At 32.8% G+C, this 72,089-nt stretch overlaps 1 protein-coding gene and 1 long non-coding RNA gene across 2 annotated transcripts; both read right to left on the reverse strand.

Moving 5' to 3' along the window:
- Positions 1 to 3,202: 3,202 nt before the first annotated feature.
- LOC146998566 (uncharacterized) lies at positions 3,203 to 28,892 on the reverse strand. The gene is made up of 3 exons (XR_015039549.1): positions 28,203 to 28,892; positions 17,563 to 17,634; positions 3,203 to 3,689 (listed from the first exon to the last, which is right to left on the reverse strand). It is a non-coding gene; the product is annotated as an uncharacterized LOC146998566 (long non-coding RNA).
- Positions 28,893 to 33,944: 5,052 nt separating this feature from the next.
- Positions 33,945 to 37,314, reverse strand: LOC146998567 (uncharacterized). Its single transcript, XM_085811088.1, has 2 exons — positions 37,182 to 37,314; positions 33,945 to 36,308 (listed from the first exon to the last, which is right to left on the reverse strand). Exon 2 carries the CDS (start codon positions 36,279 to 36,281, stop codon positions 34,428 to 34,430), a length of 1,854 nt encoding a protein of 617 aa, XP_085667214.1. The 5' UTR covers positions 36,282 to 36,308; positions 37,182 to 37,314; the 3' UTR covers positions 33,945 to 34,427.
- Between the last annotated feature and the right edge of the window lie 34,775 nt (positions 37,315 to 72,089).

The raw sequence follows: 72,089 nt of genomic DNA on the forward strand, positions 1-72,089 counted from the left end.
ATCAAAAATGGATCCAAAATCAATAATAGCCGTTATTAGAGATATTTAAGATGATGAGTTTTTATGTTTTTGATAGTAAGTTCGGTAAATTAAAATCGTTGTAAACAGGAAAGCAGTTTATTTTTTGTAAAGAAAAATTTTTTGAACATTGAAGAAGTAAGTGTATGTGAAATAGTAAAAAAAAAAAAAAATTCTTTAGTTGGGGTACAAGGACTTAGAAAATGCAGCTGTTAAAAAAAGTGTACTACGAACATCTGTTTGTGCAAATCAGCTGATCTACTTTGTAAATCCAAATGCCATAACAATCAAACTTGTTGTAACAGGTAATAAAATGTATTAAAGTAGTAGTACTAAAGAAAAACATGCTACAGTTTTCTTATTTTTTTAGTTACGTGCTTATTTAACTCTCCCTTATATGTTGTGGTATTTCAATTCCTAGGTTTTTAATCTTTTTTTTTTTTTTTTCCCTCGTTTTCAATCTTAGAACTTTGTATTTATCAAGTAATAAAACAGAAGCTGCTTACAGTATCATCTGTATTCAGGCTTACAGTACTGGATATTAAGATCCTTCAAGATTCAGTGTTATTCAAGTTTGACATGTTTGATAGTGAATACAAGTAAAATATGTTACGAATAAGAAATATTTGAATTTCAGTTATTATACTTGATACTCAAGTCATAAAAATGTTATTTATTCCTTGTTAGTTGAAATCATATTTTAGGATATTATGAGTTAAATTTCGTAAACTATATACTTGAAAAGGAAAACCTTTGAAAATTTGTCCTTAGGTGATAAAACAATATTAAAATATAGCATATAAGCATAAAATTAGAATTCAATAGCCAAGCCAGAATTTAAATTACTAAAGTTTAAAATGCTAAATTTAAATTACTAAAGTTTAAAATAGTGTGAAAAAAGTCTCATGTTATTTCGAGCTTCCCAATTACGTTTAAGTAGAGAATTCTTTATTAGAGCAGGACAAAGAAGGAAGTGATCACTATCCATAAAGCCAGAATGCAGAGATAATCAAGACTATTAAAAATTCCAGTCTTACTCATGTGGACAGCCCAGCAATGATATTCCACTGCTAATCAAAACACAACTATTGTATCTTCACAAGGGCACCAGTCTAGTAAATCATCAAAATCCTTGAGTTTTTCCCTCAATGTAAATTAAACAAAACCCTGCTGAATTTCAAGCTTTGTGGCTCAAAGTTTATCCGAGACATCTATGAAAGTCTAAGAATGTTGTTGAAACTTGAGTTGGAAATTTGTATCTCATGAGACATGCACAGTTGTCCAGTTAAGTATAAAAGTAACTCTTAGGGTTGTTTTTTTCAATGCCAGTCAAGGTGAAGAATCTGATTTTGCATTTGTTCCAATTTGTTCTTCAAATCCTCAAAGGCAGTTATTAATTGAGTGCTGGAATATTTCATAACAGGTAAGTAGGTTTGTAAGTTGTAAATAAAGTGGAAGTCGCATATCCCCACCTTACTCCTGTTGTTTAATTACATTGAAAAAATTATTTATCTTTAACGTTAGTTCCTCCACCCATTAATTCCAAGACCAATTCCTATTTAAGACAATTACCATGTAGTTAAAAGTTTAGAAACAATTATTTCAATGATAATTCCTCCAATCCATTAATTCCAAGACAAATTTCTATTTAAGACAATTCCCATTTAGTTAAAAGTTTAGTATTGAGGCACATGGATATTATTATATAAAACTCCAAGTCAAAAGGCTTGTGACACAATACAAAAGTTATACAGGCAGGCTTTTCTGTTTCTGTGCATGTTATTTAATTGGCACCAAGTACTCAAGTCTTCATGACATCATTTAATTAACTATTTCTGTGTACCTTTTTTTAGGATGGAAGACCATGTCACCAAATTTTCAGCATACATCAATACATTTACATCCCTATCTTCTAACATAAATATAAGGTTGTTGACATGTATATTACAAAGAAACATCTGAACATAGTATCCTAGAGAAGACGGGACTGAAGTTGCTTGTGATAAGATATGAGTAAAGTGTAATGCAATATGTTGTGTTATTCATAACACAGTGCATTTATTATAAGACAGATCATTTAAAAAAATCATTATTTGAGTTTTGCATTTCTATTTTTTATTTTATTTTCTATTACTTGATTCTCCCTTTAAAACAACTGTAATAATAGAGATACAAGACTGAAATAATGATTTTGTTTCTTATCTGCTTTAAAATGAACACACTGTATGTCAGTGTTAGACTAATATCAAATTATATGGAACTAGAAGCATATCTTCTGTCCTTCATTTCTTTCCAAATTCATTACCAAGCATCATTTCATCATGTGGTGGAATATGCAAATTAAACTGTTGGTAATACAGGTATAATTCCACTACGTTAATGCTGCAGCCATCCAAATTTTGATAGAGAACACCCCTGGGGATACATCTTCTTCTTGTTGGAAAGAAGGAACGGAAGGGTCTTCCGTTCCTTCTTTCCAACAAGCTACTCTAATAATTTTGTGGTTCAAATGTTCGTTAAGTTCGTAAAAACGTTATTGATGCTTCTTCTAGCTTTTCCACCAAAATTTGCATTAGTGTTATCTTCACAATAGGCAATGATTTTATAGTTTAAATTATTATTTTTTTAAATAGTACTTATTGAATCAAAAATTATTTCTGAAGTTTCACCCGGCAGTGAAATAAAATCTAATATTCTAATTTTAATTTCTGTTTCTAGATCAAAAAGTTTAACAATTGTGGAAAATAATTTAAAATTTTTGTGGTTGGAAGCATCATAATATATGGATATAAATGTGCATTTAAAATCTAATTGTTTCTGCAATTGTGAAAACGAATATTGTGAAAAAAACATTACAAATAATTGCTTCAGTTTTTGTCGTTGCTTCTGCAAATTTTTTGTCGTACAATGTTTTGATCATTTACGATGTACAATCAATTGATCTGAAACTTTGATTTGGTTTATAGTGTAGAAAGCAAATAGCCCTTGAGCTAATGCTAGCTGTTCCTCCATTAACAATAGATATTCCTTGACGAGACGTAACGACAATGATCGAACACCACCGAGTAAATCTAACTCATTACATCGCCTATTTTAGTGTACTCTGCATACATTTTATGTGTTTTTTTTTATTTATGTATTTTTATTTCTTTATATTTACTATAATAATTAATAAATAATAGGTAATATATTTTAACAGTACATTTAAAATAAGAAATGCAGATGTTTTCTAAAAAAGCGGGACATTTTTAAAAATCTGTGGGGCACGGGATAGTCCTCCAAAAAGCAGGACTGTCCCACCAAAATCAGGACGTGTTATCCTAGTAATTTTGACATTAGTAATAATGAGAGCAATAATTGCATTGCTTTAGCATTTTTCTCTTCATAAAAGAAATTGAGTAATGTACTTCAACATTGATGTGATAAGATAGAATCCTTCTGTAAGTGATGCCAAAGAACTGAAAGATCTGCTAGAGAAAGGGGATAATTATTTTATTTTAGAAAATATTCACCAAATCATTGCATCAGGGACTTGAACAATGGAGATCATAATTAATTAATCATAGTGAAGAAAAAGACCATGCACTTTGCTTCTGTTTTAGCTGTTTTTCAGTAATAAAAAATCACTCTCTTATGATGCATATAAGGACTTGGAGCATTTACATCTGCCTCTGAAAGGAAATAAAAGATGTCTATAAACCACCTGAAACCTCATGAGAGCTGGCACTAGAATCTGTGCGGTCACACCAGATGACATTATTTAGAAATAGGGGCCCACCAGCGGCCGAGCGGTAAAGTCTCTGAACACTGGTAGTTCGGTCCAAGGTTCGAATCCCGCAAATGGGTTGGCTGCATGGCCGTTTTCGTGGTTTTACCCATGTGTAACGTGTATACGAGCCAGTTTCCCTTAGAAAGTCCTCCACAAAGGCATCCGTCCCCTTAGGCAGATAGCCCTCAAGGCTTTGCCATAGTTAAATAACCTAACCTAACATTTAGAAATAGTTGAGATTACAACAAGTGGAAAAAAAAATCTAGTGTTGAAAAGGCCTAATCGTGAATCCCATAAGAAATGATTCACTTGTAATCTAAAATAAGAGACAGTAGATTCGATGCAATAAAATTATTAAATGTAGGCTTTAGTGTACAAAAGCATAGCAAAACATGTAATGGCCACTTCCCAAAGTTCAGCTGAACTTTTATATCCAAATTGTTACTGAAAATATCTAAAAGACTACTTTAAATTATTTCAGAAAAAAACATTAAAGTAAGTTGGTTTATTTTATTTCTGGGACTAAATAAAAGAAAATAATTTATGCAGAAAAGCATTAAAATATAATTATTTATTTTGTTTCTGAGAAGATAAAACAGAAGAAAAGTTATGCAGTCAGGAATGCTAAGTAATGCGACATATTTTTAGATAATAGTCATTAAATGATATAAGCAAAATACATTATAAGGTTTCTTAATGTGGATGAAGGTATGTTCCATGTATAAAAATTTCTGAAAATTTCACATATGAAAATATATTCTGAAAATTCAATTTAAACTGAATATTTATATTAACAAACATTTATCAGATGCAAATATTCTTGTCCCAAACATGTGTGCTCAAAGTCATGACAATAGATACCACATGAAAAGAATACATTTAGGAGTTCCATAAATAATGCATTAGGGATATGAAGCACAGAGCTGATTTTTATATTATCTCTTTACGTTCTCTGAATCATAAGAACTGATTGAATTGGAAATAATGCCTCAACGTTATCTGGTGAAAGGTCTAGAAATTATGTGTTTTTATAATTATAAATATCAATACATATTTTTGAGGTTACACTGAGGAATTTTTAAAACATATATTGCAATGCTGACTCTAACTAAGTAGAGCATTACATAGATATTTTTTTGCCTTAAGCAGAGGCATACCCCTATGTTTATTGAAATTAATGATATTTATACGCTTTCATATTCATTGAAGATAAATATTTCAAATCACAACATTCTATTACTTATAATATGTTCAATCATAGCTTTATATATTCACAAAAATTATGTTACAATTAATGATCTATATTTATAAACTGAGAAATGTTTAAAAAATAGCAAATATCAAAGAAACAGAATAGATAGCAATGTAAAAAATGCTGTACTAATTATGTAATTTTATATACAGTCAAAAGTCGTTAATTCGGACACCCATAATCCGGAATGATATATAATCCGGACCTCAAATCTACAAAATTTCTGCGCATGCGTCAAAGCGACGCATGCGCATAAGATCTTTACAGCTGCGAATATGCGTGTGCGCATGCGCATAATACGTTTACGCAAGCGGGTTTAATGTATAACGGACGGTATAAGCTAAGCTGAAATTATCTAATTCAGGTAATGTTGCAGATTGCGTTGTTCCTTAATCTTCGAATTGGATCCGGCTTATTATTTTTTGCAGACTGTTACAGCAATTTTATAAAAGTAAGCTTGAACTTTCGATTATGTCAAAAAGAATTTCCGATATATATTTACTAATATGTAAAGGATCTACAAAGCGAAAGTATGTTTCGAAGTCCATTAAACCAAAAGTGGAATTGCTGCAAAAAATGGATAAAGGCATATCCTTTGATTATCTAATCATTCCGAAATATGTTTATCAATTTCACGCTGCTCTGCGGGGGAAGGGAACGACACGGCGCGCAATGAATTGGAAGTTGATCTGTCAGCACTATCCTTATCTTCAGGGCAGATGTTTTTATTTTATTTGTCTTATAATTCCTTACTAAATGCAGTATTTTATCTCCATGTACTCCGTCTTTGATATGATTTAAATCAAATTCCTCCTCATTATAATTCGCTTCCGATAGTGAAGAAAGTGACACAGAGGTTATTGAAAACGGAAAAATTTCGATTGACAAATTAGTCGGTATTCTCGACACAGCAATTATAGGACTTGACCAGCAGAACTTTGTAACTGAAGAAGAAATTATGTCTGTTTATAGAATTAAAGAGAAAGTATTATCACATAAAACAAAGCAACTTAAACAACTTACATTGAAAGAAATGTTTAATAAAAAAAACAAATAAATATTAAGCTTTTTTTTTTTTTTTTTTTGTCTTTTTTTTTTTTTTTTTTTTGTCAATTTTGATATCCTTTAGATCATAATTGTTCTTTATTTCATAAATTACGGTTTCATATTTTTAATTTTATAACTTCTGCGTGCCATCTTACCAGATTTAAACTGATGATCTATAATCTGGAAAAATCGATAATTCGGAATCGCCGAAGTCCCGACGAGTCCGGATTAAAGACTTTTGACTGTATATAATTTAATTCTCCTTACCTTTATAAAACAAAATCATCAATATTTTTTCCAGAAGGAATTTGATAGCTTAATTCATATTCTATACAGAGGATAGATGAAGATGTTTTTATAATTTTTTCTTATTTTAAGATTATAGAAGCTTCTCTTACCATCAGCAACAGTAACTGGGAATATTAGCCTTGTTTCAGCTTCAAATTTCATTATGATTGAACTAGGCTGTATTTAGAGAATTATCTTCAAAATATTTAAAGCAGTCTTACTGTTCAAATAACTGGTTTTTAAAGCTAGAAAGTTGTGATGAAATTTTTATTTGTATATCATTTAGGTATTTAAATGCTAAATTATAAGCTTCTTCATTTGGATAGCTTAAATTTTATTAATGTTAATTTTTCACTTATTAGAAAATGAAAGTCAAAAGATAACTCGTTAAATTTACATATCTCAGTTTTTTTTTTTTTTTTTGTTTGTTTGTTGTTGTAAGATTAAAACGTATATTACTTCTTTCATTTCTACTACGAGAATTCCCCCCCCCTACAAAATTAGTTCTTTTATCAATTTATTACATTTTCACCTTCTCTTCAGATTAGGTTACTTATTTAAAGCTAATTATCAAATTTCTAAAAAATGTTTTCAGAAATAATTTTATGTCTTCATTCTAATCAATGACAATCCCTCTTTTTTATATTTATATAAATAATTCAATTCAGTTGTAGATTGTCAGGATTTCTTTGATATGGGAGATGTGAAAAATTAGCAATGCCTTCGCCGGGACTCGAACCTAGACCTCTCGAATACGCACCGAGTGTACTACCATTACACCTCGAAAGCATGCAGAAAGGAGGGGGGAAAATACCTTAGGCTGCTATCACACGTCGGTTTGTTTCGAAAGAACAACTGTTTGGAACAATTTTTCTGCTTTGTCACTACAGCCAATCACCACAGCTCGCTTTGGGGTTAACACAGGGAAAACTGGTTCTCCATTGCAAACAAGATAGCAGCGTTCGGCGCTGATAGCTGATTGGTTGAAAACGAATAACTTGCAACTTTTTTCGAAAGGAAGGAAAAAGTCGCACGTCTTTCTTTCAATAGTAAAACAGGCATAAAAATTGTCCGAAACAGTTGTTCATGTGAAACAAACGCCGTGTGATATGGGCTTTAGGGAACCCAATCGCCAAATCCTGATCGAAGAATCATCATCCACCATCTTTTAGGTCGGGGCCACTGTAGAGTCATTAGGTTATTTTCGAGCAAGAGGATATGGAAAATGAGAAATACCCTCGTCCTTTCGAATACGAAACGAGTGTGCTAACCGTTACATCACGAAGGCATGCTGAAAGGAGGGAGAATAACAAAGCAAAATAAAGGAAATTTTCTCCTGGGAAATTCGAAATGAAATTTAGAATGCAAAAGTGGGCTATTGTGGTAATAATTGGCAATTAAGAAAGCATTTTTAGATTTGAATATAAGCTACCAGATTATAAATAAAGGTACAGCAGTGTAAATAAAAACTGAATAATAGAGTAAAGCAGAAGAATTATTGCTGATTCCATGGACAGATCCCGACTTTTTAAGGGGAATCAATAACATACATCAATATTGGGTTTTAACAAAACTTTCCCGCCACCGCAAATAACGTTTTCGCAAACATAATACGCTGGCGTGTTTAATCATATTTTGTCAAATGATTTTTGGCATTTGAAAGAAAGAGATTTGTTTTAGAACACTCATAGAGATATTAGGTATTTTTTGGAAGCAGAACAAGGGAAAAATTAGCAAACACCTTGGCCGGGAATCGAACCACAGACCTCTAGAATACTCGCCGAGTGTGCTGACCACTACACTACAAAGGCAGGAGAAATTCTTTATATACTCTCCCTTTTAAAGGGCGTCTGGGGTTTTAGGGGACCCAATCGCCAAATCCTGGGTGTGGAGAATCATCATCAACCACCATTTTAGTTCAGGCGCCACTGTAGAGATATTACGTATGTTTTGGGAGCAGGAGAAGTTAAAAATGAGCAACACCTTCCCCGGTAATCGAACCACGGACCTATGGAATACGCGCCCAGCGTGCTGACCACTAAACTGCGAATGCATGCTAATAAGGCTGGAGAACTAGCTTATACACTGTGTTGTGAAATTTGTAAAAAATTATCGTTACTATTAAGTACAAGGTGTCTGAAATAGAACTATCACGCTACCAGATTAGAACCATCATTTACTTCCAATTCTGTTTCAAAAAATCAGCTACAAAATGTCACCAAATCATGTGCTACAGCTTTAGGTACTAATGTCGTAACATATGACACTAAAAAGATTTGGAACCGAAAGTTCAAAAACAAGGACTGGGCTCAAAAGCACAGCGCTCTGGCAGGCCTACTGACGTTGATGAGGCCTGCTTGCGAGAACTTGTAGAAGAAAATCAGTATAGAACTCATCGAGAACTTGCTAAGGAGTTAGACGTTAGTCCCATATCCATTAGTCGCGCTATACGTCGCATAAACTTGACGTATAAGTTCAATCGCTGGGTGCCACATGAACTGTCTAAAAAAGATAAGGATATACGTGTTCGGGCCTGCATTAATCTGCTCGAATATCAACGCAAGGACAAAATTCTGGACCGGATCGTCACTTGTGATGAAAAGTGGATTTACTTCAATAACACAGGCCGAAAAGAGGGTTGTTCTGTGGCCTGTGAGCCCGTTGGCAGCGTCGCAAAGCGCAATTTGACTAACAAAAAGATACCTTCCAGAATACGTTGGCTCATGCGAGCAGTGTGTGGTCGGGCGTTGTACTGCTGATAGAGGGCATTGGCCCTGAAGGTACAGAAGTGTCAGCAACCGCAGCACATGATCCACGTATCATTGGGCCGTCATAGTGCTTTGAATACGAACTAGAGGTGACCTGGAATCGTAAGCAGTTGGCCTCCAAACCATGATGTCGCGCAGTGGAGCGTTCCACAATTGCTGCCGGGATTGAACCTGTCTCCACATCGACGCCACACTCGTACGCGGAGACTATCATTGGAGAAACAGAAGCTTGTGTCATCCTGAGAACACGACCTTTGTGCCATTCCGTCGTCCACATCGCTCGAGCACGGCACCATTGCAGACGTTGGAGTGTATGATGTAGGGTCAATTGCAGTTTCTTAGCGGACGCCACGAATGCAGGCCACTAGCCACCAATCGACGGCAAATAGCTCTGGTCGATATTGGAGCATGCAGGTTGTCTTGAACATGCTGCAGAATGGAGGTAGAAGTGACTTGCGAGTGCACCACCTCCTGTCGTCGAATGCGTCGGTCCATACGTGCTGACGTCATTCTGGCTGCACCGGCACCCGTCGAACTTGGCACATTTCCTTGTTCCAACCATCGTTGCCACAGCTGGTACTGTGGACGCATCAAGGTGTGTGTCAGCTGAGATTTGCCGTATGGACCAACCTGCCTTTCTCAGTCCGATCACCATGCCCCTCTTAAATTCTGCTGTAACTGCCTCCGTTGACGGCCTGGCATTCTCTGCTATTAGACACGTCCTCTAAGATAAGAACAGATTTTGTACGATGATTTCCCTAGCAGAAATAACGGCACTAAAGTTGAACATTCTGCAGGTTCCTTCCCTTATATCTTTTTCAACGTGCGTTGGAGAGCTGCACATCTCACATCATTCGCATAATTCGGTGAGGTGCGTCTACCCTGAAATTTGCGTAATTTTTAGGCCTGTCCTGCTTGGTGCTGCATTTTCCAATGTTGGGTAATGTATTTTCTCTCATATCCATGTTTTAAACAGTGCAGAATTTCGATTTTTGTACCGTTAGATAGGACGAAAAATAATATTCCAAATCAAAAGTTTTTGGAACTTCTAAAGTAATTTACCAAATTTGTACTTTTTAAAAAAAAAATCATTCAGTTTTTTTTTATTATGGCGTTATTCTTGATTGTGACGAATTTATGATTCGAAATATTTGATCCTTCGTTTTTAGCAACGTACAGTTTCAAGTGATGGGCATTTAATTTGCACACACATGTAGATTTCAGCAGGTAAATTAGGTACTAATTATGTTAACAGATGCGGGCTTGGAAGAGTTTGCCGCGTTTTAAAATATTTTGAATTTTTGGAGAGAGATTATGTTGCAATAGGACATTTTGAATCATCAAAGCGTTCCCTCAAAGCTATCGGCAAATAATTTTTACTTCTTAAATTTTATTTGAAATAAAACAGAGCCTGGTGTATAACGCAATTCAAAAAGGAAGAATTTCCATATTAAAAATTAAAGGGCCTGAAATAAAAATAGAATTTTTATCTTATACAAACATACACATATACAAAGTGATTAAAAAATATCAGCCAAAAATGAAAGGCAGATAGAGGGGATGAAATAAAAAGATTTTGTAATGGAATATGTGTGCTTTGAGGGGATACAGGCCGTTGTTGAGCAGTAAGTAAAAGCGTTTAGCTGGTGAAAATCATCGTTACTCTTGCAGATTTGGAGCGGCATGCATCCCTAAAAAAACACGAAATTCGGCGGTAAAGCTCAGAACCAAGGATACTGCCTTGCGGGATACTGGATCTTATAGGTCTTGGAGTTGACTTTTCATTTCCTTGTGCAACGAAGAATGTACAGTTTTGCAAAAAGGAGAAGATCAGAAGAATAAGTTCTCTAGGAAGTCCTAGTTTGATAAGCTTGAAGATGAGCTTCTCATGGCAGAGGCGGTCAAATGCTTTTGCCACGTCCAGCATAAGGAGCGCAACACTTATTGTGAAATGCAGATCCGACAAATTCAACAATTCTCACGAGTTGGCAAGTCATGCTAAGATTTTTTCTGAAGCCTTATTGATCGTTAGGTAAAAGATGAAAATATGGCTCGATTCTTGTAAGTATAATTCGTTCCTAAATTTTTCCTAGGCTGGATAACAGACTGATAGGTCGATATCCGTCAGATTTGGGGAGAAGAAAGGTCTTTGCTTGATAACAGAGATCAGGAAAGTAATTTAGTGTGAAACAGGCGTTAAGTATGCTGGCAAATTTACTGATAATATTTCTGGGCAAGTTACGAAGCATTTTGTTGGTATCTTATAATGTCGTGAAAGAAAGGAGTGGCACTTAAAAACAAAGGCCATAAATTATTGATGGGTAATTTCTTTTCATCCCCCAAACTTTTTTTAAAATTTATTAAATGAAAATAAAACAAATGCATATTGAACTATTATTCTGTATAGGAAGCATATCCAAAATGATATAAGGGAAAAAATATCTGAATAGAGGAGAAACGAACAGTACGTTTCACAAATGGGATGACAACTCTACGCTGGAAAAATAAGCTTGACATTTTCATGTTGATTCATATGCATAATCTAGTGGTTATACACTGACTACCAATAAGTATTTGGATACCTATGCAAATGATGATATCTGTGGTCCTAAGGTACGTCACGGACTCCGCAGGTATATATCGTGTAGGAAACAGCATCGGCTTTAGTCGCGTGCAAGATGCCTCGCAGTTCGGAGCTCTCTGATTTCGAGAAAGGTATAATTATCGGGTATCACAAATGTGGCCGATCCTTAAGGGACATATCTAATGATCTGAAGTACATCGACAGTGGCCTATGTGATTAAGAAGTGCAAGGTGTGCAATGATTGTCGGAATGTGCCCCGAGTCGGCAGACCAACGAAACTGGAAGATAGAGACCGACGAGTGCTGTCCAGAGAAATTCGGAAGAACCACACCCAACCAATGTCCCTCATCCGCGAGGAGTTTCTACAGGCATCCGGGAGTATTGTTTCAATGAATACCATCCGTAAGGAAGCACATTTGCTTGGTTTTAATGGTCGTGCTGCTGCCCATAAGCCTTTGATCACAAAGTCCAACTGCGCTGTTCGGTTAATGTGGTGCAAAGCACATCGAAATTGGACCGTAGATCAGTGGAAACGGGTTCTTTGGAGTGACGAATCAAGGTTCACCCTTTACCGTTCGGATGGCAGGGTCTGGGTCTGGCGTCTACCTGGAGAACGTGTCCTGCCAGAATGCATTGTGCCAACAGTCAAGTTCGGCGGAGGTGGAATTATGGTCTGGGGGTGTTTCTCCTGGTATGGGCTGGGACCCTTGGTCCCCATTCATGGTAAGCTCAACTCCGATGCCTACTGCACTATTTTGGATGATAATGTGCTTCCTACGTTGTGGCAGTTTTACGGGTTGGACCCCTGTTACTTTCAGGACGACAATGCCAGTTGTCATGTTTCGACGTTAACCAAGGCTTGGTATAGTGCCAATGGAGTTCATCGAATGGACTGGCCTGCCAAGAGTCCAGACCTGAACCCTATCGAAAACCTCTGGGACGAGTTGCATCGCCGAATTCAGGGGTGCAATACCCGTGCAAAATTGGCGAAGAAACTTCTATGTCTTCTCCAAGCTGAGTGGAAGAATATACCACTAGCTGTCATACAATGACTTGTGAAAAGTATGCCCTGGAGGGTCCACGCTGTAATTACCTCTCGTGGAGGCTCTACCAATTATTGATTTTGAATAAAATTATTTTTTCTTTTCTATCACAGGTGTCCAAATACTTATTGGTAGTCAGTGTAGCTGCTGGGAAGTCAAAACTCGAAATTGCAGCTTGTTGCTTTTCCCTTGTGTCTAACGTGATTTATAAGCCGCTTTCTCTCGAAGTCTTCGACGAACTTAAAAGTTAAATTAATTAATTAAAGAAATTCGAGAACTATCTGTGTGGGAAGAGATGCCATCGTAGAAGACTTCCTAAGGAAAGCAGGCACACATTCACGTTTTATATGAGGAAAGCCATGAAACCTTTCATGTTCGCCTGAATTTTAACCCCGGTTGACCTACCAGTGTTCAGCGATCTTACCACTCTTTCGCTGATGGGTTCCTCCACAAAAGTATCCATATTTTAGGCAACTAGCAATGAACTTCTGAAAACTAATGAGCAGATTTTAACGAAATTTGCTATGAATATACATTTATAACAGAGAAAGAGATGTACTATTCAAAAATCATATCATATATGCGCGATTGTCAATAAAGTTCACAATGCAAGGATGTCGAAAATCCACGTTGTGATATCGAACTAAAAATAAGTGTAATATGGGCTATGTGTCCCTCTCACAGCCAGACAGGTCGCGCAAGGTGACGCCATACTGGACATGAGGCAGTTAAGGAATCCCTGTGTCAGGCGATCCAACTTCTACAGCAAGGCAGTTTTCAACTTCGCTTTAGTTCTTGGAGGGGGAAATGGCGAGATTAAACTGGACTACCAAAAGCGTCGTCGAAGACATGTTTTATAGGATTAAGGTGAGGACATCTAGCTGGCCAGTCTATGTTGACAAATATACTTACTTTACTTTACAAGTAATGGTTGACTAGCTGAGCCCTTTATAGACGACCGTTATCGTTTATTAACAGGAACCCACCACCAACTGCGCTCCTGGAAAGTCGAAAAGAGAGCTCTAAGGTCTCTCTGTACCTTGTATTAGTCTGGAAGCATTTGTCAAACACATGCAGGGTGTGTGGCTATACAACATAATGCCTGTTCAAACCATTACACTTCCACAACCATAATGATCTTTTTTCTGATGAAGAGGGGGTGGTATCTTGTTGCATACTCTCTCCAGATAAAGATACGCTAAGAATCAGTGCCCCAGGATGAATCGCGGCTCACCTGTGAAAAAGCACGCTGCTCCGCTGAAATCTGGCTCAAGGCACGTGTCATCTATACTATGCTAAACATGCTCTCTTCCGTGCTGCAGTGAGCAGAACGCAACCAGAGATTTTCCTGGCATACAGCCCTATCTCACGAAGCTTTGAGGCAACTGTAGACCGTAAACCTCGAGTTACATTGACGGCACACATCTCACGTAACAGCTGTAGCGGTCCTGTGTCGCCACCCTGAATGTGCTAAATTATGATTCTTTCATCGTTTTAAATGTTTGTGGACCTTGTCCAGGTCTTCTTGATATAGATCCAATGTGTACTTCTCGGAAGTGCATATAAAATAGGAACGATATAGATCCATTGTACTGAAACTACTTCCGGAAATTGCAAATGACACTGGACTTTACATTGCAGCCATCTGCGCTTTTGACTGTCCTATCTCCAATCTACTGATAATCCCCCCCTTATTCCATCATCTATACATTCTTGGCTACTAATTTTACCTGATACGTCATAAAATTTACCCCCACTCTTGCGAGAAACACAGCAAATGTTGTGAAGAAGTACAAGTACACAAATCACCAAAAACCCTTCGTGCGGCCTAGATACCCTCCGCAGATATGCGTACGCTTTATATTCGACATGTTTCATCATAATTCTTTAGAGCCATAATTAGTATCTTTGGTTCAATACTTTTTGTAAAAATAGACATAATTTGCAAATTTTCTTAATTTTGCACTTCAGTGTAGTTATGCCAAGGCCGTCTTAACGCATGTGTCCGCTGAGGAACACATGCGTAACCTCAAGTGCATACGCCCTATAGCCCCAAGTGCGTACGGGCCCTATGCTTATGCGTTTATATTTCACTTACATTTCATTTTTCTGAGCAGTGGCTAGCTACATATCTCTTCAGGTGTCAAACTGATGTTATGAAATTTTAGAATGTTTTTCATTCTGTAAATTTTACTACTTTCATGGGGAGGGCACAAATAACCACTATAATGGTTTGGTTTATTAGATTACGGCAAAGCACTCGAGGGCTATCTGCCTTAAGGGAGGGATGCCTTCATGGAGGACTTTTTATGGGAAACTAGCTCGTATACACGTTATACATGGGGAAAATCACGAAAACGCCCATGCAGCCAGCCCGTTCGCGGGATTCGAACCTCGGACCGAACTACCAGTGTTCAGCGGCGTTAGCGCTCGGCCGCTGGTGGGCCCCTATAATAACTCTTCTCATTAGGGAACAGTAATAAAGGAGGGCAGAAAAGTGATTTGGATCGTGCCTTTCTAAAGGGCTTTACAACCTTTTTTTCGCTGTTCTAAAGGATGTTTTCCACGAAAAAGCGCGAATTAGGGAACTCAACAGCATGTTTCAGCTGTTTTTAGAATGATGTCTGTTTGTGTGTGAAAATTTTTCCATCAACAATAACGCTTGCTGGAACTTCCAAAAATTCCCATTTTCCATATTTAAGCTTTCTACATTCGTACATAAAGAGTTGATTAGATTTTGGGCAAAATTGGACAACTAGAAGTGGTACTTTGCTTGAAGCTCATAAGGCCTGTTTACACTACTTATACTCCAACCAAGAGCAAAACTTGTCAGCAGTCAATGTGTGAATGACATTTTTACAAATTTGAAAATGTGCATATAAAGCATATTTTTATTACCCATTTATTAATTTTTAATTAAATCATTAATTGTAATCCATTTAATTAGATTAGCTTAAAATATCTCTCTATATAAAATTGAATAAATAAAAATCTTATAAATTATATGCATATTTTATTAGAAATTTTCCTTTTATTAAAGCAGAAATATCAAAATTTACTAAAACATTATTGATGCAAATATTTTAAATCAAAAATAATCATAGAGAAAATTAGAATCCATAAATCATATATATTTAGGTTTCTGAATTCTGATTTCTACAGAAAAATAAAATTTAAAAAAAATTGAATTTTAGATACAAAAGAATAGTACATATAATGATCATAAAATTACTTATAATTTCTTTACAAATAATGAATATAAATATTTATAGGTAGCATGCTTAGTAAGATTAAGCTCTAAATTATGGAATTTTTTAAATAAAGTTTCTTTTCCCATTATATTTAACCTTTTAACTGTCATGCCCGAGAGCACTGGTGTTCAAAAATATCATGCCCGAGTACTTCTTAGGGTAAATTTTTTTTTTTTTTTTTTTGAGTGCATCGTATTGTCATACCCGAATATATATCGGGAGATGTTTATTTCGGGTACATTTGGTTTTTCCAATAAAAAAATTTGAGAATTTGTGTACCCAAATAATCAAAATAACTTGACAGTTAAAGGGTTAACTTTTCAATTAGAACTGCTTCAAGAGTTTTATGCCTAAATATGGTTAAAATTCGGTCTTATCTTTTTTTTTTCTTTTAATGGAAAAAAATTCTTTTGCAAGCTGTATTGGAACTTAGTATAAAAAAAGATAAATTTAAAAAAAGATATGAATGGATGCATTAAATACAAAGTAATGCTTTTTGCTTTAATAATAAGCAAAAACCACTACTTTGTATTTAATGCACCCCCATTCATATCTTTTTTAATTTTACAGTTTTTCTCCATACTATATCAAATCTGCATCTTCTTACTTTCCAGTTTTGGTATTTAAGACTTTTATATCAATGGGAACAACTAGATTTTTCTTAATATACACTGGAAGTGATACTTTTAACACTTGGAACAAGCTTTTGTAAAAAGACAAGAGAAACTTCTGAAATTTGGTATTTAAAATAGGTACGTGATTGAGAACAACATATTATATTTACAAGCGTTAAATGTATTTTGGAATTGTGCTAAAAGCTATGAGAATAAATTCATTATGAAGCAATTAAATGTATTAGCCTTAGTCCATCATTTCATATTTATTTCACTTTTCCAATAAAAATGCTTCCACCAAATGTTACTGTTATGTGTTATTTTTAAGGATACAATTTACTAACTACACAAAGAAATGGACTGACATAGTTCACACTATATTGAGAATTCTAAAGATTTAAAAAAATATATGATTAAGTCATTGATTTGTGAATCCGAAACCATATATGACCACAGGATGACTTCATGTATCATTATTTTTTTTTTATATTTGATGGGAGGAATGAATACTAAAAAATGACTAGTGTTTATAATTAAGACTGAGCCATAAAGTTAACAAATTAATTAGATTTCATTTATAAATGATCAACTAGATACTGATAGTTCACTTAAAGCTCGTTATTATTCTGTCAATTCCACGTCTCAAAATGGTTAGAGATGTGCTGGCCACATTTCTTAAATCTGAGGAATATTTATAGTTGCAATATTTGAAAATAACAGAAATCTGGAATAAAAACAAGTGAAACATATCATCCATCTTCTGTGAAATATACCATCTGCTTTTTTAACAATTAACAAGAATTCAAATGTAACTTTACCAGATGTTCTTTAAATTCTATATGGGGAACATATTTTTATATGTCCTAAAAGCAATTATTTTCTGAAAGCTTTACAAATATATTGCACAGTCAATCACAAAAACAATTACCATTGGGACTTAATCTCTTCTTATACTGGCATGGCATCCATCCATATAAGAGATCATTCAGCTACCATGCAACTAAAAAAAAAAATTATTTCAACAAAAAAAGTGTTTTAAAGCATAAAAAAATATGTTACATAAAGATAATAAAACTTAAATTTATAATTTCACTTTTAATGTTACACAAAATTTAAATCCTTAATAACAGCACAATCAAGATTAAATATCCTGTTACATTAAAAACTTCATTAATATCTAATTCATCAATCATCTGTATATAATCAGCCTTTATGAAACCAAATTAAAAACTTCATTAATATCTAATTCATCAATCATCTGCATATTTTGTATGTAATCAGCCTTTATGAAACCACTCATACAAGAAGAAATTCCCAATAAGTTACCGAAAAATAGAAATCTGGTTTTCATATAAAAAGCAGGAAATTATGCTTAATTCTTTTCAGTCATTTCCTAAAATATATTTGAAAATTCCAGAACAAGTTAAAATAGGTTCCCGGATAAAAGACCACTGGACAAATCCCATTGTGATACTTGCTGGTGCAACAAATACCTATGTGGATAGCAGCCAGTGACACACTTATGAATATAATTTACTTAAATAATTATTAAATACAGCAGTAAATAAAGCAGGGACAGGCCTCCAGAAACCCTGCTAATAACTTCTAAATTGTGAACAGATTTACATTTACACACATTTCTTACATTCCCTCTTCCCCACTGTTATATCCATCATACTGTTCTAAGAATTCCTCCAGAGAATAGGCCTCACCCAAGGCTAACAGTAACTATAATAGTCCTTATTGTTAGCTCTGATTCTTCTCACCAGTTGTGGGAAGTTACATAGTTCAGTTCCCATTAGAAGTCCTTTGTTACTACTAGAGGGGAACATAGATTTCTTGTGGGGAGCAAAAAGGACCAAGGTCACTGCATACAGTGGAATTTGGAAGTGCACTTGAACACAGGTGTTCTATCAGAAATTGTTTTCACCTGTTTTACTAACAGATTTTTCATTAAATTGGTCCTCAAGTTGAATAGGCTATAGGTAACAATTTCTAAACATCTTAGTGTGACAGGAAATTAATATTGTATCTATTTTGATTAATTATCTATCTACTGACTGAAAATCTTTGCCAGAACTTGACTGCAAAAATGGAAGATTCTTCAACATATAAAAAACAAAATAATTAAGTTTTGAAAAAGGTGAAAACAAGCAAAATTTAATGAAAGACTTTAGCATCGGATTAATTATAATTTATGACATTAAACTGGGAAAAAATGAATGAACAATGGTGATACAAAGTGCAAAATTATCATACAAAATTTAAGTTTTTGATATGCTATATCCTTAACTTGAATCATGATATTAAATAAAAATTGGCCATTTTCTTTAAGCTCCCACTGGAATGAATGGTGCAAATTTGGCAACATCTCCTTTAATTTTCATGATGACATTTAATAAGAAGATATTTTAATTTCATATGCCAAAAGCATAGCAAATACATACAAATTTATGTGTGAAGGTTTTTTTTAAACGTTACATAATTAATTGTAGGCTTTTGATTAGAAGCTGATAACAAATAAGAAGACAGTTTTTATAGTATTAGACCTGAAATTTCTTTCTCCATTAACAGGACTTTTTGCCAATTGCATTTTATATATTATTATCCGGAAATTTTATTTATCAAGAATTTGCATATCCCAAGCATTTCATAGTCCATCTCTTACTGTGTAATATATACGAGAGTCAAAATATGTATTATAATAGTAGTAAATGTGCTAATGAAATAGCAATAAAATCATAAACTTAATTACTGCAGTTAAACCGATTTTTACAATTTCATTGAAATTTTATCATCATTTTCACATATTCCTTTAGTTAGGGATAGATTTTTTTTGTTCCTTAGTTAGGGATAGATAAAAGAGAAATCTTAAAAATTGCATCCCTGACGCTTACTGAATATACAAATTTTTAGTAAATGTGCAAATAAAATAGCAATAAAATCATACAAACTTAATTACTGCAGTTAAACCAAATTTTACTATTTCATTGAAATTTAATTATTTTCACATATTCCTTTAGTTAGGGATAGATTTTTTTTTTTTTGTTACCTACATAAAAGAGAAAGCTTAAAAATTACATCCCTGATGCTTACTGAATATACAAATTTTATTTCATTTATGTACTGAATTTTTTGATATTTCAATCTTCACTTAAGTTACATGCTCAGATTTATTTTGAAAGGAAGAATGCCTGGAAGTAAATAATTTTACATTTTATTCAAGTTGGCTCAATCTTGAAGGAAATAATTCTTAATATTTCTTCTTTATTACCTATTGCTATGTAACACTTCAAGAAGTGTTTTTTTTTTTTTTTTTTTTTTTTTTTTTTTTTTTTTTTGTGATTCTTATTTTAAAGTTATTTGGGAAAATGCTTTCAGTTTATTTACACAGAGCATATTTCTTCATACCCTATGTATACATTCTTCCACTTATGGAATTTTTCAAAATAAGATGAAGACTGACTCCAAGACATTGAGGATTTTGATTAAAAAAATAACTTTTTCTATAGCTCCCAGAGAGGAAAATCTCCAATCAGCAAAATATGCACTGATCTGTTTAAAAAAATTCTATCTATGTTTGAACTTTGCAAAAGTTAATGTTTAATTGATTAACAGAACAGGGCATTGCAACGGCTTAAGCTATTGTATCGACCACCACAACATTCTGAGAAAAAGAATGGCGGCTTTGAAAGTTCCCATGGACAGAGCATTTCTTAACGAATTCTCAGAAAGAAAGTGACCAGCAGCCACAAAACAAACTCAAGTTTTTGTTCCTCTTATAGTTGTCCGAAGGGAGACATTGTTCTGTTCCCTTTCATCAGTTTATAGGTGCGTTGTCTCAGACCACCTGGTTTGAGTCCCCAGGGTGTCTTCATTATATCCGGTTTTTAATCAAGGTCCTCTTACCAGTCAAGAGGCACTTTTAAAATTACGAACAAATGAGGATCCTCAATATTTTTTCAACATACCCAGGACAAATGGAACAAAATCACGGAACACAGTTTTAGAGAAGGAGTGAGAGTGAGTTACAGTAAGTGAAGAGAGAAACATTATCTTGGTTTTTCCAGCTTGGCCATGCACAAATTTTATTTCGCTCTGCGTAGTTAGTACTACGCATTAGTATCTGCCAAGAGTTTACAGTGAGGTAGCCGGGCTCGCGTTACCTTACCAGACAGTATCCAACTCAGTCCGGGAACCACTGACTTGGAGAGACGATTAATTCTAAACAGCCTCGTCTTGAATTATTTTGAAACAGGAGCTTTTATCTACAATCAGTGCTAAATGGAAACTTTATTCACAATGTCTGGTTGTTATAGTTCTCCCCCCTCACCCTGCAGTGAGTTTATTTATTTTTGCATATAGCCTAGAAAGAACCCCAATAAATTTATTTACACTACCTCTTGCCTTCTGAATTCGTCACAGCATGGAGGACTTCATAAAGACTGGCTCATATTTACATACACAGTATGAGCAAAGCTATAAAAGCAGTGTGAAACTAGCCTCTTTGCCAGCATTCAAACCTTTGTTAAGTGATAAAAGTTTAGAGCTGTTTTATTCACTTAGCCACAGGTAAAACTGATAGGGTCAACTACCCTCAGGATGTTTGTGACAGCAGTCGTATGCTTTTTTTTAATCAATTAACTGAATATTAAGAAGTTTTTATTGTGAAAATAGTACTTATTACAAACTAAGAGTCATCCTTTTTGAAAGTCGAATTCCTTGAACTAAAATTTTTGGTAAGCTAGCCCTTTCCTGAATTGCTTTATAACTGTTTTCTTACCTTCCTTTCTTGCTAAGTTAAAATCAGACAATATCCTTTTGCATTAGAGGTCATATAATATCCTTTGCGAAATTTTGAAATACGAAATAGTGATCTTTTAAGAGAAGCTGCATGCCTTCTTGTGGCAATTCAAAAATGTATTAAAAGGTAGTTTTATAAATACAATCTACATTTCCTCCATTTGGAACACCATGAAAATTAACTATTTTAAATCTGCATTTTTATCCTAAGCTCTAAAACATTAATGCCCTAATTGCCAAATTTTTTATCTTGATGATAATCCCCAACTCTGCAAATACGAATACCTTATTGTATTTTATTAAAATTAAAACATTTAAAAGTTGTGTTTTAGCTTCACACGCAGTTACTGTTTCACTCTACAGATAGCTACTGATAAACATATATTCGATTACCTGCTGGGTTTTAATGGTTCATATAAAAAAAAAAAAAAAAAAAAAAATTTTTTTTTTTTGAAACTAGTATATGCACTTCTGATATATAGCTATAAATAATAGATTTGATTAACAACTTGTCTTAATTTAAAAATGTCAACAAAATAACATCTGCTAATGAGTAAAGAAAGTATATCTGACAAGTGAAAAATTAAGACTACTCAGTCAGTTTAGGACCACCGCTGACTCTCCCAATATTAGTAATAATAAAAATTAAATTGAGATATTACGAATTTTCTCAGGGGTATTATTGAATACATTTTCTTCTTTGAAAAATAAAAATAGAATTCTATTAAAAGGAATGAATTTACTCATTAACATATTTAAAATGGAATTAAAAGCGAAGTGCAATCAACAAACCAAGTAATTATTGTCCTGACCAGAAATTAGTTGACTTTTATAATTAATAGATGCGAAAGAGTTTCGTCTTTTTCTCCAGTAAAAATCAAGATTTAAAAAGCTGTTTAATAAAATTATTCAAATTGCTCATAAAAAAAACAGAAACTGGTCATTCTATCAAACTTGAAATGCAATCTTCAAATCGGAATATATAATTCTTATAAGAGCAAGTTTTATTTTCTTACCTGAAAAAATTGCTTTATGACACTTCTGCCTTTTGATTATTTAAAAACAATGCAAACTTTGTAAAAACAAGTGTACAAAAACATATTCTCATAAGACAAAAATGAAAATTTAACATTAAGAATGTATGAAAAAGAAATTTTACATGTACATTAAATATATTTATGTAAATAAAATTTAAAAAGTAAATTCTTCTAGCTATTGCCTATGAGCTAAAGTGATACTTTGGTTCCTTTGCTAAGTAGTATAAACACAATGTAAAGATTCAATTGTAATTCAAAAAGTAAAAACATAAAATATATGAAATAATAGTTAGGAAAATTAGAAAGCTTAACTTGATTTAAACTTAAAAGTTAATATGTAGAATAAAGTTTAAGCTATCTCAAAACACATTAGAAAAAAATACTACCCTCCCAAAAAAACTACAGCTAAGCAGCGTCGCCTTGCATTTTCCCATTTACCGCTGCTTTAGTAGTAGTTTTTGTTTTTTAACATTTTTTGTAGTATTTTTTCTAATATGTTTTGAGATAGCTTAAACTTTATTCTACATACATATAAACTTTTAACTTTGAATCAAGTTAAGCTTTCACCATTTTCTAACTTTCTTAATTAGTATTTCATATATTTTGAGTTTTTACTTTTTGAATTACAATTGGATCTTTACTTTGTGTTTATACTACTTTGCAAAGGAACCGAAGTATCACTTTAGATCATAGGCAATAGCTAGAAGAATTTACTTTTGTCGCATAGGCAATAACCACAGTGGGTTTATTTTTGGTGCTTTTATCCTCCTGTCACTGTTAAAAGGTTATAGTACTAGAAAAGCATAAAAACAGTATTTTAACACATAACACATTGTGAAAAATCTAACTTAAGCATTAACTATAAAGAATACTTAAATTTTTTTTTTCAAATCCATTGAGACAATATAAAAATACACAGGTTTCCATGCCACCCAAGAGGTACTGTGCAAGCTCGTTACCATGCTGGTTCCCCTAAACTAACATTTTTACATAGCTGCTCTTTTGGTAACGTCAATTCTGAACATTCAAAGAAAATTATATCAGCTAGTTGAAAGAAAAATGATAATTTAAGGCCTATATAAAAACTATGTTACAAGGCTTTAAACAGCCAATTTTGAAGCTAAGTACCATCAAGTGTTACTAAAAATAACAAGACAAGACCAATTTAATACGGGAAATACATTTCGGAATTAAATTTTACAAACACTCAATTCAAGCTTTAAAGCAAGAAAAAAGAAAATTCATACTAAATGCAGTCTTTGAATTTACAAGTTACGACAGTAAAATATATAAAAAAGCTTAGGGCACAGGAAACACAAGATAAAATACTACCTACGTGAGTTTAATGCTATATCAATAGGTCAGAAAACAAAAATTAAATAATATTTAAAACAAATGAATTATATATTTAACATTTATATTTTCACAATCTCTCCACCTAATTGTGTAAAAATAAACTTCCTAAATTCATATGAATTGAAAGCCTGTTTTAACATCTAAATTTCTGCTAATCTGATAGGCATAATAACAAATGAATACTCCACAACTCATGCCATCATTCTGAATAGCGTGATTGGGAAACGAACAATACCAATTATCACATATATCTAAAACATTATTAAGGATACTTTGCCACAAATGAATTAATGAATATACAGAATTTTGAATGGCATTAAAACCAAGTGGATCATAAAACTGAAACATTCTATCTCTAATCTTTGCAACAAGTAAAACCCAATGATTATTATTGATAAGAGCTGGAATAAAAAAGAAATCAACAGATGCAAAATCAGCTTTTTTCCATACATTTTGAGTTTTATTACCTGACTGAAAAAATGGTGTATGGTAACATTTGACAGCTATGGAAGAAGTATTATGAAGAATAGTAAAAACAAAAAGCATCAATTATATTGTCACTAAGGCAGCCAAGCTGAAAATTATTATTTACAGCCTTCAGGGCTAAAATTTCTTCATTTGAAATATAAGGATCAAGAGATTTTATATCGAGAAATGTTAGAAGTGTTTCCCCAGCTCGCAGAACACATTTTGAAATATCAGATACATTAAGCTCAGAGGTAAAAGAATTATATTTAAGTAAATTGCTACCCTTAACCTTAATTGTGGTATCCTGTGATGATTTATGATCATTCACATTAATATTATTTGATAACCCTAACAAACCTTCCGTGACATTTTTTTTTATTATAAGTATCGGGATAATCTAGAATTTTACGTTTTATACCTTTCACAGATGTTGTACGAAACAGAGTTTGACGTGATAATTTTAAATTTGGAGCAATCTGAGTAAATGGCATTTTATCAAAAAAATCTTTCAAATGGTTTGATTTTATTGCACCTTTACAATTAGAAACTATATCTTTTAAATTCTTTGTTATACTAGGTATTAATATCTTTTGGATTGTTGGATGCGGCAACATAACTAATAATTCAGACATTAAAGTCTTACAAGTGTTAATTTTAGGTTCAGTGTTACACACAACAGTATCTGAAATAGCATTAGATTTTTTAATCAATTCTAGAGGGGAGGAGTTTTCTTCTTTAAGGATATCTGTTGCAATTACAGAAGGACTTGGTTGCCTGCATGTAATTGAGTGTATTTTATGTACGTGTTTACATAGTGTGCTGAAGTCTGGACAATTACAATTATATAAATGATGACACAGATTTAGACAGGAGAGGTTAATACACTTTGAATAACGATCTGTTTCTGAACATAGTTCATGCAACCGCTTAACTGTATATTGAATATTTTTACGTGTCTGTAATTTTATAGACCACAAACAAGGATGTGTTTCTGTTACATCACTATCAGGTATTTTCATTCCAGATTCATGTCATTTATTATAAGTTGGCGGGTAGATGCTCTCTTTACAGTTAATTTCAACTTTATACTTATAAGCCATGTAAATATCTTCTTCAATTTTTAAAAGCACATTAATTAAATTATCGAGGCGTCTGTTAAATTTACGTTTAAAGTATAGTTTTCAATTTATTGTGAAATGACTCGCAATACATGTTAGTATCTGTGAATGCATGAGGGAAGTTTCTGCATGCCATTGACCACAGATAATAATACTCCTCAAAATAATTTACGAACGATGGTGCAACAGCTCGAAACTTTTGAAGGAAATTATCCATCATAGAAATAAATAAAGAAGAATTAGTTTCTTCAAGCAATATAACTAAATTAAAATAAATTTCATCCCTAAGTTTTTGACTTGAAACCATTCGAAATAAACTACGTTGCCATGCACGATGTACATGCCATTTACATAGTATATGTTTAATACCTGGACCAAATGATTTTTCAAATGCAGGATGTGTAGTTTTATCATCATCTGTCATTAAACAATTAATATTAAGCTCAGGTATTACACATTTGATACTAAGAAATAACCTGATCCAACTGATTTGAAATAAAATGTGCTACGGGGTAACCACTACCAAATTCATCTGGGACAATTAAATTTAGCAAATAAAAAAAAATCATACTGATTTGTTTTGTGAGTAGAATCTATACATAAAATCCTGCTACAACCTTTAATCATCATTTCTTTTTGCTCCTTTGTCTGCAATCCTAGTGCAAAAGACAGTGTGTCAAGGCCTTTCGGACCATACAATGTTGGTTTTCCTTGAGGTTTGTAAATAAGAATAGGGTCATACGATTCCTGCCTAAATTTCTCAACTATGGCAGCAACAGAAAGTGAATCATCACTAAGAGAAGAAATCATTACACGCTTTACATAGTAATTTATAGTCCTACATGTTAGAAAATTATCTTTAATACTTAAGCTCTCTCTATTATCACGTGATCCACTTCCATCTCAGATAAATTCTTGAATTTGATCGGTAGAAACACCTAACTGAGCATAAGTTTTGATTTGATCACGACAATTCTGACTAAGCTGTTGAAATTTGGTATTTTCAAACGACAGCTCATGATTGTGACCTGAATAAAAAATAGCTGTCGCAAGATCTTGTTCCTCAGAAACTAAAATTCTGGATGGACATCTGAAGCCTAATGGTAAAGAACCTTTAAGATTTTTTCTACTTGAAATTGGCACTGGTTTTTTTTTTTTTTTTTTTTTTTTTTTTTTTTTTTTTTTTTTTTTTGTGTTACAGTGAAGTGACAACAATAATAATGGTATGCTTTATTAACTTTATGTTTACTTCCAGAACACTTCTTAAAAGAACTGAATGTTTCCTTAGAATGACATTCTAACCACAGCTGAAACTCCACCATTGATGAAAATGTAAGCTCCTTCACATCCATCTCAGAATTGTGAAATTCAGCCAAATGTTTATTATGATCACTAATAAACTGGAAGGATGCCTTGCAATCAGGAAAAACACACGGTTTACGAATATTTAAATTATTTTTAGAACAGCAAAACTTCTTATGATGAAAAGGTTACTGCGGGTTTTACAGTCTATTTCACAGTTGTCACAAATATATGATTTTGAATCAATTTCAGAAGACACAGATTTACACCTTTTTTTATGATTAAAAAATGACTGTCTTGAAGCATATGATTTCATGCATACCTCGCACGTTCTTGGATATTTATTTTCTATTTCATCATTCTTTATGGTAGTACATAAATTATCCTTATTTAAAATTTTACAGTTACGTTTGTGTCTTGATAAAGTTTCTTTACAAGAGAAATCTTTCTTACAACATGGACAAATTATAGTCTTTATATTTGGGTTAACAGAGGTAATAACTATGCAGTTTTCTTCAACATACCCATTTTCAGATTTCTGTACATTACTTTCACCCTGATTAGAATCATTTGCACCCCCAAACTTAATGTTAGAACATTCTGAATAATTTTTAAGAATAGAAAACTTGTTAAAATGAAAATATGGATGGTAAGAATTAAAATTTGCACAAGAACCAACAACTGATGGTCAAGTATTGGAATTGGTGACAAGCTGAGTAGATGAAACAGAGCCTCAAAAGCCAGTAGGCTGAGAAGTAACTAACGACATAAAAGAAAATTTAGATACAGATATAGTAGCCTTCTGCAAATCTGAATCAGAGCAAACAAATGAACCCTTAAAAACTGGAAAATTAGACATGGAAGTACAAGAACTGAAACTGATACCAAGATGAGATGATGATGAATTGGAATCCGAAGAGCCTGCAGGTTGAGAATTAGACACTGAATTTCCAGGAAGTTCAGAAATAGCTGCAGTATCAGGAAGTTGAGATCCAGTAGAATTTAAAACACCTGATATAGTGTGGACAGTACATTCGAGAGCTGGAAAATCCAATACATCCAAAACACTGGAACTGCTATCCAAAATCATACTAGAAAATCCGTGTTTTAAAACATCTGAGTAAAGTGGCTTAGGAGGTGGATCCAAAAAATTTACACTAGTGCCAAGTGAATATTCAAGAAGTGGAAAATCTGATAAACTCGGAATACTGGGATTAGTATTCAAAACAGAGCTAGTAAAACAATCATGCATCATGCTTTAAAACATCTGAATAAAGCGGTTTAGAAGAAGAAACATGGCACAAAAAATCTCTAGAATTACAAACCCGAACACTGGAAACTAAAGAACGTTTCACAACATCTGAAAAGAGTGGTTTGGAAACAGAAGCACCAAGATTACTACCCAAATGAGTACTCAGAACAGAAGGAATACTGGTTAATGCTGGGAAACTGCTAAGGGATGTAGAACAAAATGGTGCACTTACCTCTGCAACAGTCAAACTTATCCTAATATCTTTTAAAAAAATTTTCCCCAGCTGCTGATTACCTCTCCGATTTAGGTGTAAACCGTCTCTGGATAAACAAGTACTCCAAGAATAGTCAAAAGAGCTGCAAAAGAAAAACCCATCTTTACCTTCGTATGTTGCGAGAAATCTTGAATTTATGTTTAGTATCTTCCTATTAAGTTCTTGTAGGTGATACGTGTTACAATCTCGATATAAATCCGGGCATCATGGGAGAACACCTGAAAACAGAATGACCTTCGGGTTTAATCGTTCAATTCCCTTATATAGACAACCATATTTACGATGAATTTCATCTAAATCGTCATTTGAATTATTGGTACCAACGTGGACAAAAACTAAATGAAAATGGTTGTTCATAAAGGCAATCTCACGTGTCAACCTTTCAATCCTAGCTCCTGAAAAGCAACGAAAATCAACTTCGTAATCAGGTAAATTCGCAGACAAAATATTCTTGTAAATATTTAATCATAGAATCCCCGATTATGAGTATTTTCATCTTTTCAGATTGGTTAGACAAACACATAACTAAAATAAGATAATTAAAACACAAAAGGCAGTTTTCGGACAACCGGCTCTTGGCGACCTCGCTACGGCGGCCGGTGGTGGCGATTTCCGCCAAACCCGGCTACCCACCCCGACAACTTTCTGCTGACGCTTAGGTTACTGTAGAATCCGGAGTATCGGGAGGGATTTAGGGAAAACTTCTGTGTGCTCATATTCAAGGAGGTTAGAATAGAAGGAAGGAAGGTTCAACTCAAACGGTGAAGCTTGGCGGCCATCTTCCTGTTATCACCGTGACTTGTGCAAGGAAGTCTGTCATTGCAACATTTTTTCTTTTCTTTTTGAAGCATGTCAGCTTGTATTGCATATTAATGCACAAATAGATTCTCAAAAAAAATTCCGGGCATTATTTTTCACACGTAAGTATTAATTTTCTTTTTTTATGTAATATGACAACTATGTCAAAAATATCACAATGTCATGTGGTTTTCTTTCCAGATATGAAAAAAAGGACTTAAAATAGGTTATTTAATATAACTATAATCAAAATATATTAAATATAATTTAATGTTTCTGTTTATAGCTGGTACCTTCGTTCCTTAAGATACAATGCTATATGGTAGGATTTAAATTGTATAATTTGAACGTTTTAGTTAATTCGTTTTATAACTTTCATGAAAAGTAAGAAATCAATTGTTACTATTTTTATTAATTGTAAAGGTGTTAAATAAAGCAATGCTTTTCTTTATATATTAATTATTATTCATTTTTTTAAGTTAAGATAAACTGTTCTGTTGTTAAAACTTTTTTGCATAAACTTACAAATTTCTGGGCAGTATAGTGATAAAATTAAGTAAAACATTTACACAATTGAACATGTGAAAAGATGTATCCAAAAACTTACATCGGTGTGTTTCTGTAATTCAACTTAATTAAAGGCAGTTTCTTTGAGATTAATAAATATGAAATGCGCATAAACTGAAATCAATGAATTCACATAAATCTGTTTTATTTTATTAAGATTTATTTTCTAACCTAAGCAAATTCGTGAAATATGCAGAAACATCATTTTTTAAAGGCTTTAATGTTATGCGCATGCATTTAGATTTCGAACTATTTCTTAATAATTTGCTGTACATAGTAAATTATGGATATCATCTTTATTACTTTAAAACAAAAATTCAACAATAGCGAGGGATTTCATTATAAATTTAACATATTTTTACTGGAAAATAAATGCACGGAACAGCTTAGAAACACGTACATGTCACTGCCGTAATGCAATGTTTTGAAGTCACAAACATGGACGCCGCTTGTTCGGCGGAGTTTCATTCCCCGATAGTGGAGGAAACTGCGAACCCTCCCTCCTTCTATTCTAACCTCCTTGCTCATATTGAAGGTCACGTGACCATTTTTCTTCGCTTCTGCTGCGTGGATAGAAGTTGAGAAGTTTGTCTCCTACTTGATCGGAGCGTAGGTAAATAAATAATAGTGTTAAATGCGAATTAAAACCGATAATTATAAATAAATAATAATGGTAAATGCGAATTAAAACCGATAATTATAAATAAATAATAATGGTAAATGCGAATTAAAACCGATAATTATAAATAAATAATAATGTTAAATGGGAATTAAAACCGATAATTATAAATAAATAATAATGTAATTAATTATTATTTTTATATGTTTTTTTCCCTTTTGCTTTTCATTTCTTACATATATACGGATAATTAAATATAATAAGAAGATTAATTATTATTTTTATGTTTTTCCCTTTTGCTTTTCATTTTTTACATATACTGTTCGTAATTGGAGTTTCAATAAAAAAAATTTTAATTCCCTTTTGCTTTTCATTTTTATTTTTAGAATTAAAACGGATAATTAAATAAATGATAAATTATTAATGTAAATAATAAATTAATGTATGTAAATTCGGTGTCTCCTACTTGATCGGAGCGTACGCAAATAAAAAGGCGACCCACCCTTTAAGGAAATGTTCCTCTTTTTGCAATCACAACTCGAAAATTATAAATCAGAGAAGTAACTAGGCAGGATTCTGATACTTAATTTGGAATGAACTTTGCAAGTCATTCCGTAGCGTTTAATTTTTTTCATATCTTGAATCTCTTACTATCATTAAATAAGGAAGAAATTGCAGGTTTAAATGTATAGTTCTCACAATGTAATAAACGACAGTACTTGCAACCTGTGCAGTCGCACGAAGAGGCATGGTTAGGGACAGAAAAAGTTTGGATTTAGAAGTACGATTGACATTACCAAATGGCAAAGTTAAAGGCAGATAGATTTTTTCTCTGTTATTTACACTAATAAGCGGGAGGGCAAGAACGCCTTTCTAATTGTTATTTGAAATTAAATTTTACAATTTACTTTACTTTTGCTTTTAATTTACTTTCTACAGCACCGTCAATACAGTACGTGAAACCGTCAATAATAATATAATAATGATAATAAAAATGGTATCACACAACTAAAAGTATATACTACTTCGTAAATTTCGATAAATTAATTACTGAAAATATTAAGCATATCAATGGCAGCGTTGGACCTAATAGTTTTAAGTTGCATTTCAACATTTGAAAGAACGCGAATTACATTGCTATTTTCACCACACAAACGAATGGAATATTTCAGAAAAGAATTCTCCCCCGTTATTACAATATTTCAATAATTTTCGCAAATTAAAAAATTTATTTAATACGTTTTAATAATAAATGAAGCGATTTTCACTCATATAATCCCTTTGTACATTACTATCTTTCATTTCAGAACCACTGCATAACTTTTCTAAGACATAAATAGCTTCCGTTAATATATGTTCCCATACATTATATTTATTTTTTTATATTTTTGTCTTTAATAAATTAATGATAGATAGATAAAAAAAAATTGATACTGCTTAATTTATAAGCAGCGTAAAAACTGGAAATCTGAGGTCATTAATTTCCGAGACATTAATAGTTTTTCAAGATGCAAATAAAGCAGATAACAATAATCATAAATATTAATGCTCCTAAAATATATCCGCATAACCTAATTGATTTTTGCTTTTTGATCCACCACAAACCTATTTTCATTAAATGAAGTTTTGCGCATTTCTCTGCAAAGTACGCAAAACTTGTTTCATACAACTTTATTTTAACTAAACGTTATACTTGTTTAGGGAAGTATAAAACAAGTATTTATGTGTACTACTTTTAAAATCCATGTGACAGAGTGTGAGTTCTCATCTTGAAATATACGTTGTGTCGATGAGCTTAACTACAAATTATTAAACATTTCTGGCAAAATGCCAAAAATTAAAAACAAAATTTTTTAAACATCCTCTATTTGTGATCTTATTATCTGATTGTGTCTTCTTCAAAATACACAAATAATCTGATGGAATGAAAATATTTTGGTCATTAAAACTTTTTAATCACTGCTCTTTACATCTACATTTCTTTTTTCACATAATCTGAAGTTTTCGAGTAGTCTGAAGGTTTTCAAACTGTGTTTCATAGAAATTTTAGATACCATGCAACTCCTCTAGGGCATCTGTAAGTCAAAATTTAAAACAATTTTTAATATCACTGGACATCAAAATGAAATACTTGAAATAATCTTTGAAATTCTCTTATTATTGTTAAAAATATTAAGCAGATTTTTGTTTATGATTAAATTTATAATGAAATAATGAATTTCTTTTTACTTTCTGCATAAAATGCACAAATTTTATATTTCAATTCTTTAACATTTATTTTTCTGAGGATAGAAATTCTTCTATAGAAAAAATTACGATTTTAGAAGTTTTTCTGAATTTAAAGATTTGAAGACAACCCTGTTATAAGGGTTTACGATTATAATGTGAATGACCCAAATAATTGTAAATGGCCTATGGCCATACTTAATACACATATTATTTAAACTGACATGCTTTACCTGTAATGTACATTTGTGACTTATGTTATAATTTAAGTGCACCAGTTTACTCACACTTATCTGTATTGTATGTATGTATTATATGCATCTCTAGACTCAGGTTAAAGCTAGCTCGTTTCCCCTTTCTCAGCTTTCCCAGATGACATTTTTGGGTCTTTACTGGAACTCGACGCACACTTTATTTCGGCTAGAATAACCACTTATCTCACTCTTCTTTTATTCAAAAATTATAACATACTAATTTGGGGTAAAAATTATATTTTATGTTAGTTACTCATGACAACATTCGAAACAACCTACATGTTCGACAAGGGGTAGGGGTCTAGGAAAGCCACAACTTTTTCAATGAACTGGATGAATAAATGCAGCCCTGCCTTTTGTTGTGTTTTATGCATTTATAAATTTCTACCTGACTGTTTATTCTTTAATTCTATATAACACAATTAATCGATGCTTGTTTCTTGTATGGAATTTTAACATTAATTCTACATAATAACATGAGTAATCTTTTTTTTAATTGTATTTTAGCATTATTAAAAAACACTTTGGCACTATGAACTGAGAATATCTGTCAATCTGTCTTCTACGTTAATTTACAATAATATAAATGTGAATATCTGAATGGAGTTATATTGAAAGATCTACTGGATGCTATGATTCCATGATGGTCAATCCACCACATTGGAAATATTAAATCAAACAATAAGTACAGGAAAAGATTCAGCAAGACAATATATCCTCTTTTGAATGAATACATTTAACTGTAGTTATTCCATATGATGTATTATACAACACCCCAAAATCATGGAAAATAACTTTCTAAACCGAGTTTACAGTGTAAAAAAAGTAGTGGAAAAATGTTGTAGTCATGTAACTGGGCTATCTAACATAAAAATTACAGCATATTACACCAGTGTTCTTACCTTTACTGCATATTACAACCAAATAACTACAATTAGATATGAGAAAGAATAGGCAGTGTCAGTACAACCAAGAGTAAAACTTTTACAGAGTTGCTAATTTGAAAACAAGTGAACCTGTAAAACTAACCCTGCATACTGGTTTGCTTTAGATGCATTTGGTAACCAATATGCCGTAAGTCTTTACCAGATTCAGTTTTGAGTGCATTAAATACTATATTGCTCATATGTCTTGATCGTGACAATCAATGCAGCTGCAGCATTATTGAATAGAAATAAGTTATATGACTCTCAAATAAGTGTTTGTAAAGTTGTTCAGGAAATAAATATTACTAAATAATAACATGTATTATGTTTATTGAATTGTACAAAACTTATATGTTATACTTTGAATTATCGTCAATTTTAATTGTCTGAAATCTGGTATTTGATAGTATATAGTTGTAGCAGTTTTTTCACTATAAATTCTGAAGAATCCGAAAATAAATGCACATACTAAAGTATTTCAAGTATGATAATATTCAGTATTTAAGATTATCCTAAAAGTATGAAATTTATTATTTTATTTGAAAATAAGTATTAGTGTATCCATGGCATGCAGGTCCCCGAGATTACTCTATTATCCACTCAGAGGTGGGGGTGTCACCTTTGCCAAAGGCTCTTTGTAGCCTGCTTTAGGTTTTATACTAATTTTAATTACTGGCCATCTACTGAAATGGTTTCTTTATGTATATCCACCTTTATTCCAACTCTGGTATTTCTACGGCGATGGAGGTTTAGTTGACCATACTTCTTGACAATTCTTTTACTTTTTTTTAGTTTAATTTTTTTTTTCAATTTGAAGCGGTAGACCAGTATTTTCATCTAGCATAACTGTTTTTGAAGCAGACTCGAAAATCTCCTTCAAAGAGTTGGCTACATTGTGTAAATTTTCGCTATCTAAATTCCAAAGGAGTGACCGAATTGATCTGTAATTTGCATCGCACTCATTGATCAAATTTCTTTTTTTACTCAACGTTGCTTCTTCAGATATGGTGGGTAAATTATCTGATGTTCCATCTGAAGGAGTTTCAGTTGATGAATAGTTTCGTTTTCTGGTGCCTGAAATATTTCTTGAGACTAAATCTTCATCAACTTTGAAAATAGGTATTGAAAATAGCCATTCTGCAGTACATTCCAAACTCCAGGCTGGAAACTTCATGCCAGCAAACACAATATGCTTGCACAGCAGTCGGTTTCTTCTGAAATCTAAGCATGTGAATTGACACAGTTGTTTCTGTTCATCAAACGTGACAGAATAAACTGCATCATGCTTAGTTTCAGAAGAAACTTTAAAGAAGCCATGTGAAATTTTTTTTATACTACCCACATAAACTTCAGCAGCTCTTAATTTTGTTTTTATGTGATCAATTAACCATTTTGGCTTATTGATTAAATAATTTGGTACATGTTCATTGTATAATCTGGCCTGCGAAAGCATACTCAGATTTTTTCTGACATAAATTCTATATCTTTCTGGCAGAAATTTCTCAACCAAGATCTTAATTATTTCAGACAGCATACAGTTTTTATATCCCTGAAGATATCTATATTTTAGTTCCTCATTTAAGCGTTCAACACCATTGTTCGAGTTTATGAATAAGTCATTTGGTTTGTAAGCCAAAGCCCATCTCTCAATTTCCTTGAACCATGTTAATTCAAAATAATCTTTCACAGTTTCATATTGCTTCCATGATTTTAATACCTCTATTGCTGCAACCATTTCATCTTGAGTTGGAGCATTTGCTATGGCACGTAATTTACACAAAAGCTCTTCTTTGGGAACCACTGCATTCTTTTTTTTAGAAGCCCATCTTGACCATGCCTGCTCTCGATGGAAACTACATATAAAAACCTTAATTCCTGTAAAGACATTTTCCAAACTTGTAATTTCTTCCATTGCAAAATCAACCATCCCATATTTTGGTCTAACGAGAGGCGACCAATTTTTAATAATTATAAGAGCTTCTTCTAATGCTTTGGCTGTTTCATTTTGTGTAATTATTATGCTCACTATTTGATAGTTCACATTTGTTTTGACAACTAAAAAATAAAGTGGGAGAGCATACTTACAGGTTCGATAGGTCGCGTCGAGAAGAACAAGATTAGAACCATATAAGACATATAAATTTTTCATTTCTTCACTTTGATATACAAATAGCAGATTTAGTTTTGAATCTGTAAAGTCATTTGGCTCAGTACCATCATATGTATTTTCAGTACATGGTCTAAAAAAAACAGAACACTTGGAAGTATCCCAGCTATTTATTAACATTTCTGTATTTTCCTGGTCAATTTTACTAGTTCTAATATCGGATTTTGCTTGGCTTATTATTTTCCTTATTGCCTCCATTTCTGGATAAAATCGTCTGCGCGTTTTATCAGTTTCTCCCAATTCAGTTGAAACGTATACTTCTAATAGCTCTGCAATTACAGTGGCATTGCATTTTCCATTCTTAACTTTAGAAGCTATGAAATGCCGCACTCTAGCATCTATAGGTTCTATTACTGCAGCCATGTTACCCATTAGATGATTTTGATGATCTTGGCTATTAGGTAAATTAAACATGAAAACTTCTTCACCAGCAATACTATCTTTATTGGCTAGTTTTTCCTTAATTTTCCGAGATATCATAATCTTTCTTTTTCGGGTTGGCACTACCTGTAACATATTTATCACAGTAAAATTTAGAAATTCCAGCACAGTCATCTAAAACTAATTATTGATAAAGGTTCAATTTTAAAAACTTTCTGTTCATAGCAAATTATTAAAAAAAAAAAAAAAAAAAGAGGAGTCATTTCGTCATTTCTTTCCTTTAAAAAAAGCTGTAAAAAGGATCTTCCATTTTTATAACAATAGATCAAATTACTTCTTCAAAGAAACATAACCAATAAAACTTCACTTTGAACAACTTATTTCTATTTGTAGCAAATTGGTTAGAATATAATTAGCATAAAAAGCCTTTATTTCTGGCCTGAAAACATCATTTTATTTGCATGTCAATTACTGAATTATTTATTTAGGAAAATATTACTGTTCAAAACCCTCTTTTGGCAAAAAAAAAAAAAAAAAAAAAAAAAAAAAAAAACTATTTAGAAAAATATGTTGAATAAAGAAACACAAAAAATCATTTCTCTTTTTTACATTGTGACTCTAAAAATACCTTTTGTTTTTATGTCAAAAAGTGTGTATACTTTATCATAGAATACCTTCAATACATCTTGCTCATACGTGACAGAATTATATTTTTTCCTTAAAAAAAAATTCTCTAAAATTACTAAGACCATCTTAGAACAAAAAGTTAAATAAACTTCTACCTTGAACTGAGGCATCCTGTACATTCGGGTAACATTAATTACAGCTGGACAAATTAACTTTTTTAGTTGTCTGGTTCTTGGAATATGCTTTACCAAAAGCATGATCAGTTTGACATTAAAAAAAAAAAAAAAAAAAAAACACATATATATATATATATATATAATCCAAGAGGTGATATTTTTGTATAAATTTTTAAATATAACAATGTTATTTTACCTTTTCATTTTTTTCTTTAGCATAATTTTCCTTTTGACGTTTATTCAGATCTTTTCCTTGATGGCAAACATAGGTTTTTCGCCCAAAGTGGAAATAGGGAATATCATCTAACCAGTTTAATCGTAAATCTGGAGTTAGTTTAACTGGAAAGAAAATTTTGATTTAGATCACAATCTGATAAGCTTTGATTTTTAAAAGAAAGAAATTACAGATCTCTATAAACATATTATACATTTAACTGTCTCTATATATACTACATACTGTAGACACTGCTTAATGTATTGCAGCTGATGTCGTGTATATTGCTATTGAATTTCTAAGTTCTGCTCTTTCATATATGGAAACATAAAAAATGCATCATTTGCTGCAATTTTATTTGCTCAATTTGGTTAATATAATCAAAATATTATACAATAAATTTCTTAAACTGAAGAACGAAAATGATTTTAATCAAGCATTTAGAAAAAAGCGCAAAACAATAAAATTTAAAAAAAAACTTAATTTCATACGAATTTTCAATAGCTATTGATTTGGAAGGGCTTCAGCACAGTTCCCTCTTCTTCAAAAGGGAGGTAAAAATTCCTGAAAACATCTTTGCCAAAATACACTTGCGTTTTTGCCCAATTTCAGATTTTACATTGGCAAAATCTCTTTAAACAAGGATGCCCTCCAAGTATTAAGATTATAGGTATAGAATTGGTCCAATAAATTTCAGAAACATTATGGACTACTCAAATGAACTTTTGCAATGAAGACTGTAAACAATTGATAAACAAACCTTTATTTTTCCTAATTAAAATGTTAAGAAAGTGGCTAGTTATATTTATAGTTAATTCAATTCCTATTTTAAAAGATACTTTTCTCATCATCTTATATTATCAAAAATGGGCAAATGTAATCACATTAAGCAGCACCTACTGCAAACATAGAGAGATATTAAAAGCATTAAACTATTATGTAAAAATATTATGTCATTTTGTCTCATATTAAAATTATATATGCTAGGTAAAGTATAGAATGAGCTAGCTGCCTTACGCAAAAAGGATGCCTTTGAGAAGGTCTAATGGGAAACTGTCTTGTATTCACTTATATATAAGGAGAACAGGAAAATTCCCATGCAGCTAATCCATTCAACAGTATTTGTACCTTGATCAAACATCCAGTATTCAGCTATCTTATCTGCTAGTCCATTGGTGCTAAGAGTCAAAATAGACAGTAATGTGATTTTACACACAAGATAAGTAGCATTCATAGACTAAAGAAATATATATATCACATCACTAAAGAAATATATATACATTTCAGAAAACTTTCCTGTTTTCTAAAATTCAATATCTTTATTATTATAACTTCCTGATATTTCAATGCATTATAATTTTATGGTGAACTATTACCTGAAAATAAAACAGAATATTTTTTGAATTGGTAGTGTTTATTATAAGGTTATTTTGAAACATGTTGTTAATGATAAAACTAAAGAATGGATTTTCTTTATAGACTATTAAATGATTATATTTCAAATCAACAGACTGCATTCATACACTAAAATAGGATGAAAAATATAGTAGTCATCGAGACAATTGTCGAGTTTCTCAAGAAACAACAATAAAAATTTTCAAATCTAACACGGTATATCTTGTTTAATGTTTAATATAGTACGGAATGTTTCGTGAAGCATCAGCTATTTAAAAAAAAAAAAAAAAAACATGCAATACCTGACAATGAAACCAAATAAAAATCAAACATAACGCTATTACACGTTATGCAACAAAATTAATGAATATGAACGTCTATAAACCCTTTTTTCAACTTGGACCGAATCTCGCAACATCAACTAGATCTTACGCAATAAAATTAATACAAATTAGTGCTGATAAGTTCTTTGGAACAAAATGGCCAAATATCAACTAAACAACCAAAGAAAGCATTTACATTCTAGAGGATTTTTATTTACTCATTACATCTTCAAAAATTACTTACTCTCTTTATCGAATGACTTTCCATAGTAGTAAACATATTTTGTTACAGTTTCTACTTCGTGTCTGCGAAGTATTTCTTTAAATTCGCTCCAAGATTTCGCAAAATTCATTTTGCCTCTAAACACAAAGGTTCATACACGAGACGGACTTTGAAACTCGTAATCGATAAACCGGCCATTCCCCTATCGTTGACACAAGTCTTTCTATCGATGGGAAAAGGAGACTCTAGGCCATCCGAAAAAGCGGCGACCGCCCTCTCTACCTCAGTTCCAGTCTCCGCGCCATGAAGGAAGGAAGTCTCTTCAGCGAACTGCCATATAATTGCTTTATCACCATCACTACCTGCAATCAAGATCTTCTAGCAAAGTTATCAATCTGTTCGCATAGAATCACATCTCCCGCAGATTTTTAAAATTTGCCTATGAATATTTTCAACGCGTTCATATTTATTATTTGCACTATCCTACACAAGCCACATGCCAATGAGCCTATTAATCTTAAACTCTTTCCTCTCAGCCTTCTGCTTTAGTGTTGTATTGTGTATAAAAACTTTATAAAAACCAAAAAAAGCATAAAATATAAAATACAAAAAAAAAAAAAATTATAAAATCTAAAAACTTATAAAAAAATATTATGATACTTAAGTTTTTATCATCTCTATCCCTAAACTTTCTTGAGCCAGTGGCTCCCTCTAGTGTGCATCAAGTAATTCACTTATGCAAATTTTTTTCCCATTTCTGCTCGCTTTTAGTAATTCTGATGAGGAGGTAAATGGTTTTGAACCATAGGAACTCCGTAATTTTCAAATCATTGGCATTGGCATTGTAAACAGTGTGAAATATATTGTCTGAAAGTGTATTCGTTTATGTAATTGCATAATTTTACTGTTTCTGTAATAAGAAAACTTCATTCAGATAAAATTTATTTTAATATTATTATTATTATCTGGTTATAGGATTATACGAAATGCTGAATACTCTAGGTACTATCGTAATCTTCGCATAACCTTTCACATTGGATTTTGCCTTATCATTTTAAAATATATTGCATTATAAAGATTAAATCAAAGCAAATTACTTTGTTAGAGATGTGAATGTTCTAACTGAATTTTATTTTTATCACTTATTATTTATTTCCTCTTTGAAAACACATTCATATTTGACAAATAATTATCTCCGCTGAAAATTTTTTGATTGTTTAAAAACTATATTTGTCAATGTAATAAAAACTCACTAATCTAGTGCTTCATAGATCAATATGACAATGAATTCAAAATGTTTTAAAAACAGTTCTTTAATCTTTATTTTGTAGTAGATGCAACTAATGTCACAGAGAAAAAATATTTCAATAAAAAAGTTCTCCATGTTAATTCAATAGCAAAATTATTTCTATTTCAGTGAAATATCCACTTTCAATGTTTACATAACAGAAAAATGTAACATAAGCATTTTAGAAGTTTTAAATAGAAGCTAAAGGCTTATTGTGCAATTTTATGTAAGAAACGTAATAATTTACTTTCATTCCTTTTAAATCGGCATATTAGTTTCCAATCAACTAAAATTTTTGGCAAGTTAGAGACTTAACACACAGTATTCCGTCACTTAAAATATCAATTAATTGTTCTTTTCCATTTAGAGATACATTGGAATTGAAAATACCAAAATGTTAATAGACGTTAGTTCTAAGAATTTATTTTGAAGGCAAAAACATTTTAATATCTTTTAAAATTTTGTAAAAAGCCAATAAATAGAGATAATAAATTTGTTAAAAGACATTAAGAATTTACTATATTTTCATTGTTCAACATCCTGATTCGCCGGTTCGTATTACGTAACACCACGTGATCTCATCTCACGTAAACTACGCTACAAAAATCTAATTCTTTCAGTAATTATCTACATTAATTTCAAGTTAAATCTTAATTTGGAATACAAGTTTAAATGCAAGAATTATTTCAATTCGTACAAATAGCTTACTCAGAAATTATGTAAAATCGCAGTGCTTTACTTCGCTACTGCATTCTCATTAGAATTGATGAATTTAACCCTTGATTTTGCCTTCGGGTGGGTGGTGTGATTGCAGTCTAATTGTCTCAATTACCACAAATGGTCTTGGAGCATAAATTTTAATTATCTTGTAAAAATTCTATGTAGTTGTATGCCAGTATTGAAAGAAACAATCTGATAAGAAATGGCTGCGACTTGTTTCGTATTTTGAGGTTGTTTTCAAAAAAACAATTACAATACTCTTGTATAATACTTACAAGGAATGAGTTAGGTTATTTAACTGAAGTGCAGTCAATTTTATTTCTTATTTACATGAATGATGTATCACACAATGCTGTGTAGGCTAGTGACCTAGCGATGATGACTCAAAATGCATCTTTGCATTCAGGCATACACTCTTTATAAGAATATAACCATGCACTGGAGTCCTAGCTTCAGCAGGTACATTTTGTTATGCTATGCAATCTCTGTGGGTCCTAAATTCTAAAAACTTTTCCACTCCTAAATTCCAAAAATTTTGCTACTTGATATTTCTGTAAATTCCAAAATTTGCACACCTGCCATAACTGCACTGGCTGTGGCCTCAGTTATCCAATGTTCCAACAAAATCAAATATTGTAACGTTATTTTAGACCAGACTTTCTTAAACTGTAGATCGCAACCCCCATCTACAGCAGAGGGTCACAAAAAATTTTAGTAGTTTTGGTATTTCTTAAACTTAATATAATAATTTTACAATTACCCAATATTTTTACACAATGTATCTGAAAATAGATAAAGATAACACAATACAGACAAAGAGAAAAACAAAAATGTTTCAACGCATTCTGTTTATAATATAAATGTTCACTTTACTTGCTTTGCACGTGACGGTGTCATTTCGTCTGTTAATTAAAATTTTCACATTATTCTATGACTTAAAATGAGAAATTAAAGATATGACCTAAAACTGCAATACTATCTTACAATACAAGTGAAAAAATTGACAGTTTCACTCGTGCGTGTGTCAGATTTTCGCAATGCTTATGGGGTCCCACAAAATTTTCATAAATATTTTGGGGTCGTGAAAAAAATCTATGTTAAAAAAGGGTCATAACTGAAAAAAAGTTTAAGAAGCCCTGTTTTAGAACAATCAGTTTACTGACACCAACCCATTTTTTTTGCCTGTTTTGTTTCTAAGCCGAATTATGTTTCTGTCAGAATTTTTCTATATTTTTACTGTTTCAACTGAATGGAAAAACACACTAAAATGTTTCAAATGACTATTAGGGGAAGAGAATCGAATATCCCACATTATTATTATCTCTATTTATCTCCTGTTTTGATTCTGAGTTATGTTTTTTGATAGAATTTTTCCATATTACATATTTCAGTTCAACAAAAATCAACTTTTAAAATATTGAGGAAAAGCATGTACTAAAATGTTTCAAAATGAAAATTTGGGATAAATAAATATATAAATTAGTTTTTTTCTAGGAGTGTAGGAGTTCTTATACATAGTATATAAAGAAATTTAGAAACAACTTTTCACAAAGACTAAAAAATTGAAGTTCAAATTATCTTCATAAAATCCTATAAATGTGGAACAAAGATAATTTAAAATGTAAAAATTAACATGTTGACTGCCGCGTGCATTTTACGTGATTTGCGCATGATGCCAACTTGAAATTTTTATTGTGTGTTATATATTATGTCGAAATATTATCTACAGAATATAATGTTATATAATCGTGCTTCATGCTGGGGGTCACCAGCGACCTCCAAACATCTGTAGACCTTTTTTGTGATTTATAATTTAAATTCTTACGATTTATTCTTCTTCAAACCATTATAGTAACAATGGTACTATTTAAAAATTTATCAGTATCAATATTTATTCTAATTATGTATTTTACTATTGGTCGCGTTGCCAGTGGCACCCACGGCGCTGTAGCCAAGTCGAGTGCAGGTCACCGGTGAACCCCACAGCAGTCAACATGTTAAAATAAACCATCACAAGAAAAACCAAAAAAGTAGTATAAAAGAACAAGAAAGGTGAGGAATCCAACCAATTTTAACATAATATCGTCAAGAGGAGGTATGTCAAATTTAATTACATTTCCCCTTCTAAAACAAAATCCTTGCTTCTCTGTATCCAGAATCAGCTGATGAACCATTTCAATATATTTTTTATCTTAATAGTTCACCAAAAAATTCTAGTCCTCCTCAAAGCGAAGGAAAATCATTGAAAATATCTTCCGATTTAAAAATATTTTTCTAATCTTAAAAAAAAGAAGGAAAAAAAAAAAAGAAAACATGCCCTTAAAAATGTAGAAAAAATTAAAATCCTGCAGTGGAAAATCTTTGAAAGTTCAAAATAATTTTAACACAAAACTTTACTAGAACCTCTTATCAAACAGCAGTAGCAAAGGAAAATGGAGGGGGGAGGGAAGTAAAATCATTAAAAATATCTTCCAATTTAAAAAGATTTTACTAGTCTAAACAGGATTTTATCAAGTTAATTTGAATTTGAATTTTTATTCTTTCTGAAAAATTGGTTCTAAATTTCTTTCTTTATATATTTACTGATCAATTTTTAGCAGCATAATGCACAAAAATTTTTGGAAGGATTATAAATTTCCCTTTTAAAAAATTATTTGTATATACATAGTCTAAACACATCTGTATACAGTGGAATACGTTTAACGCGAAATATCGGTTAACACGAAATAATGCAACAGTCCCAACAAACTACAGTCAAAAGTCGTTAATCTGGACTCGTCGGGACTTCGGCGATTTCGGATTATAGATCAACAGTTTAAATCTCATAAGATGGCATGCAGAAATTAAAAATATGAAACCGTAATTTATGAAATAAAGAACAATTATGATCTAAAGGGTATCAAAATTTACAAAAAAAAAAAAAAAAAAGCTTAATATTTATTTGTTTACTTTATTAAACATTTCTTTCAATGTAAGTTGTTTAAGTTGCTTCGTTTTATGTGATAATACTTTCTCTTTAATTCTATAAACAGACATAATTTCTTGTTCAGTTACAAAGTTCCGCTGTTCTAGTCCCGTTAATTGCGGTGCCGAGAATACCGACTAATTTGTCGATCGAAATTTTTTCGTTTTCACTAACCTCTCTGTCACCTTCTTCATGTCTTTATCCATTTTTTGCAGCAATTTCACTTTTTGTTTGATGGACATCGAAACATACTTTCGTTTTGTACGATCCTTTGGGAGCTCCAGAATCGGAAATTCTATTTGACATAATCGAAAGTTCAAGTTTACTTTTATAAAATTGCACTTACAGTCTGCAAAAAATAATAAGCCGGATCCAATTCGAAGATTAAGGAACAACGCAATCATCACCATTAACTGAAATAGATAATTAGATAGTTTTAGCTTATACCGTCCGTTATATGTAAAACACGCACGCGAAAACGTATTCTGCACTTGCACAGTCGTAAAAGGTCTTACGCGCATGTGTCAACGCGGCGCATGCGCAGAAAGTTTTTAGCTTTGAGGTTCGGATTATAGATCATTCCGGATTGTGGGTGTCCGAATTAACGACTTTTGAGTGTACTATGTGATTTCATGCATTTTGTTTCTCTTAACACGAAAAGATATCCTTTTCTGGAAATGAACAAAATACAGAAAACACTGGCATTGCTGGCGAGATTTAAGCGGGGTGTGAAATGAAAGAGAGGTGGTTTCACATGTTTCGTAGAAAAGAGGCTAATTTGACTTTGAAATACCCTCAGAATAGCCTGTGACACGAGCCAGTTTTGTTTATCTACGGACTTTCGCCTTCCACGTCTACAAACACCACACAAACATCTCACCTCTCATCAGTTAGCTTTGGAATTCAGTGATGAGTACATGGCAGCGTGAGTAAAAATTAGTGAGTTTGGCTCGTATGTTGCACTGCATAGAATTCAGCGACTCCAAGGTTGAATGAAAATTATTTTCATTACACACGATTCTCAAAAGTATCAGATTCTTTGCCTCCGAAAGAAATGGAGAAGTAGGATATTGAAACTGATCTGACACTTAATGAAATGTTTGAGAAAGTTTCTGTATTAATGAACTGTCCTACTGTACTATCGGAAGAATTCGTTGCAGTAGTTTATGATAATGTGTGTACAGCCCCAAATATGGCAGACAAAGTTATTTTGGAGTTTGTTCAAAGCTAAAAAGATATCATTGATGCAGAGACGAAAATAAAATGAATGCAGTTCCTGTTCCCGTGTCATCCGAAATGAGGAATATCATAAAAAGTATGGACAGTTATTTAGACGCACATTCCAATGGTAAAATGAATAACAAAATGTTTGACATTGAACAATTTGATGCTAAAAAAAAAAAAAACAATGCAAAGAAAAATATCAGATTATTTTCCCAAAACTCAATAAATGTTTTGTTTTTCAAAAACTTGAAAATTTTGTATTAAATTCCATTAAGTTCTTGTGGATGTTTTTGTTTCATTGGTTTTTATTAAATACATGCATATATATATATATATATATCTATGTAAATAAAATGTACTCTAATAAGCTTAATTTTGTTGAATATATGCTTTTTTTTTCTTTTCAATATTCTTTAACACGAAAAAATATTTCAGTCCCCTCAGTTTTGTGTTAAATGGTTTTTACTGTATATCTATTGCACATAAATCCCTTTCTTACATAAAATATAAATGTATGTATAGAATAACTAAATAAATTGTAAAGGAAGTTTAATTAGCAACTATGAAATCTTAAAAAATACATAGTATGAAATTTATAATGGCAAACATTAAAAATAGATGAAAGTAAATAAAATTTAAATTATAGAATGTACTTTATAAAATTAATAATAAGTGGTTAAAAATATATTTTTTAATTACTTAAAACATGGAAGTTATTTGGCAGAGATTGTTGGATATAAAATTACTACTTCAAATTTTCAGATTACTATTGTTCATATTTAAAGTCTCAACTTGCAGTCTTAATCCACATAACAACCATTGTAAAAATCACCCATTATCATATTCCAAAGATCAGCAGCATATATTTTTTTCAAAATCGTGCATATTATTAAATATTGGCTTTTAATAGTCAAGTTGATACAAATAAGATGAACTGTTTTTATGATTTTAGACTAGTAGTTTATTCTTCCATTCAGTTATTACAGTATTTCATTTTTTATATGCTCGACTATCCAAAATTTCAAGAGCTTTCCGGATATTTTTTTTGTTGAGTTTTTACTATACATACATTTCAGCATTTACATCGTCAAAATTGCACAGACACATACTTGAAGTGAATTTACTTTTACAGCTAAATACAGGAACTAGAAAACAAAAAAGTACTTATTCGGAGCTTGTATTTCTTTTTCGTTCATGAAAATCAAAGTTCATTACACAAACAAGCATTCACACTGCACAAGCATGTATGGAAATTCTTAATACATTTAGTAAATAAATCAGAAAATATTTTAATGTATAACAAATGAATTGTAAGTAGCTAAGCTTGTAGTTAGTAGTTAGCTTTTAGAAGTAGTTAAGCTTTTATAAAACAGAGCATAATAACACAGTTACAAAGATATTTAATATTATAAAGTTAGGTAATTTAGTAAATTTCCGTTGTTCAACAAAGCAATGAATTATGAAGTTCCTTGTATATCTTTATAAATGAACTTTATTGCTGTTTTAAGCAATTAAACAACTGTTCAAGTTATTTTAATAATTTTGAAATATATACACTAAAAGAAACAATAAAATGTATTAATCTATTTGTCAAACTTGATTTTGGCACAAAAGTCTGCAGAATGCTTCGTAGCTTTTAAGCACATAGAGGCCACTGCAATTCTTATTCCTTGATCTGAAGTTTTCTGCATTTTTTTTTTTTTTTTAATTTAAATTGTTTTATTGGCACACATACAATTTTTGTATACTGGCTTCAGATGTGGATAAGTTTTTCAAACACTTTCGTTTATTTTACTGATGTATACATCAGCAGTGAATTATTCTCCTCTTTCCTCAAATACACTACGGCGTTAAACAATAACCATTCACTAAAGATTTTGCGTAAATTCCCACTCATAATAATTTAAATTGCGAAAATCTCACAATTAGCACCTAAACACACTATTCAGCAGCAAAATTCTTTCGAAAGTAGAGCTGGAGCAAACCGCATGTATTCGTTACTGAGTAACGGGTACATCGGTTGACTCGAAGTACCGATTCGGTACTCACAAATCCATTTCGTTACTCGCATCTTTTCGTTACTCGCATCTGTCGTACGATGCGGTTTATTCGAGTACGAATGATGCAGTTATCGTGCGAATACGAATGATGCGGTTGCTGTTCGAATACGAATGATACAGTTGCGTCACAATGCGCTCGTATTTTTCATTGATAATTTTGAATTCTTTTGGGCATCGGGAAAACTCTTGTTTACATTATGTGTTTTAGTTGAAATATTATTTAGTTGATATTTAAAAAGATGAGCAATTTTGATAGCGTGAAGCGTTATTTTGTATTTCTTTTTACATTAAGATTTATAGTGCATATTATGTTTGTAATTTGAAAATTTAGATGATTATTGATTTTTTTTTCTTGAGCGTATCATGGTGAGATTTTATTGATTTGAAATATTTATATACTGTACTGAGGTATTGTTTATATAAGAATATGTAGGTTAATATAGGTTCTTTACTTCCTTGTACGAAATAAAAAGGAAGTAAGTATTGTAATCCAGGAAACTTTTGGGTATCATATTTCAACGGAAATATCCATTTTTGACTATTACGGAATCCATGTGAATTATTTTTTTTGGCGACGTCTGTACGTACGAACACAATGAAGGACTCTTTTTTTTTTTTTCCCCCTCCAAAAACGGATTGTTAAATGTAATCCCATTTACTCTAAGTTGATACCTGAAAGGGATTTTTTCGTGATGTGTAAGTACCTATGTATGCATTTCGCATAACTCAAAAACGATTAGTTGTAGAACGTTGAAATTTTGTATATGGGACCGTTATAACATCTAAATGTGCACATTCCTTTTTATTGCAATCGGTAATACTACCAAACGTAAATATGTATATATATATATTAAATAAATTATAATTAAATGTAAAGTACATATATATATGTCCTTATAATTAAATGTGTGGTGTATTTTAATTATGGCAAAGCACACTAGGGCTATCTGCCTAAAGGGAGGGATGCCTTCGTGGAGGACTTTCTGAGGGAAACTGGCTCGTATACACGTTACACATGGGGAAAACCACGAAAACACCCATGCACCCAGCCCGTTCGCGGGATTCGAACCTCGGACCGAACTACCAGTGTTCAGCGACTTTACCGCTCGGCCGCTGGTGGGCTATAATTAAATGTAAAGTACATATATATATATATATAATAAAATAAAAGCCAAGTAAGGCGAAAATAAAAACCGCAATCGTTGGTTGCAGTCAGGACTTATTTTTTAAAATTAGAAGTGTTGGAGCTCTATGGAAGGCCATCAGTAAAGATGAATAAATAAATAAATAAAATAACTATTACAATAATAAAATAATTAGCAACTAGAATATTAAATTATTATTATTATAATTCAATAAAAATTTAAAGACAAATAAAAATTTAAAGACAAATAAAAATTTAAAGACAAAGAAAATTTAATTAACTTTTAAATTAATGATGAATAACTAAGTAATGAAATAAAATACCAGACATCGTCTTGTTTGGGGGCTGTAGCTGAAATTGCAATTTAAGAACTAAGCCGAGCATTAGCTAAATTTAGGCTTTTGATCAGCATATAATGTACTGTTTACCACAGTATGGATAAAAATTTGGTTATGTAGCCCATCCTTCTAAAACGATGTTTCGTCGCTGCCTTCCACCACCAATTCCCTTTTGTTTTCGGTTTGGGTTTATTTGGTTACGGCAAAGCATACTAGGGCTATTGCCTACGGAGAGGGATGCCTTCGTGGAGGACTTTTTAAAGGAAACTGGCTCATATGCAAATTACACATGCGGAAAACCACGAAAACGCCCGTGCAGCCAGCCGTTAACCGGAAATTGAACCCTGGACCGAACTATTAGTGTTCAGCGGCTTTACCGCTCGAGCGCTGCTGGGCTCTTTTTTCGTTTCATTCGCTGTTTGAAAAACATGTGTTCACTTTACGGTAAAGCAAGCACCTGTTTACTTCAATTAAAATGGGTTAGACGATATGATTCTTACTACTTTAATCTTAGCTTTTGATTTCTAATATTGATTCAACATTTTCTGTAGACAAAGTATTCTGATTAGAATAATGGATTTCAAACATGTTCAAAAGGTGTGTATCTGAATATAATTAGATTTTTAAAAGATAGGGCCCATTTTATTAGTTTCACATATTTCTAAAGCGGTTGTAGGAAAAAATGTCACCCGGAAAAAAGGGAAACGGAAAGAATGTCCCCGGAAAATAAGGAACGGAAAAAATGTCCCCCTTCGTTTGCAATGGGAAATATAAGGCATGTTTAGAAAGATCGCCAAGCTGGGTGATAAAAGTTTTATCTCAACAACCGTAACTTCGGATGACCGGAAACATGTGCGAGTAGAAGCAAGAAGATGTGTTGGCTGCTTGTTTCTTCCATGGAGCCTACCTCCATGGTTTCTTCGTTCAGTTGTTTAAGAGCGGAAAGCTTTCGCGATGGAAGCCAGGGGGAAAGGCGGGTTGTCCAGCGTCGGTCATTGTCAGGTCTTTAGTAATTACTCTCCTGGCACCGCATGTAGTTATAGCCTTAAGCTGCGGTTTAGTGAAACATTTATTGACGCACAACAGAAAACGAATTCATCCTCAGCTTTGGTATAAGAAACAGTTGTAGATGCAATTTCAAGTTACGGTTTGCGATAAGAATAGTACTAAATTTTTTAGCTAATTAATTTTCGCATAATTTTTTTTTCTCATTTGATTTTAATTAAAAGTAACGCATCTGCACAGGAAACATTTGTTTAAATTTGCACTTAAGTTTTAAAACAAGAATGCCACAGTTATTAAAATTAAGAGGTTTATTTCAAAATTATTAGTCCCTGAGGGACTATTGTTTTCATTTTGCGATTTTGCGTCGAATCACTTTGAATGTCCGTTTCACTTTTCAAACTGTTGCAACTAAATATTGTGATAAAACAACGGTACCTAGAACCATCGAGTTTCGAATGACGTAATCCTACTGTGAATATGGGCAACTGTTTTATTATCGATTTCATATTTTGTAAAACGTTAACGAATTTTTGATTAACAAACTCAAGAATTTCAAAGCGAGCCATAGCAACGTTATACAGAAAAAACATTTTTATCTCCAGCGCGTGAGACTGAATCGGAAATTCTAAAAATGTGCTCAATTTAAAATTATTTTGCAATACTGCTCTTGAAATGAATTTTATGGTTTGCGAAGAATATGATATTTAATAAATAAAGGTAACACACAAAATGTTAAAAAAAAGGCCCCTTTGGACGTAATTCAAAATCTGAAACCTTTCAGATTTTTTATTTTACTAAAATTTTAAAATCTAATTAAAATGGATCCTATAACCACGCGATATATGGAAACTTTTCTTATTAGAAATAATTACGAGTTATTAATTGCATTAATATAATATTGTGTGTGATTCTGTTGAAGTTATAAAAAGTAAAGGAATTTTAATAACGAATATAGTGTTTTAATAAACAAACCCGAAAATTTTCGCGATTACACTTTCTACAACGGCCCATTAGCGGCTGAGCGGTAAAGTCACTGAACACTGGTAGTTCCGTTCAGGGCTTTAAATTGAATATATGTTCCTTGGAGATGGTATATGGAAAATTTTTTTATTATAAATAATTATGAATTATTAATTGCATTAATATATATATTGATACAATTTTGTGTGTGATTATATTGAAGTTTACAAAAAATATAGGAATTTTAATAACGAATCTACTGTTTGAATAATAAATGCGAAAATTTTCGCGATTGCACTTTATACAACGGCACATTAGCGGCTGAGCGGTAAAGTCACGGAACACTGGTAGTTCGGTCAAACTTTCGATTCCCGGCGAACGGTCTGGCTGTATGGATGTTTTCGTTATTTTCTGTCTGTGTAACGCGTATGCAGTATCTTCTGCGTGCATACGTGAATAAAGCGGGCGCTAAACCGCTGAACACTGGTAGTTCGGTCCAACTTTCGAATACCGGCGAGTGGGCTGGCTGCATGAGTGTTTTCGTGATTTTCCACATATGCATAATGTATGCAGTATCTTCTGGATGCATACCTGAATATAGCGGGCGCAGTCCGCGCAAAACCGCTGAACACTGGTAGTTGGGTCAAACTTTCGAAGCCCCTGCGAGCGGGCTGAATGCATGGGTGTTTTCGTGATTTTCTGCATGTGTATCGTGTATGCAGTGACTTCTGGATGCATATGTGAATAAAGCGGTCGCAGCCCGCGCAAAACCGATGAACACTGGTAGTTCGGTTCAACTTTCGATCCCGGCGAACGGGCTGACTCCATGGGTGTTTTCTTCATTTCACGCATGTGTATCGTTTATGCACTATCTTCTGCATGAATACCTGAATAAAGCGGGCACAGCACGCGCAAAACCGCTGAAAAATGGTAGTTCGGTCCAACTTTCGAATCCCGGACGGCGGGCTGGCTGGAGGGGTGTATTCTTGATTTTACGCATGTGTAACGTGTATGCAGTATCTTATGCCTTCATACCAAAATAAAGCGGGATCAGTTCAGGTAAAATCGATGTAAACCGGTAGTTCGGTCCAACTTTCAAATCCCGGTGAACGGCCTTTCTGCATGGATGTTTTGGGGATATTCCGCATGTGTATAGTTCATGCAGTATTTTCTGGATTCCTAGGTGAATAAAGAGGGCGCAGCCCGCTGAACATTGGTAGTTCAATCTAACTTTCGTATACCCGCGAATGGGCTGGCTGCATGGGTGGTTTCGTAATTTTAGGCATATGTATCGCGTACGCAGTATATTCTGGTCGCATACGTGAATAAAGCGGGCGCAGCCCACCCAAATCCGCAGAACACTGGTAATTCGGTCCAACTTTCGAATCCCGGTGAGCGGGATGATTGCATGGGTGTTTTCGTGATTTTCCGCATGTGTATCGTGTATGCAGCGTCTTCAGGATGCATATGTGAATAAAGCGGGCGCAGCGTGCGCAAAACCGCAGAACACTGGTAGTTCGATCCCGGCGATCTATCTACTCTTGGAATAATAAACCAGAAAATATTCGTGATTATATTTCGTACAATGGCCCATTAGCGGCTGAGTCGCTGAACACTGGTAGTTCGGTCCAACTTTCGAATCCAGGCCCATGGACTGCCTGCATGGATGTTTTCGTGCTTTTCCACACGTTTATCGTGTATGCAGGATATTGAGGACGCATACGTTAATAAAGCGGGCGCAGCCAGCGCAAAAGCACCGAACACTGGTAGTTCGGACCAACTTTCGAATCCCGGCGAGCGGGCTGGCAGCATGGGTGTTTTCATGATTTTACGCAAGTGTATCGTGTATGGAGTATCTTCTGGATGAATATGTGAATATAGCGGGCGCAGCCCGCGCAAAATGCTGAAAACTGGTAGTTCGGTCCAACTTTCGAATAACGGCGAACGGGCTGACTACATGTGTGTTTTCGAGATTTTCTACATTTCTAACGTTTATGAAGTATCCTGTGGATGCATACGTGAATAAGCCGGCGCAGAACACTGGTAGTTCAATCCAAATTTCGAAAACTGTCAAATAGGCTGGCTGCATGGGTGTTTTCGTGATTTTACACATGTGTATCGAGTACGCAGTATCTTCTCCGTGCATATGTGAATAAAGCGGGCGCAGCTCAAATCCGCTGAACACTGGTAGTTCGGTCCAACTTTCTAATTCCGTCGAACGGGCTGGCTCCATGGGTGTTTTCTTGCTTTTACGCATGTGTATCGTTTATGCAGTATCTTCTCCATGCATATACGAAGAAAGCGGGCTCAGCCCGCGCAAAACCGCTGAATACTGGTAGTTCGGTCCAACTTTCGAATACCGGCGAAATTACAATGGGAACTCATGAACATTGAACAATGAAAAGCGGGCTTGCCCGGTAGTAGAAATTAACACTTGTACCGAGCATTATCTCTTTAAGATGACCACTTCCACCAAAGACCAAAAGAATTAGAAACGGGGATGATCGTATTAGAGAGGATTTAATGCATTTTACAATACACCAATGCGTAACCTACTCAGAGCCGGACCATCTAGTAGCCCATAAACGATTGGCGACCATCTCCTTAAGACGATCACTTTCAAAAGTGACAGGCATTTCTATAGGTATAAACAAACACTTGCACTGAATATCATCTTTCTAGGGTGGTGATCTTCACAGAATACCAAAAATCAACTAGAAACATGAATGGATTAGGATTATTCAATTATGGCTGTAACGAAAGTTCTATATCAAAGTCGAATCACTCATAATCCAAAGGACGAGATGCATGGTCTGGAGGGTTTTCCATAAATTTTAATTAAACTTAATATTTACATATATACAATGTAGGCTAAAATGCCTGAATCGAATATTTAATGCTCAAGAGGCAAGAACTGAATAGTTCCAGCTAAAATCTCAATCGAATTCTATTGCGCAGTTCATCGAAATTCTACCTTCAAGAAGAAGAATATTTTTTCAAGTCACGTGTTCAGAAGGGGAAAGGTCAAGTAAGCCAATAGATGGACTCCTAACGCCATCTCTTGGCGATATCAAAGAATATTCCTTAACACACTCCCCACCTGAACTCTGACAAGAGTTCATCTAACTCAGTTATACAGACAATCAAGTACATAAATCACTATTCTATAAAAATATTAAAAAATACTAATTAGTCAAACACTTCAATTCCAATACAGGTATCAAATAATAAATGTTATAACTAATAAATGAACTAAATTTTAAAATATTTTCCACTTAACTGAACAAACTTAACTAACGATATTCAATTTAATCATTAATAGACAAAAAAGAAAAACATAACTAAATCGTTAAAGTTCAAAATATCTAAAGTTCAAGAGGATATAGATGTTGAACAGTACGTTTTAAAGTCCCATTACCAGTTTTTAATTCGAATGATCGGACTTTACCATCACGTCCAGGAATAATTTTTATGATTCTACCAAGTTTCCATAAGAGTTTGTTTTTATTATCTCCTTCGACTAAAACAACATCTCCTACTTTTAGTTCTGGTTGAAGTTGCGGATTCTTCAAGAAATGGGCAGTTCTAAGATCTAATAAATATTGTTGCTTCCATTTCCACCACAACTGTTTTAACAGCAATTCTTGATAACGCTTTCTTTTTAACAGCGTTTCTCTTGTCGTTTCGCTACCGATGATTCTAGCAAAAGTCAAAGGATACTTCAAATCAGTTTGTCCAATGTTTAAGAAGTGCATTGGAGTCAACGCTTGTGGCTCGTCATTGTCGTTGTAAACGTAACTTAGAGGTCGTGAATTAAGAACTGACTCCACTTCGACAAGTAGTGTAGACATTTCTTCGAAAGTCAACAATGCTTTTCCTACGATTTTTCTTAAACATTCTTTAACAGATCTAACAAGTCTCTCATAAAACCCTCCCCACCATGGGGCTCGTTCGATTATAAATTTCCAATGGATTCTTTCTTTGGCAATGAAATTCTTGAATTTGTCATCTTTTAAAACTTTCGAAAAATTCTCAAGTTCTTTCTTTGCCCTCTTAAAGGTCTTGGCGTTGTCAGAGTAGATGATTACGCAGTTTCCTCTTCTGCTCAAAAATCTGCGAAATGCAAGTAAAAAGGATTCTGTTGACATATCTGATACAAGTTCTAAGTGTACAGCTCGGGTTACTGCGCAAACGAACAAAACAATATAGGATTTTCGAATGTCTTTAGAACTCTTTACGTAAACTGGTCCGGCGAAATCAATTCCACAGACTGCAAATGGAGGCGATTCTTGGATTCTATCCTTTGGTAAGGGTGCTGTCATCTGGTCTGCTGGTTTAGCTAAATATTTTTGACAAATTATACAACCTTTTAATGCTTTTTTGACTAACTGTCGTCCTTTAGGAATCCAGAAGCGTGATCTGACTTTAGCTAAAGTCGCAGCAATTCCTCCATGCATTATCTTCTCATGTTCTTTGCATACAATCAGAATCGTTAGTCTAGAATTTTTAGGTAAGATTATTGGATGTTTCTTATCTAGTGAGAAGTCAGAAAATTCCAGTCTTCCTCTCAACCTCATGATTTCCTTTTCATCAATGTAAGGAAGAAAATTATACAAAGGAGAATTTTTTCCAACTGAATTACCTTCTTTGAGGGATTTATATTCTTCGGCAAAAAAACTTCTTTTGCTCTGATCTTATCCAGAAATTTTCCGCTTCTTGTAACTCTTCAGCTGTGAGAGTTCCTTGAATGTCGCTAGTTTTTCTTAATTTTTTAATGAAACGTGTTGTCCAAGCAGTGACTCTCAACACCCTCTCTAATTTGCTATATTTTGATATGTCGAAAAGGTCATCTGCACTTTTTTCGATTGTACATTCACGTTGATGTATATCACCGGATCTCTTTCGGTATTCCAGCTTGTTTTCATCTATTGTTTCTTTAATATCTAATCTTGGCCAAAGTTCGTGAGGGAGTTGAAGCCATTGGGGACCTTGCGTCCAAATGGTCTCATTTATTAACTTGGAAATCTTCGTTCCCCGAGATACGAGATCGGCAGGGTTGTCGACACCTGGGCAATAATGCCAATCTTGAGGTGAACTCAATTTTTGTATTTCTTCGACACGATTCCTGACAAAGGGTTTGAAGGCTTCAGGTTGTTTCTGGATCCAAAATTAAGTAATTGTTGAGTCTGTCCAAAAATAGCACGGAATTCTCAATTTCAGTGCTTTCAGAATATTGCTGACTAACTTAACTGATAACAATGCCCCCATTAATTCTAACCTCCGTAAAGTAAGGGATTTTAGTGGGGCTACCCTATTTTTAGAAGAGACAAAGGCCGTTTTGATTTCTTTATTTTCTGTCGTGAAACGTAAATATGCGACTGTACCATAGGCTTTGACACTTGCATCTGAAAAGCAATGTAGTTCGAGATTTTCGACATTAATGTTCGAGTGCATGAAAAGGTAACGAGAGATGGAGAATTCAGCCATTTGAGGTAGCTCTTCACACCACCTTCTCCATTCAGAGGACAAATCTTCAGGTAACGGTTCATCCCAATATATTTGTGACAACCAAATCTTCTGTATTAAGCACTTTATTCTAACAGTGAAAGGTCCTAAAATTCCAATCGGATCGAATATCCGACCCAACACTTGTAGAAGAAATCGTTTTGTTTCTATTGGTTTAGATGTGAAAGACAATAAGTTCCGAACATCAAAATATAGTAAGTCCTTTGAATTATCCCATGCCATACCTAAGACTTTAAATGGGAAATTTTCTTTATTAAAATCTTCAGGATTTTCATCTAGAACGATACCCTTTTTTACCCACAATTCATGTAATTGTCTCGAGTTACTATGCCATTTGTGAAGCTGCATGCTTGCTTCCTTAAATATTTGGACCGATTCTAGACTCGTAGTTAATGCTTCATTGATCGTTGGTTGGCTTCCAATCACATCATCTACATATACGTTCTCATTCAAAAAGTTAACCGTTGTAGGATAAAGTTTATTATATTTTTTCAGATGATGTTTAATGGTAGCGGCTAATAGAAATGGACTACTATTTATTCCGAATAAAACTCTAGTGAACCTATATATATCAGGAGAAATGGTTTCATCATTAGGGAAATCGGAAAACAGAAACCTGGTTGCGTCTCGATCTTTTTCATGTATGAGAATCTGTAAAAAGGCTTGTTTTATATCTGCGGTGAAGGCTATTAAATCATACCGAAATCTTAACAATATTTCGAATATTTCAGGGTATAAATTTGGCCCAACATGTAGACAGTCATTTAAAGAAATGGATCCTGGGGCATGCGATGATGCATCATAAACAATACGTAATTTACTTGTAGCTCGATCCTCGCGTATAACTTCCCTATGTGGCAAGTAAAACACGACATCCTCTTCATTTGAAATTTCTGAAACTGGTTCGATAATATTTTGTTTTAACTGATCTCTTAATACGTTCCTGTATTCGGAAAATAGATTAGGATCTTTTTTAAATCGTCGATGAAATCTTTGTTCTGCGATTTCCCTATTATTATTTAGATTTGATGTGTCATGTTTCCAAGGCAATCTAACTTTATAGCGAGAATTTTCATATGTTATATTTGATTCGAAATATTCGACGACTTCATTTTCAGTTGAATCGAAGTTTTTCCTCTTATCAATAAGTCCTGAGTTTTCCAAGTCCCAAAATTTTGTTATTTGTTTGGAAATCAAATCTTCCCCTACAACTACATTGAAAGCTAAAGAGACATCCTCATCACCTTTTCGTCCATGTAGGCACCAGCCGAAAATAGTTTCCACTGCAACAAGATTTTTGCTTAAGCATTTAACGTGTCCCATTACTATGTTGTAATAATAATCTGCACCAATTAGAATGGCAATGGGTTTTTTACAATCGGGAAAATCTGCGAGCAGCAAATTTTTTAATTGTCTGTTTTGCTTAATTTCTTCTGATTTAGGAGGTGGAATATCTGCACCTGATATATGATCAGTTACTAATAATTCAACTTCTATTCTAGAATCGGGAGAACTTCTATGTTCTAAAGTTAATTTAACTACGTCATAATTTTTTTGGATGGGAGAAGTATTCCCAAAAGTGTAGACAGTCAATTTTTCTTTTCTTATGACTTCGAGGTTTAACCTGTCCGCTAACTCGCGAGCACAAAAACTTTTCATACTTCCACTATCCAAGAGAAGTCTGGCAAACACCTTTTCCTTAGCTGTTTTAACTTTTATCGTGTAAGTCTGTAAAAGAATTGTATTATTTGCATTATGTGAAACGGCCGAAACAATTTCTTCTTTCTGTTCATTAGTTTGTGTATCATTTTTCGAAATTAATATACTATCCTTTTTATCACTTGGTGTATTTTTAACTATCGAACTGGATTTAAAACATATGGCTTCTGAATGTTTACCTTTGCAAATTTTACAAACTTTAGTTTGGCGTTGCCGGCACTGTGAGATTTTGTGTTTAGGGGCCAAACAAAGCAGACAACGCGCTTGTTTTTTCAAAATATCTCTCTTCTCATTAACTGTAAGGCATAAACAGGACTCTGAGTCATGGTTTTGAAAACAAAAAATGCAGTTTCGATTTGATGACGCGGCTGCCATAAATTCATGTGTGGTGACAGTTTGTTTATGTTTCAGCGTCGGTGGATATCTGTTAATACCTTTCATTTCCGGGTTTGACTTGCGTGGGAAGGATAACGAATTAATCTTTTCTCGCGATTCTATTTCTAATCGGAGAAAGTCTAGAAATTTGTTTAAATCATAGGTTGAAGGATTTTCAGTATTTGTACGATGAAATTCTAAAGTTATATCGTTCGGGACAATTTTCATCAAAATTGGAATAAACATGTTGGAATATGTTTCTGGTTTCACACCGAATGCTAAAAGGCTTCTGACTTGAACGTTAATTGTATCATAAAGTTTTCGCAATTTTGCCACTTCACTTGAACTTTGAACGGGATTTAAATTTAAGAGATTAGAAATGTGTATATTGATAATAAGGTCACTTTGACCGAATCTATTTTTAAGAATGTCTATAGCAGAGTCATAATTAGCCTCTGAGATTGAGAGACCTTCTATGGCTGATGCTGCGTTTCCACATAAATAAGTTCTCAAATAATTAAATTTTTCTATCTTCGAAAGTGTAACATTGTCATGAATAGTGACCTTGAATGAATTCCAAAAATTCATCCAATCGTTATAATCTCCGGAAAATTTGTGAATTAACAGTTTGGGTAATTTTACATTGCCTTCAATCTGTCTTTTGGTTTCAACTTCTGTAGATGAATTATTTAAATTCGTGTTGATATTTTGAGTATTGTATTTCCTTAAATAACGGTTGATTTTAGACTTCGCTATTATTATTTTATCGTTATATTCCATAGAAGTGTTAATATCTGAATCTAATTTTGATTCATCTTCAATCAAATTTTGTATTTTTTCATTTAAATCATGTAGTTCCGTTTCTTTACTATTTAACAATTCCAAACAAGTTTCTAACTCTTCTTGATTTTCTTCTTTTAAATACTCATCTACATTTTTAATAATTTGAGTTACAGAAGCACGTATATGTGCTCGATTCTTAATTAGTGTCTTCTGTTCCATTTTAATAAATTATCAAAGGAGACTTACCGTGAGAAGTCTTCGCTTACAAAGCTAATCCAAAAGGCGAAAAACACAAATTTTCAAATTAATCAGATTCTTTTCTGGTGCCGATGCACCATTATGTAACGAAAGTTCTATATCAAAGTCGAATCACTCATAATCCAAAGGGCGAGATGCATGGTCTGGAGGGTTTTCCATAAATTTTAATTAAACTTAATATTTACATATATACAATGTAGGCTAAAATGCCTGAATCGAATATTTAATGCTCAAGAGGCAAGAACTGAATAGTTCCAGCTAAAATCTCAATCGAATTCTATTGCGCAGTTCATCGAAATTCTACCTTCAAGAAGAAGAATATTTTTTCAAGTCACGTGTTCAGAAGGGGAAAGGTCAAGTAAGCCAATAGATGGACTCCTAACGCCATCTCTTGGCGATATCAAAGAATATTCCTTAACATGGCAAACGCACGAGGGCTATCTAGCTAAAGGGAGGGATGCCTTCGTGGAGAACCTTCTAAGGGAAACTGGCTCGTATACATATTACACATGGGAGAAACCACGAAAGTGCCCATGCAGCCAGCCCGTTCGCGGGATTGGAATCTCGGACCGAACTACCAGTGTTCAGCGTCTTTACCGCTCGGCCGCTGATAGGCTGAAATCTGATGGATGGCTGATGGATATCTTAGAAAGGATTTTTACTTATAGTAGTTATATTAATTACAATTACGTGTAGAGCTCATGGAAACTTAAAAGCGGCCGAGCGGTTAAGTTGCTGAATACCCTGGTTGTTATATCTGGGTTCGATTCCTAGCAAAGCAGCGTTTCGTGGTTTTTTCCCTATATAACGTGGTTACGAACTAGTTTTCCTTAGGAAGCTCTCCACGAAGGCAACCATTCTCTTGGCAGATACCTTTCGTGCGCTTTGTTATAGTCAAGTAAACCAAACCAAATTAAAGAAGCTTATTCATTCTACTCTCCAAATTGAGCTCCAAATAAGTCATACGTGGGAGCTTTTCGTATTCATAACGTAAAACGTATCAAAACGGAAAATTAAATAACATTATTTATTTAACTTGGTTATCTAGAATTCCAGTTTTTAATTTATCTCTTGTTTCCAAAAATCTGAGCATGAATAATTGTGTAATAAAGCATAGACAGATAACTTTGAAATTCAGAGAATAACTTAAATGACCTTTGACCGCTAGCAGCCGAGAGGTAAAAATTGTTGAATATTGGTAGTTCGACTGGCACTCAAACCATGGCGGATGTGCTGCTTACCAGGAAATTTTCGTGTTTTTCTCCATGTGTAACATAAATACGAGTTAGTTTCTATCAGACGTATGAAATAATTTTTGTCAACTACTCTCTATAAACAGTCCTCCATGAAGGCATCCATACTCAATTCGGCAGATAATCTTATGGTACTTTGCCATAACCTAAATAATCTGTTTTGATGATCATGCTAATCTTTTCTCATACTGAAGCCTGTGATGCTTTAATTAATGTTTTATTTATCATAAACTGTGTTGACTGCTTTAAATTAACCAAATCAGGATTTTTTTCTGTTACATTTCCTTTTTGAAATTTTTGACATAATTTTAGAAGCCTAAATATGTCAGATCGTTTTAGTAAGACATATTATTTGTAGCTGTTTTACATATAAGTACAGAGAATCTCATGACGGCGAACTCTAAAAGTGTTTCCTACAACATAAATAAACAGGCTTTTATACATTTGCCTCTCTAATGCAACCATCTATATAAGTGGCCTAAAAATCGCTTGAAGCCGCCGTTAGTGGTCGCATTAGAAAAGTCTCATTATATTTGCATTTTTGTGGCATTTAATAATTTCAGTTACATGTCTGCCTTATAAATTATAATATTGATTTTTCAAGGTCGTGTAACAACTTTCAATATAAATTAGAATAGTAATAATCTTTTACATTCCATTCGGATTATTGTATTTGTATGAAAGCTTTGAATCAATTGTTGATCATTATTTTGTACGTATGCTGTTACAAAAATTTAAAAATTCTTAATTATGATATTTTCCAATATTCGGGCTTTAAATGCCCAAGTTATTTAATTTTATGCCAAGATTTAAACTTTGTGCATTTACAATAAGAAGATCTTAATTCTGGAACTTTTTAACATCTGAGGCTGGTTAAAACTGGTTGAAATGTGTTGCAGTCGCAGTTCGTATGCAAAACCATTCTCGCACTGATTTGTTTTATGCTTAATTTATAGCAATTTCCCTAAGTAACCAAATTTTAGATTTATATCATTTTTTTAAAATTGTGAAAATAAACAAAAATAAAGGAGAAAATTTTTCTTTCTTACATTATAATTATTTTCAGTTCATCTTTTATGATAATTAGTGTATTTTTCAATTTTCCTCAACTGTCAAATCTTGTTGTATTTCTAAATATCTTTAGATTATTTACAGTCCCTGCAACCTGTCCTTAAACTCTAAAATAGTTATTAGAAGAATTATTAGAAGCATTTGATGTAATTAATGATCTACTTCGCCCATAGATTCGAAAATTTAGAATTTTCAATATTGTTGCAAGCACTTGAGCAGAAAATTCGCCTTTTCTAGCAAATTGCAAATTTTAAAATTCAAAAAATTCAACTCCATCAATCCAATTTTCAGACTCAATTAAAGGCACTGAAGTTATTTAACATTTAAGAACTCTCGGTGATTTAGAACTCCCCGGAATTTGTACTCAAGAAATGATTTCAAAAATGCTCTTCTACAACTATTAATAATTTTTCTATCCCTTGAATAGCTAGTACCTACTGCATTTTCTCCTCATTTCTTCTTTGGTGGTTATTTTAATCATGGCAAAGCACGGGAACTTTTGATTCATGGGTTCTCACTTAGTTTTAAATTATACCTTTAATCAAATATTTGCCTAATGAAACACTTTCGTATTTGTATTCAAATACAAAAGCGGGCAATGCTACGAAATCTGCTTATTAGGATTTATTTCATTCATAATTAATAACTGCCAAGAATACATTATAATTGAAAATATTCCACCATAAATGGCTAAAATTTTAAACCATGAAAATAGATAGGACTAGGATATTTTCAACTAAATTTCGCAACATGAATCTTGTCTTACCAGTAGACGTTATTAATGATGCAACTTTACAAATATATGTTACCCTTAAAGCGTATAATTCAGTTGTTTCATAGAAAAACTTGATTTTTAATGAAATAACTAGCCAATCGGTTAAAGTATGTAATTGATAAATAATTTCACACTTTAATTAGTTATGCTATAACTAACAAATGATAGACCGGTAAAGTGAAAAATAAACAATTTGAGATTAAAATAAGTTCGTTATTTGATAAATTAACTAATGGTAAGCGGAAAATTCTCTCCAAAAATATATTTCATTAAGACACAATAACACGCCGAATAAATACTAATTCAGAAGTCAAACAACAAAAATCAGCGTTATATTTACAAAATTTTTCACAGAACTAGTTTCGATGGTTTTACCGAACCACCATCCTCAGCTGCAAAACCGCAAATGAACAAGATAGGAAATAATGATTAGATAAGATAAGAAAGCCTGGACAAGAATAAGCAAGTGGCGCCATCTGTTGGTGAAACCAGAACTAAAACATAATTTCTTTAAAGGCCGAAAGCAAATTTGGATTGCAATTAGGATCGTTAACTAGAACAGAAAGATTTTTATGAATGTGAAATGCCTCTAGAAAATCCAGTTCTCCAATGGAAGATGTTTTTTGAATAATTTTGGCAGCAGAAAAATTGAAAGTGTGATTTTCGGACCAACAATGTTGAGCAACAGAAGACTTCTGGGTTTCCTTTTTTCTAACATATGCCTCATGTTCCTTGACGCGAAATTTTAAGGCTCTCTTAGTTTGGCCAATGTAAATTAAACCACACTGGCAAGGAATCCTATAAATACCCCAGGAATTCATATCCGGAATGGGGTCCTTGAGTATGGAACTCGGAATTTTATTGATGGGAGAATAAACAACCCGAAAGTTAAATTTCTGCAAAATATGTGCAACTTTGTAGCTAATTGATGGAAAGAAGGGAATGACAACAGAATTTTTATAATTTCCTAAAACAAGAGTGTGCCTTTTAGTGTGTTGAGATGAGAATTTTTTAACTGCTTGATTAATAATGTTGGGTGAAAAGCCCCTGTCAATAGCTATTGCTTTTAAATAATTTAGTTCTTCATCAAGGGCTAATTTGGAGGAGCAAACTTGAAGAGCACGGAAAACATAGGAATAAAATGAAGCTAACTTTTGTTTAGTCGGATGACATGATTTAAAGTGTGGTGGAAGGCAAACCGATGAATGTTTACGGTAAACCGTAGTACTGAAGTTGGATGTGTTACGTGTGACCAGAATGTCGAGAAACGGAAGGGAATTGCAAGTCTCAAGTTCAAAAGTGAACTGAATAGCAGGATCAATAGAATTCATTGTTGAAAGAACTTTATTTAAATCATCTTTATTTAAATCCTTTAAAGAAATTATGTTTTAGTTCTGGTTTCACCAACGGATGGCGCCACTTGCTTATTTTTGTCCAGGCTTTCTTATCTTATCTAATCATTATTTCCTATCTTGTTCATTTGCGGTTTTGCAGCTGAGGATGGTGATTCGGTAAAACCATCGAAACTAGTTCTGTGAAAAATTTTGTAAATATAACGCTGATTTTTGTTGTTTGACTTCTGAATTAATATATTTCATATTACGAATAGAATAATTTATAAATAATAAAGAAAAACAGAACATATAATATTATTGCTACATTAGTTAGCGGCTTTCCCGTGCCATCTTTATTAACAATTCGTCATTTACTAACGCTTTAACACCATCTTTACTTACGATTAGGCATTTACTAACAATTTTACGAAGGGTCTTTTCTAATCCTTTAACGATTAGGAAATCGTTATTCTATAAAATTACTAGTTAAAGTGTAGAATCCAATAACTTTATGTACTCTATATTACAACAGTTACTCTATATTTCTTTGAAATGCATACAATTTTACTACTAAACTCAGACCTTTATCGTTTAAGTTTTCCCTGTTTTTAAAGTAGCATTTTTCTTACAAAATTCATCACACGCTGAGATTTAGAGCCAGTCAGGCTTACCATAAAAAATCCATAAAACTCTGTCTATTACAGAAAGAAATAAAATATAAGGCTTTTGAAATGCAAAGGAATTCACGTAGAAAAAATATAATGCAATGGAATTAGATTTCATTTAAGAAAGAAAGACACAATAAATTATTTAATTATATTAACAATGCAGTGCAGATGCAACAACAGACTACGAAAAAGCAATTAATTTCAGTACAGTAACATTATAATTAACTTAAGCATTGATGGTAACAAAAGTTTAAATTAATTACAGTACAATGTGTAATAACAAAATAAGTTAACGTGTTCAATCAACGAGCACCAATTCTATTTAAGTGTACCAAATAATTCATGTATACTTTTAAAATTATCACTGCAGGAAAAGAACAAGTTTTATACTGTTTTAAGTTAAGCAATACTCGCTCTTAGCGGAATTATACAAATCGACTATTTTAGTAAGTTCTGATATACTAAGTTTCTAAGCTGATTTACTAAGACTTGGAATGATGCTCAAGGCCTGCGCTAGACGTTTTGCCGCACGGTGCCTGCTTTAGAACTTCAAAATTCTGCCGCCCAGCTCTTTCCAAAGTTCTAAAAATTTTGCGTTCTCTCAATTCTCTCGCCCGGTGCGGCCGCGCCGACTACATATGCTCTGGCACCGGCCCTGATGATACTAGGAATGACTAGGAAACGATAATTCAGATAATACTTATTATCTGAATTGCCATTTCCTCATAAACATGATGCTTATTAAAAATTACAGATGTTTTAATTAATAACAACCTTAAAAACTGGTTAGTAATTTTAATTTTGACTCCATACACTTCAACAATTAAAAAAGCCAAAAGATAAGAAGTTTCCTTGTCAGCTCTTTTTGAGTCCTTTTCTAATACTGCTAAAATTCTGCATGATATTTGTTTTAGAACTGCTAAGAAACTGCTAACAAAATTTTAAATACAAAAGTTATACTGCAATTTTAAGTCTGAAAAGTAACTAATTCAGACTTGAAAGCTCTTGAAACATAGAACTTGAGCTCAAAACAATAATAATAGAATTTTGCATTCATTTTTTTAATTATACGATTGTTGCTTCATTGATAACAATGTTATAAATAGTTCATTTAGAATTACACTACAATTGCTGCATTAGAATCCATATTTCTTACTAATTATTTAAACATGAAAAATGAGAACTATAATATTTATATGTACTTTTTAATCTCCAAAGTCATAATAAAGTTTTCTCATAAATAGGAAATTGACTGTTTTCAACAGTTTTCACCTCTTCGTCAAGATGCATTTCTTTTACGGTCCTAATTAAAAATTACAGAACAGCAGAACATAATCTATCTCACGAAATTTGCTAAAACAAATTCTTTCGCATTAATTTTGAATTTTATTTAACTCAAATTTATTCAATACTTCGAGTTCTGGATAATCAAATTAGCGGTATCATTCTAAAGCTGCAAAATGTAATTAAGAAGCTCAGCTTCGTTTTTAATGATTCCTTTTACCACGCCACTGGGGAAAAAAAAATATCTGAGTTTTCAGATTTTCAATTACGTCCAAAGGGCGTGTTTTTAATGTTTTGTGTGTTACCTTTATTTATTAAATATCATGTTCTTTGCACTTAAACCATAAAATTTAATTCAATAGCAATGCCGCAGCATATCTTTAGAATTTCCGATACACACTTCCGCGCGCTGGAGACAAAAAGGTTTTTCCCACCCGTAGAGTGTTGCCATTGCTCCCTTTTAAATCGCTGAGTTTGTTACTCAAAAATTCGTTAAAGTTTTGCAAAATATAAAATCGATAATAAATCAAATTCCAAATTTCAAATTTGGTCTTCCACATGCCCATATTCGTAGGAGGATTACGTCATTCAAAATTCGATGGCTCTATGTACCGTTGTTTTATCACAATGCGAGAAATATACATACATTTATGCAGATTTTTCATTATTTAAAGGAAAATCTGAAAGCTTTCATATATCATATTGCGCCCAAAATGATTTTTTTTTAACGTTTTGTGTGGTACCTTTACTTATTAAATATAATGTTCTTCGCACTTTACCATAAAATTCAATTCCACAGCAATATCACAAAATATTTAAAAAGCGCAAAATTTAAGAATTTCCGATACACAGTTTCGGGCGCTTTCTTTTTTCGTACAGTGTTCCCGTTGCACGCTTTTAAATCGATGAGTTTGTTAATTAAAAAATTCGTTAAAGTTTTACAGAATTGGGAATAGCTAATAAAACAAATTCCAAATTCGGAATTTCAAGTGCTCATGTTTGGTTGGAGTACTACTACGTTATTCAAAATTGGATGGCTCTAGGTACTGTTGTTTTTTGAAAATGCGGAAACATTCATGCATTTATGCAGAATCTTCATTATTTAGTTTCTTTAATTAAAAAATATAATGCATGGCAATAATATTTTGTAGCAACAGTTTGAAAAATGAATCAACGCAGAAAGTGAAACCACGCAAAATTTCGTTTTGAGACTAATAGCCCTTTGGGACTAACGCCCCTTTGGGCTAAAAAAATAAATAAATAAATAAATGTTAAATTAGTAAGTTAAAAATCGGAAATAGCAACATTTAACCGATAGAACTCCTTACTACCTTGGTCGAAAAATGCAATTTTGAATAAAATGATAATTTTGCTTCTTTTATTAAATTATTCTTATAACAGGGCTTGCATGAATGGATTATATTCTACTACAAGAAATTTTTTCATACCAATAAATTGCCACAGTTAGAGACAGAAAGTACAGTAAACCCTTTCTCTAAGATGACCACAGGTTCATAAAATTTTGGGCTTTTGCGAATTAGAGAAATAGCTCTCAGCACCGATGTCCAAGTTCTCAGAAATACTGATCATCATAGGAAGATAATCACCAGAAGAAAGTTCACTGTTCACATTCTGAAGTGCATTATTCTATAAATGAAAGTACATTAAGCCGATTCGATTGCGTGTATGCCCGTATTTATTTATATATAGGAAAAATTTTAATATAAAATAAATATAGTGTAAAATATATGTTACCGTTAAAGCGTATAATTAAGTTATTTCCTCAAATAAATAAGTATTTGACGGAGGGGGGAAACTAGCCAAGCCGGTTTAGCTAATTATTTTAATTTAACTATATTAATTAGTATAAAATATCATATTCTATAAACTAACTAATGATAAATGCCGCCCAGACGGTGTAGTGATTGGGGGAGCCAATTGCGATACCTTACGGCTTGGGTTCGAATCCAGGGGAATGCATAGTTCTAATTGTCCGTCCCTTCAGAGGAGGCGAAGGTGGCCCACCTATTAGGTGACTGCATAATAAAGTGACAACTGCTTCTGGTCAAGTCGAAGTCGGCTGAGAGACCATCATTCATATTTAAAAAAAAAAAAAAAAAAATCTTAAAGGTTTCAGGTTTTAAACTACGTCCAAAGGGGGCTTTTTTTTTAACGTTTTGTGTGCTACTTTTATTTATTAAATATCATGTTCTTTGCACTTAAACCATAAAATTCATTTAAATAGCAATGTCCCAAAAGAATTTAAAAAAGAGCATATCTTTAGAAGAATTTCCGATACACAGTTCCACGCGCTGTAGATAATTTTTTTTTTTTTTTTTTTTCGTATAGTGTTGCCATTCCTCGCTTTTAAATCGTTGAGTTTGTTAATCAAAAATTCGTTAAAGTTTTACAAAATATGAAATAGATAATAAAACAAATTTCAAATTTGGGCTTCCAGATGCCCATATTCGCAGGAGGATTACGTCATTCAAAATTCGATGGCTCTATGTACCGTTGTTTTATCACAATGCGAGAAATATGCATATATTTATGCAGATTTTTCATTATTTAATTTCTTCGAATATAATGCAGGACTCTAACATTTGTTGGCAACAGTTTGAAAAGTGATTCGCCGTTTACAGCGATTCAACGCAAAATCGCAAAACGAAAAGAATAGTCCTCCAGGATCAAAGTCTCTTTGGACTTAAAAAAAAAAAAAAAAAAAAAAAAAACCTAATGATAAACCGTTAAAGTGTAAAAAATGACACTATAAAATACCTGTCGTTTTATAAATTAACTGATGATAAACCGTTAATGTTTAGAAAATTATATTTCCTATTACGGATAGATTAAATAATAACGGAATGCATAATATAATATTATTGCTAGATTCGTTAAACCGTAATAAAAAATAACAGACTATACTACGCCAATAGTTCTGTTTAAATTTTTACAGCTTATCAAATTATTAAGCTATTTAGTCCTGCAAACAAGCAGCTTTCGCGTGCCGTCTTTACTGACAATTCGTCATTTATCAACACTTTACTGTGAACAAACTGTTAGCTTCCAGTTAGGGATGGATGAAATTTAGTTTCAAGGACGGCAATTATTGGTATTTAACAGAAGAGAAACATTTGCTCCCCGTGAATTTTTGCCTTCCGGGTGACGTGGGTCGGTTTCCTAAAGGAAACGGGTGAAGCAAGAAACGGGGGAGAACATACGATTTTCCTGCAGGCAAGTTGGATAAACCTGCCATCGACATGACCTTGCTCAGCTGCAGCCAGCTCAACGTCTTACCCTTAAATCCTTCCTCAAGAGAGCCTGCTATAACCCTGCCCGTTAAATTAGAATTTGGCAGGTTTCCCCAATTCCAATCGGCGACATTATTTGGCGAGATTTTAGAGTTCCTTTTTTTCCGTTCCTTATTTTCCTAGTGACATTTTTTCCGTTCCTTATTTTCCGGGGACATTCTTTCCGTTTCCTTTTTTTCCGGGTGACATTTTTTCCGCACACCTTCTAAAGCAATTGAACCATAGTATCGCTGTTTTGAAAGAAAGTAAAATTGTGACAAATGTATAATGAACATTAATATACATGCTTTATTAGAAGTAGTCAGCCTTTTTAAACGTGACCGTCTATGCTTTTAGAATGATTTGGGAGCTCTGTGCATTTGCTCTGCCATCTTAAAAAAGCGATGTTCAATTATCAAAGCATGTTTACGTTCTCAAGAAATACGGGTCTCTTTCAGAAAGCGACCTCTTAGAAGTCGTCAATAAATGATAGAGTATAATTATTTTCTAATAGATAATAGAATTAATTTATTTTAACGTCAATTTAAAAATGGCTGCTTGTACTAAGAATTAAGAGCAATAAGACTCTAATTTTTCTTTCGCAATTAGCTGTTATGCTAGCTGAATTGTTTTCTGTATAATCTTTATTGTGTACAATTGAAATATTTAGTTACGCATTCAACAAATAAACAACAAATGTAAGACAAATCATTTAAAAAATTAAATTTTGAAACATTAATAATAATTTTTCTGTTATACATAATATTATTAATGAATGATGAATTTATATTATATTATATATAAATCAAACTTTAAACTCCTATTCCTTTATAATAAATTGAAGAAAAGGAAGTGAATTAATTTTTAAAAACAAGACGAAAATTTAAAAAAAAAAAATTTTGTCGTATACCTAGAATCTAAAAATAACGAATACTGAATTTATCGGCTCATATAATAATAAATGCGTATTCATATTGTAACAGAAATTTTGTTAGAAGTCTAGCATATGTATAGTTATTTGTAATCTTTTAAAACTGTCGTAACATGATGCATATTTATCATTATCGTGAACCAAAACAGTATGCTTTACATCCTTACAAATATGCGTGATAGATTTTAATATTTATTTCTGCATATACTCAAGTTTCCCAGAGACATGAAAGCAAGTTAAGCAAATTTTTGTTGCATTAAGCAGACTTAAGTCTTAAGTTCTCTGTTAGCTAGTGTAAAATAATTTCGGATTTTATGAGCCTTCCAGAATTATTAGCAAAATAATGGAAATGTCTTTACAAAGTGTTTTGTAAGCAAACAGCAAATGTACACTGAGCAGTGATCAACTGATATATTTCTTAAATGATTTGGTTTAGTTGATTATGACAAAACACACTGGCACTATATGCCTAAAAGGAAAAATGCCTTCGTAGAGAACTTTCTAAGGAAAGCCGGCTCGTATGGTTCGTGGTAAGCTGGCTTGTAAGCAGGTACGTGGAAAAAACCACGAAAACGCCCATGAAGCCAGCCCTTTCGCCTGAGATCGAACTCAGGTCGGAAATGCCAGTGTTCAGCGATTTTACCGCTCGAACGCTGGTGGGCCATTTCTTAAATGAATGAAGCTATACTCATAATATTATGAAATAACACCGATTGAAATATTTAGTGCTTCACTATTATCTCTAATAAAGTAACATAAAAATTTTCCTACCTTTTCTAAATTTCTAAATTTCTTTTACGTTCTTTATTAATTCGTACTTAACCTATACATGTGCAAATGTGTTTATCGATCATATTGTTAAGTGTAAAAAGCAATTTGACATTTATCATATAGCATTCCTTGTCTCAACAAAGAGTTTTTGGAAAGGGGGTAAATCGGGGAAAATTCACATTTTCGTCATTAGCGGTTCTGATGAAAGAAATGGGGGGAAGCAGCGACCAAAACAACGAATAACGGACAAATAACAAAATCTAATCTTTAATGCAGTCTCCCAGTTTCTGTATTGTATTTGGGAAAGTTTTATGGTCATTATGAAAAGTGAATATTTGATATGGATACCACGACTTCCTTCTACGACTATTTAAATTATGCTTATTTTTGCTGCACTTCATTTAAACTTATTTCCTCGAATTATTCTAACTTAATTAAGCGATACCCGAAGGCAAGTTACAAATGGCATCAAAGATTGCAAATTTTGAAATTAAATTTCTCGGCCAATCTTTGTCCTACGGAACTCAAACTTCTTGTATTTTTATTTTTTCATAATGAGTATAAACTTTGGCAGATATAAATATAGGAACCAGAAGACAACATTAAAATTTAGATTTCATAATTTGTCCAAAATTAATTCTTTTTAAAATTTGACATTGACAAAATATGAATATTTTTGTCATTTAACATACTTCTGCATTTTTGTTGCACCGTATTTAAACTTGCTTCCTCGAGTTATTCTAATTAATTCACCAGACCCTCAAGGCAAGCTGAAAATTACATCAAAAACTGAAAATTTTTAAATAAAATATGCCGATCAATTTTTGTCGTATGGAAGTCAAACATCTTTTTTTTCTTTTCTTTTTTTTCTTTTTTTTTGTCATAACGAGTATAAAATTTTCCCAAATATAAGTATATGAATAGGGAGACAGCATTAAAAGATAGATTTCGTTATCTGCTCAGAATTTATTTTATTTTAATTTGACATTGCAAATCATGAATATTTTCATGAGTTAAAGCACTTCTGTAATTGGGAATGTATGACTATACCAACGATTGCGAAAATAAAAGCCAGGTCAGGGAGGGGAGAATATATATATAGTTCATGTTATCTTTCTACTTTCATTATATATGTGTGTGTGTGTGTGTGTGTGTGTGTGTGTGTGTGTGTGTGCAGGGGCGTAGCTAAAGAGGGGCAAGGGGGCAT

This window comes from Stegodyphus dumicola, chromosome 2, assembly GCF_044657685.1.
Source record: "Stegodyphus dumicola isolate Sdum_Otavi_A_Nest chromosome 2, ASM4465768v1".
Taxonomy (NCBI): domain Eukaryota; kingdom Metazoa; phylum Arthropoda; class Arachnida; order Araneae; family Eresidae; genus Stegodyphus; species Stegodyphus dumicola.

Bases quoted from the DNA above. Each gene is read 5' to 3' on its own strand.
- LOC146998567 (XM_085811088.1), bottom strand. From the start codon at position 36,281: ATGATATCTCGGAAAATTAAGGAAAAACTAGCCAATAAAGATAGTATT.